This window comes from Mytilus galloprovincialis, chromosome 13 (genome assembly GCF_965363235.1).
Source record: "Mytilus galloprovincialis chromosome 13, xbMytGall1.hap1.1, whole genome shotgun sequence".
Lineage (NCBI taxonomy): Eukaryota > Metazoa > Mollusca > Bivalvia > Mytilida > Mytilidae > Mytilus > Mytilus galloprovincialis.
Genome location: NC_134850.1, coordinates 10489426 through 10561514, shown reverse-complemented (window position 1 = coordinate 10561514; position 72089 = coordinate 10489426). Strand labels below are relative to the sequence as shown.

General features: G+C 33.6%; 2 long non-coding RNA genes across 2 annotated transcripts; one reads left to right on the top strand and one right to left on the bottom strand.

Annotated features, from left to right (window-relative positions):
* Window positions 1-25509: 25509 nt before the first annotated feature.
* On the bottom strand, window positions 25510-47467 carry LOC143057047 (uncharacterized). Its single transcript, XR_012972614.1, has 3 exons — window positions 47397-47467; window positions 46721-46880; window positions 25510-26187 (listed from the first exon to the last, which is right to left on the bottom strand). It is a non-coding gene; the product is annotated as an uncharacterized LOC143057047 (long non-coding RNA).
* On the top strand, window positions 27538-57697 carry LOC143057048 (uncharacterized). The gene is made up of 4 exons (XR_012972615.1): window positions 27538-27611; window positions 51835-51868; window positions 56193-56238; window positions 57403-57697. It is a non-coding gene; the product is annotated as an uncharacterized LOC143057048 (long non-coding RNA).
* The last annotated feature ends 14392 nt before the right edge of the window (window positions 57698-72089 follow it).

Sequence of the window (72089 nt, the reverse complement as noted above, 5' to 3'; positions counted from 1 at the left end):
ATAAAATACCAACAATCAATTCTAATGTATAAAATTGTAAATGGGCTAGCACCTGATTACTTAGCAATACTAAATATTGATGATGTGCAACGCCACAACTTACGATCTGTCTCTAATAATGATCTTTTTGTTCCAAGACCAAATACAAATTTTTATAAAAAATCTTTTCATTATTCTGCAACCAAAGTATGGAATAATTTACCACTCGAAATAAAGAAATGTCCTAATGTGGAATTATTCAAGAAACATAGTTATAATCATTTTCTTGAAAATTATATGCAAGTCAACTAATTTGTTTTCCTCTAACAAAACTATATCAAATATTGTCATTTATTACCCTTTGTATATTTCAATGATTGAATTGTGTATATACTAGTAATATATATTGTAAATTAATGTATGAATGTATGAATGTTAACTGTATGCATGTATTTTGTTTGAGGGCCTCAATGAAAATTAGACTATTTCTAATTGAGTTACCCTCTTTAAATAAAGAATTTATTATTATTATTATTATTATTATTATTATTATTATCACTAAGACGCTTGATGAACGTTAATAGTGCAGGGATACAGGCGATCCCCTCTATCTGGTAAATGACGTCATAAAGGCGCGTATAATTGACGAGTTTTTTCCGGTGACGGATGAACTCGAAAGTGGTCTATTGAATTAAAATTTCCAAACTATATTATGTAGATTTCTCATATTTCTCGACTGTCTTCAATTATTACAAACAAAAAGAAAAATGTTTATTTAGCGGTTTTTTTCTAAAACAATATATCTTCATTGTTTTTTGATATTCCAAAAGACATCTTATTTTGTTTGTTTGCCAAGCTTACTTGTATGCGGTTAGTACCATCACTAATAACTCTTAACTATTAAAGACCAAATGAACTTATAAACAACAACAAATGGAAGTTTTTAACGACCTTGACTGGCTAGGCACAATAAACCTGATAATTGGTATTCAATATATATAATCCTAGGTCATGCCTGACATATTTCACAAAAACGGCCGATGAAAACTTCGATAACTCCTTAAATGTTAAAATGTTAAAATGATTTTATCAAAACAAAAATTATTAGATGAAGAGTTATATTATCTATCGAATGCATACCTTCACAACACACTAAAACATATATTTCATGTCCTGAGTGCACTCAGGACGTCCTGAGCGGTGTTTAGACGTACCGGTGTCGTTTGTTTAAGTGTTTCATTTTTTTACATTGTCATTTCGGTGCCTTTCTTAGCTGACTATGCGTTATGGGCTTTGCTAATTGTTGAAGGCCGTACGGTAACCTAAAGTTGTTAATTTCAGTGTCATTTTGGTTTCTTGTGGAGAGTTGTCTCATTGCATGGCAATCATACCACATTTTCTTTTTTATGTTTGTAAAAGTTAACGCACGACAAATGATGAGAATTATTCACCTAGCCCTGGTGTCAGGTGAGCTAAAACATTTGCATTCAAGTATGACTACATATTTTGGAATCAAAACAAGGACACTATTGACTATTGAGCGCGGTTTTTATATAATTATCATTAAAAGTGTTTTGTGTATGTTCAGTGGAAAATATTACAGAGTAATGAAATGGAGTTTTGAAAACGATCTGTAAAATGTCGAAACATATACAAGAAAAACATACAATCTTCACGCTATACAATAATTTCTACGGATTTGGCTTGTACAATTTCTTTCGACAGGCTTGTAAAATTCTTCTTTACCAGTCAACCGAATTATAAAATACAGTGTTAATTTCCATTGTTTAACGCAAGCGTACATTTTAGCTAAATAAATTAAATTGTAGTGACCTGGGGTCGTGTCATCGAAGGTGTCTTAGGACTAAGACATGTCCCAAGACCATCGTAGGAGAATTTTTTGCTCTTAGCCGTGTTATTGAAACGATCTTATTTTAAGAGATGTCCTAATGGTTGTCCCACCTTCAGAACTACTAATAAGGTCTTAAGGACATTTTCACTTTAATGATAACTTTATGATGTCTTAGCATATAAAATTAAAGAACCTTAGTGAGCACGCTCACATACCCCACGTCCCCACATTGTCACTGGAGAAATTGAATAAGTGTAAGAAAAAAAATTGTATAAAAAAAAATAATGAGTAACAATTTCCTGTCAATATGCACATCTACATAGTATGTCCTTATTATCTACAAAATTTCATGTAATACTGTTGTGTGGTTTCAGAGGAGTTGAGATGACAAACTGTTGCAGAAGTACATTGAAACAAATAAGTTCAAAGGGGCCTAACTCCTAGAAAAAAAATGAATCGTAATTTCCTGTCGATATGCACATCTACATAGTATGTACTTATTATCTAAAAAGGTTTCATGAAATTCTGTTGTGTAGTTTCAGAGGAATTGCGATGACAAACTGTTGCAGTAGTACATTTAAGTAAATAAGTTCAAAGGGGCGTAACTCCTAGAAAAAAAAATGAATCGTAATTTCCTGACGATATGCACATCTAATAGTATGTCCTTATTATCTAAAAAGGTTTCATGAAATTCTGTAGTGTAGTTTTAGAGGAGTTGCGATGACAAACTGTTGCAGTAGTACATTGAAGCAAATAAGTTCAAAGGGGCGTAACTCCTAGAAAAAAAATTGAATCGTGATTTCCTGACGATATGCACTACATAATATGTCCTTTTCATCTAAAAAGGTTTCATGAAATTTTGTTGTGTGGTTTGAGAGGAGTTGCGATGACAAGAAACAGGACTGACGGACGGACTGACGGACGATATGACGGACGGACGGACGGACGGGTCAAAAACATTATACCCTCCGCAACTTCGTTGCGTGGGGTATAAAAATGAATCCTGCAATTAGCCAACTATTGTACAAATAACAGGTACATACAAATAAATGTTTGCTTTTTTGTACTTGTCCTGTTACCCCAATTCCACGTTGAGCAAGCAGTTGTATGAACATTTCCAAACCAGTTCATTTTGGGGTCCTCTTCGCGGTCCGTGTTTCAACGATGTCGATTTTGTGAAATTAGAGACAATGATTTTGATTTTATAACTAAAGTTTCAAGTGTTGGGAGTAATTTCATGATAAAAACAATATATGTACATTGTCGGAAAATATATATAAAATTTATTTGACTCGCTACGAAACAGGAGAAAAGCTAGAGCCTCGCTTTTCGTCCTGTTTCTAAAGCTCATACAAGTAAATTCTATATTTTCCAACAACATAAAATTGAGAAAGGAAATCGGGAATGTGTCAAAGCGACAACAACCCGACCAGAGAGCAGACAACAGCCGATACAATACATATATTGTATAAATAGATTCTTTTGTATATTCTTGTTAAAATAAAATAAAAGTAAGAATAAAATAAAATAAATCATTAGGTAAAATTTGTACTTTTGTGTCTGTAAAATTCGGACGTCTCTTCTTCCACATTTTGTAGGGTTACGGTAGAGCAATACACACTATATAATTACATGTATGTCCTGAGTTTTTATACCAAAATAACACGAGATTTTCTTTTGATCTAAAACATCGAAACAGTTTGGCACTTTGAGTTCGTCTCATCTAATTATTTACAACTAAACATATATTTTTAACGTCCATGCATGTGTTTACAATTTATTGGTACCGTATTTGTTTAAAATGTAGGATTTAAGTTTAAGCATAATACGCGTGCAAATGGAGCATATAGAAATCCTACTTTTTGGTATATTCTTGTTAGATTAATTACATTATTATACGGCGAGATAATTTCACGTAGGACTACTATCACGTTGGGTATGGTTGTCCTGCGAGAGAACGTTCTGTGCTGGTGATTTGGTCCTGTCAGGTGCTGGTGGGTCCTGATTCTGTGCTGGTGGGTTTGTTTACATTGTATCAGAACGGCAATAAAACAACTGTTTTGTTGCTTAATTTTTCTCTGATGCGTCATAAGTACCATGCAAAGTATATTACAACAATATTATATTGCAAAAGTCGTGCAAGTTCGTTAAACGGAATTGTCCTGACGCAGTGCTGGTGATAAGAAAAACGGTCCTGGTTCTGTGCTCCTATGTCCTGGTTCTGTGCCTTTATATTTTAGTTAAATGTGGCATATATTCAAGATCATTGATGCTGACTGTTATTGGCTAATTAACTGTTGTCTGCTTTCTTGAAATTGACATTGTTGTGAATCTGTTTACTGTTATTATGAGAGAAAAAATACCCCTATATTTTTATTTTTTTTTAAATTAACTGTAATCTTATTTATTGGCCTGTTAATGGAACCCTTCTTGCACCCTTTTAAGATAAGAAAATATGTTTACGATTTTCGGGATTACGATCATTTTGCAAGCTCGCCAAAATACGTTGTAAATTATACAATACTTATATAAAGTAGATGATGTGGTATGTTTGTTGTCAATGGACAAATTTCCATAAGAAACCAACGGAAGTATGTGTTAACAACCATACGTCATCGTACGACCTTCAACAATAACCCATAAAATAAAAATGTAAAAGGTTTTGCATAAAAATGGAGAGCAAAAATATAGAACAAAGTACTTTCTGAACGTTTGAATCATATGTCTTTAGCAGCTTAAAACACATTTGTTTGTAAACAATTTAGTGCTGACTATAAGAATGACAATAGTATTGCGGGTTTGTTTGTTTGGTTTTTTTTTGTTGTTTTTTTTTTTTGGGGGGGGGGGGGGATAAGTTAGAGCGAGATTACAGTGAAAGTTTTAAGCTTGGCATAGTTTCTCGTAAGATTTAAAAGTTGTATTTTAAAAGAAAAATGTATCTTATAGCTATTAAGAATCCCTTGCTGTATCTGTAAGATTTTTTCAATATAATTTTTTTGTCTGAACGGTTATCAGGTATATTTTTTATCGAAAGTTCGATAGAACACTAAAAAAAATCACTATTTTATGAAAGGGCAGACTAGAATATGTCAGAGAATGAAGACGAGATAACCTTTGTACAGAGATTTTTGTTATGTTTAGCATTGGATCAACACAAGGGTAAATTATTCTTAAAGATCTATTTAAAAGTATTTGAAACTACCGTTTGCTTTGTTAATTGTGCCTTCAATTTCAAAAATTAAAATATCTCCTAGCTTCATACTACCAATTGAGTATAAAACAAGTATATAAGTTTAAAAAAGAAATTCTTAGATTAAACACCTACATTTAACTTTAAAAGGTCATAACAGTTTAAAACAATACAAATCTACACACACAAAAAACTGGCTTAATTTCAACTGGTTATCAACCCGAATCGCTATAAGATCATATATAAGCTCACCTGTGTCGAGGGGTCGTGTAAGGTTCATGTATTGTCTTGGCGTCCGCAATTACAAAAAGATCTTTTCTGAAATTACTTGACCAAATGTTACCAAATGATTTTTCAAGAGTGAATCTAGGAAAAACAATATTCATCAACAAACATGACCACTGTCTGTTTTAAAATGTATTCGAGTTTTTAGTTACAGCCGATTCCATTGAGTATGTAGGCAAAGGTAATATCTTTGGTTAGCTTGCTTGTTAGCTAAACCGTGAATTCATTGTTATGTTAGGTATACTACCCTCCTTTCGAAGTAGCCTGGTCCTACAGACAGAAAGATGTGTCATTTGTCGGACTAGTCAACTCTTAAAGTAGGGTAGTTTATATAACCTAACAATGACTTTTCTGTTCAGCAAGCAAGATAACCAAAGATAATCCCTTGGTCTACACACTCATTGAAATTGGCTTTAATATTGCAAAAGTTCAAGCAATTAGGGCAAAACTTACCGAGTAAAAAAACACAAAAGGCCAATGTCTATCTACCTTGCACATTTCAGAAAATTCAGATCAGATAACGAAACTGGGTCCAGCAACATTTATAAGCAATTTAAGATTTTGACCCTCAGTTTCCATTCACCACAAATATTCTCGTTACAACGAATCATTTTAAATACAAAAATACCAGTTGCAGCCTTTTGTTTATCTATTAATATATGTATACGGATAAAGTTATGAAAGGCAGCAGGGTCACCAGGGTGAGGAGTCCATGTCATCTGAAATAAATGCTAAGCATAGATCTAGAAAGCGACAGATAATCATGACATTAAAAAAACTCTCTTCTTTTCGACTTTTTTCGAACAAATTGACACATAAAATGAATTATATAGTATTGTGGAATTTTTAACTTGTGTTCAATTCATTGGTTACACCTTTTACTAGGATAACAATCCTTGGGAAAAATATTTCAGAAAAGAAGATGGAAATGTGAAATTTTCCGTGCGTCAGGTGCAACAGCATACGAAAAGCTAACATGCCTCGTCAGGGTGGAATCTAAAAAGTCCAAGAAAATTTGATTTAAAACCTTTATTCGTTCCAACAAAGTTATTGAGATTTTGTTGAGGATTTAACCATCTACGACAACATTCTTTTTTCAGAATTTACAGCTCTTCTATAAATATATGCAAAGCAAACCATTGATCAAATTGCTTGCTATGATTGTTTGGATGTTTGTAAACGACAGGTAAGTAGTCTGTTTACTATATACTAGAATTTGTTTGGACAATAAACATTAACTATAATTCCTGTCAGTTTGTATTTGTCCAATCAAATCCCAGTATGTATTGAAACTCCGCCTACCTCAAAACATCCAAGCAAACATAGCAAGCAAGTCAATCAAAGTTTTTTTTTGCATGCTTTTATAGAAGAGCTATAATGCAAAGAAGCGTTTAAGTCTTTCGCCAAAAAATACTATCAATTTCTTTTTGTCCTATGTAAACTTCGGTACCATTTCCTTCCATTCATGATCATTAAATTGAACTGTAAAATATTTCTTGGTACCTTCTTAATTCCTTTATAAGTCTTATGTATACATAATTATGACAATAACTGTTGTGAGCACAAGATTTACTGCACACTTTTAAAGGTCTGCTTCATCAAACATTAAAATGTGAACTTAAGTTTTGAGACTTTTTTAATCGACACGATTGGAATTTTTGTATATGAGAACATGGTTTATCTATTATTTGAAAATGCGGCTTTGAACTAGCTTTCAGTACCTGCGAGCATTCGTTGTTCAATAATGTGTGTCTTTGTGTTATTATTTTATGTGATAAATTGTTGTGTTGGTACACCACTGTAACAATGAAGGAGGGTTGGTTGGGTGGAAGTGGGGAGGGGTATGCAGAGCGCTAACAAACATGTCTATGCGGCATGGGCTTTGATCATTGTTGAAGCATCAATGTAAGGGGCATTTAATATCTTAATAAAACTATTCTTATTTTAGATACTATATATTGTTATCTGATATTGAACAAAAGATGTTGCCCTTTTATGTAATTATGTAATACAAGTTACGATCATTTGAAAACACATATTAAATAGCCAAATGGATGCACAAGAGCTAAAATAGGAGTCATTGATCCTATTGACAACAATTATCTGCCCAATTTTATTGATTTTGTAACATTTGTTACAAATATGACCAACTTCTTATCCAAAATCACCAGCACCGTATCAGGACCCACCAGCACAATGACAGGACCCACCAGCACAGTATCAGGACATGAATAAATTGAGAAAATGCTAAATTTTAATAAATTGCAATGTTTTTTCACAAAATAGTTTTGCCGTGTGGATTGCGGTATGGAAAGCGGACGCTATGAGCATTTTTGTTTTATTTTTTCAGTTCTAGATTTTCTGAAAATGAGCACTTTTGTGTTACGCTTACTGAAACAGTTTAGAGGGTCAACTTTTAAATGGTTTACATATGAACCCATAAGAAACAAAATTGAATAATCTCAACTGTTTTCTTCCATTTTTTATGAGTGAAAACGTCAAAAATCATCATTTTCGTCTTTGTTTACATTTTTTCATTGATCACCAGCACCCGTCAGGACCGAATCACCAGCACAGAACGTTCTCTCGCAGGACAACCATACCCACCGTGACTATAGGACCTCTTTGTTAAGATTATCTTAGGACACCTTCGATGTACAGTCTGAGATATATCATAAGACAGTCCTAAAAATGTCCTACAATTTGTCCTAAAATATAACTTAAGACAAATCTTAGGACTCTTTCGATGACACGGCCCCTGCAATACAAGAACCGTTCAATTGAGTTTGGTTATATGTCTTGTGTTTCTGTCTCTGACCTAGGTTTTCTGTATTTGGCAGGTGTAGTGCATCATGACATAAGACATTGTTACGTGTACTTTCGAGCAGGACTGCTGTTTGTATTTTTGACATGGAACTCTTGACCAGACTATGACTTTTTGACTCTCGACCTATGCACTGTGGGTGTGTCATCATGATATAGTGTGTTCCTTGGTATATTACCTTGACCTCAAAATATAATTTTCAATTGACCTTGCTTCTGAATATGTGGCATGTAGATGTATTGTCATAAGATGGTGAGTCTTATGGCACGAGGAACTTCATGTGAGCTTGCCCTCAATGTACAACTTGTATATTTTGCTTGAATTAAATGGAGAATTGTCTGATTGGCACTCATACCACATCTTCTTATATCTATATTAGATATATAAATATATTTGTTAGTTTTGTGTACCACGATGACCCTTTCCTCAAAATCTGATTTGTGTTTTTTTGACAAGGAACTCTTGACCAAACTATGACTTTTTGTGCTGCCAGATGTGATAGATATGGATAGTCTGTATTTACATCTTAAGAATTCACACAGAGGGTATTCGCATATCAATAAACTGAACTCAGTGCAAAGAACCTTAGAAGTACACTTAGACAGAGAGCTCAATCTAGTGAAACACACCTTAGAAGTACACTTAGACAGAGAGCTCAATCTAGTGGTCACATGTAACTTGAAATATCACTGTCTATTACCAAACTGCACCGAGATCCTGAAAAAATATGCAAGTTAATTCTAATAGAAATAGAATTCAATGGAAGTAAATAAGCTGTTACTAAAATAAATGTAGAATATGTCAATTTGCCACAGATGCTCCTGCTTCTGAAACCATGAGTAAACTTCAACATATAGATACAGGATTCACGTAATTTTTACCGTTTTGTGACCATAAGCATTGTGTATAAGTTTCGAAACATTTGGTTGAGGTTAACTAAAGTTAAAGAACGGACACAACAGATTTAGCATTTTCCTATCTTCAGGCTCCGTGTTTACATTTGTATCATTGGTACTCGTACCACACCTTCTTACATCTAATAACTCATAAACAGTGACGCCACCCAATATTGAAATTGATAGTTCTGTGTTATGGGGTAATAAGCATTGCGTATAAGGTTTATACAATTTGAATGAATCAAACTTATTTAAGAGAATGGAAACGAAAAATTCAGCATTTTCTATGCTTTTAAAGGGACATGATAACTCATGAATGGTAAAAGTGACGCTACCAAATTTGAGATTTGATTTTGTATTGTGTGGTAATCAGCATTGTCCCAGGTTAGAGGAATGGTGGGGATCCTACTTACATGTTTAACCCCGCCTTATTCGGTATGTATTTGACTGTCGCAGGTCAGGTGTTCTAAATACATATGTGACCTAAAGCTTTTGTTCATACACTTCATTTATTTTAATGAATAAATAGTCATATCTTATTGTTCATCTTCATTTTTGCAGACGCCTTGCTCATATAAAAGGCACTGAAATGACAATGTAAAACAATTCAAACGAGAAAAGAAATTGACATGCAGATTTATGTACCAAAAACACCCATCCCAGGATATAAGGGGGTGTTCCAACCATATGTCCCCTTTCAAATGCATTGATCGACCCAAAAAAGGGGTTCCAGCCCCGTAACCCCCTCTTGGATCCACCACTTATAAAACACCTTTCTCGCTGTACGATTCGTGTATATAAGTTGGACCCAAAATCCACGTAGTTCCAGCTCCGAACCGCATACTACTCCACACTAATTGATGGACTGGGTGATAGTTCCGGAACAGAAACAATCCTTGGCAGTTTCAGAAATAAGAACTAAATCATCAGCATATAACATAGTTTTATGGGACAATCTTTGTTGTAATAAGACCATTTGTAAAACAGAACCTCTCTGTTAATAGTATCAAATGTCTTCCTTAAATCTATGAACCAGGCTTATATATTTTTTAACGATTTAAATGCTTTATCAATTATTTGTTTGAAGAGTTAAAACATGATCACTTGTTCAGCTTTCCCTTCTGAATCCAATTTGGTCAAGAAAAATAGTTTGATTTTCTTCAAGAATAAGATTGAACAATTAACATACACATCAACATTTCATCTAAAATACGATTTGAACCATTTGATTTGTCATTCTTTAAAGATTTAGCTGCAATAACCACCTCCGCAGTTGTCATATAACTGTTTAAATTCGCAGTATTACAATCGTTAATTTAAGCAGTGTAAATTTTCTTATTGTTTAATATATTTTATCAAAATTAATATTCGTTAGTTTATTAAAGTATATCAAATAATCCTTTTAGGTTGTAAGACAGATAGTATAAATCAGAACAAGCGGCTACCCTATAGTTACTATATAGCTAGCTTCCCTTATATTGAAAAAATGGACCGAAATGAAACATTCTGAACGCAGTAAAACGAAACAATAAAAACTTGAAAAATAAGAAAGCGAAACAAATCTTCCATTTATACAAAATCGACAAAAACTACTAACTGATTAAATTAAATAACGAATGGGAATGGGGAATATGTCAAAAAAGACAACAAACCGACAAAAGAACAGAAAAAAAGTCGAAGACACCAAAGGCGCTTAAAGACAACGAGAAAATCCCGCACCCAGATATAGAAAAATAAAAAAAAAAACACGTCAGGAGGCTCCTGATTTGGTAAAGGCGAGGTTAAACATGTTTTGTCAGATCTAATAGATAAACAGATTGAATATAAAATACCTGAACGTATAAGATATTTCAATATTGATTTATAATAACATTAGATGTATGTTTCATTATAATACGTTATTCTGATTGGCTAACTAGCAATCTCGTGATATTCCTTAATCAATTGCATTACACAATGCAACTTTTCATTCATGATGACACGAGGTTCCACAATAAAGTGCACAGGTAAATGAAATAAAAACTTGATTAAAGTCGTGTTTTCATGATCCTATAGGTAAAAATGTAATTATAAGTATTGAATGCTTTTTTTTGTAACTTTATAGGGTTGTAAAAGCGTTGACCGTGCGCACATTTTTAGTATGAAGCGCTTCCGCGCTTCATACCAAATGTACATGTACTTCGGTCAACGCTTTTACACCCCAATAAATTTACAAAAAAAGAGCATTAAATTCTTAAATATTTACGAATGATGTCCATGTACCGATGATAAAATATTAACATTTTTACTTTGACTAGCTTGTGATATTGAAAACCCTATGTGCATAAAAAAAAAGAAAGATAAATCATGGATCTGTTATTTTGGTAATGCCATTTATTATTCATTATTCACTATGTATCATTTTTCGATGGGTCTTTGCTGATTTATGTCGTAAAGTGTAACTGATAATAATACATTGAAATGAAAAACTCCATTTCCGAGATATACATGTATCTATTCACTGTATCTATCGCACAAAAAATTTGGTTCTATTTTATTTCATTTGAGGGTTGTTCAAAAAGATAAACTGATCGCAGAACTGTCCAAATAAATATTAAATAAACATTTTATCTTATTATAAATAGTTAGATATCATGCGACATCGTGTTTAAAACAAAATATTCGTGAGATAAGTTTTACCCCGCCATATTATGTATGTATTTGCCTGGCCGCGCTGAAGTACGTCTATTATTCATAGTTCATTATTCATTATTCAATAATGAATAATGAAATAGTTCACTATTCACTATTCAATATTAAAAATGAATAATGAATAATGAAATAGTTTATATTCATTATTCAAATTGAAGCCGTGAATAGTGAAATAAATATAAAAAAAAATGACTGTGACACTATACCTATATCCTGATTCGCAATCATCAAAAGAGGGTTGACAGAGGATCTAAATGCCACAATATGCGTAAAAATGAGGAAATACATGCAGCTAATTTTGAATAATGAAATGGAAATTTTGAATAAAGGAATGGACTGACAGGACCCTTCAGCCCCTAATTACAAATATATCTTATACCTCGATCGAAAGCTTATTGATAGAGGAACTTTGAATAATGGAATGGACTGGCAGAACCCTTCATCACCTTATTATAGATATATATTATACCTCAATCGAAAGCTTATTAATAGAGGAACAAAATGTATCTAGTCAATATGTTCCGCAATGCATATTAGAGGATTAACGAAGGACTTAAATATCGAAATACGCGAGAACATTGGGAAATAGCCAATTTTGAATACTGAAATGGAAATTTTGAATAATGGAATGGACTGGCAGGACCCTTCAGCCCCTAATTACAGATATATATTATACCTTGATCGAAAGTTTATTAATAGAGGAACAAAATGTATCAAGTCAATATGTTCTGCAACGCATATTAGAGGAGTAACGAAGGACTTAAATATCGCAATACGCGTGCACATTAAGAAATAGCCAATTTTGAATAATGAAATGGAAATTTTGAATAATAGAATGGACTGACAGGACCCTTCAGTCCCTTATTATAGATATATATTATACCTCAATCGAAAGCTTATTAATAGAGGAACAAAATGTAACAAGTCAATATGTTCCGCAACACATATTAGAGGAGTAACGCAGGACTCAAATATCAAAATACGCGTCAACATTGAGAAACAACCAATTCTGAATAATGAAATGGAAATTTTGAATAATGGAATGGACTGGCAGGACCCTTCAAACCCTAATTACAGACATATATTATACTTTGATCGAAAGCTTATTAATAGAGGAACAAAATGGATACAGTCAATATGTTCTGCAACGCATATTAGAGGAGTAACGATTGACTTAAATATCGAAATACGCGTGAACATTTTAAATAATAGAATGGACTGGCAGATCCCTTCAGCCCCTAATAACAGATATATATATTATACCTTGATGGAAAGTTTATTATTAGAGGAACAAAATGTATCAAGTCAATATGTTCTGCAACGAATATTAGAGGAGTAACGAAGGACTTTAATATCGAAATACGCGTGAACGTTGAGAAATATCCAATTTTGAATAATGAAATGGACATTTTAAATAATGGAATGGACTGGCAGGACCTTCATCCCCTAATTACAGATATATAGTATACCTTTATCGAAAGTTTATCATTAGAGGAACAAAATGTATCAAGTCAATATGTTCTGCAACGCATATTAGAGGAGTAATGAAGGACTGAAATATCGAAATACGCGTCAACATTGAGAAACAACCAATTTTGAATAATGAAATGGAAATTTTCAATAATGGAATGGACTGGCAGGGCCCTTCAGCCCCTAATTACAGATATATATTATACCTTGATTGAAAGCTTATTAATAGAGGACCAAAATGTATCAAGTCAATATGTTCTGCAACGCATATTAGAGGAATAACGAAGGACTTTAATATCGAAATACGCGTGAACATTGAGAAATAGCCAATTTTGACTAATAAAATGGAAATTTTGAATAATGGAATGGACTGTCAGGACCCTTCAGCCCCTAATTAAAGATATATATTATTCCTCAATCGAAAGCTTATTAATAGAGGAACAAAATGTATATAATCAATATGTTCCGCAACGCATATTAAAGGAGAAACGAAGGACTTAAATATCGAAATACGCGTCAACATTGAGAAATAGCCAATTTTGAATAATGAAATGGAAATTTTGAATAATGGAATGGACTGGCATGACCCTTCAGCCCATAATAACAGATATATATTATACCTTGATGGAAAGCTTATTATTAGAGGAACAAAATGTATCAAGTCAATATGTTCTGCAACGCATATTAGAGGAGTAACGAAGGACTTAAATATCGAAATACGCGTGAACATTGAGAAATAGCCAATTTTGAATAATGAAATGGAAATTTTGAATAATGGAATGGACTGGCAGGATCCTTCAGCCCCTAATTAAAGATATATATTATTCTTAAATCGAAAGCTTATTAATAGAGAAACAAAATGTATATAGTCAATATGTTCCGCAACGCATATTAGAGGAGTAACGAAGGACTTAAATATCGAAATACGCGTCAACATTGAGAAACAACCGATTTTGAATAATGAAATGGACATTTTGAATAATGGAATGGACTGGCAGGACCATTAAACCCTTAATTATAAATATATATTATACCTCAATCGAAAGCTTATTGATAGAGGAACAAAATGTATATAGTCAATATGTTCCGCAACACATGTTAGAAGAGTAACGCAGGACTCAAATATCGAAATACGCGTCAACATTGAGAAACAACCAATTTTGAATAATGAAATTGAAATTTTGAATAATGGAATGGACTGGCAGGACCCTTCAAACCCTAATTATAGATATATATTATACTTTGATCGAAAGCTTATTAATAGAGGAACAAAATGTTTCAAGTCAATATGTTCTGCAACGCATATTAGAGGAGTAACGAAGGACTTTAATATCGAAATACGCGTGAACATTGAGGAATATCCAATTTTGAATAATGAAATGAACATTTTGAATAATGGAATGGACTGGCAGGACCCTTCAGTCCCTAATTACAGATATATATTATACTTTGATCGAACATTATTAATAGAGGAACAAAATGCATATAGTCAATATGTTCTGCAACGCATATTAGAGGAGTAATGAAGGACTGAAATATCGAAATACGCGTCAACATTGAGAAACAACCAATTTCGAATAATGAAATGGAAATTTTCAATAATGGAATGGACTGGCAGGGCCCTTCAGCCCCTAATTACAGATATTTATATACCTTGATTGAAAGCTTATTAATAGAGGACCAAAATGTATCAAGTCAATATGTTCTGCAACGCATATTAGAGGAATAACGAAGGACTTTAATATCGAAATACGCGTGAACATTGAGAAATAGCCAATTTTGACTAATAAAATGGAAATTTTGAATAATGGAATGGACTGTCAGGACCCTTCAGCCCCTAATTAAAGATATATATTATTCCTCAATCGAAAGCTTATTAATAGAGGAACAAAATGTATATAATCAATATGTTCCGCAACGCATATTAAAGGAGAAACGAAGGACTTAACATCACTATAAAGAAGGAGTATTTATTAGAGGAGTAACGAAGGACTTAAATATCGAAATACGCGTCAACATTGAGAAACAACCGATTTTGAATAATGAAATGAAAATTTTGAATAATGGAATGGACTGGCAGGACCATTAAACCCTTAATTATAAATATATATTATACCTCAATCGAAAGCTTATTAATAGAGGAACAAAATGTATATAGTCAATATGTTCCGCAACACATGTTAGAAGAGTAACGCAGGACTCAAATATCGAAATACGCGTCAACATTGAGAAACAACCAATTTTGAATAATGAAATGGAAATTTTGAATAATGGAATGGACTGGCAGGACCCTTCAAACCCTAATTATAGATATATATTATACTTTGATCGAAAGCTTATTAATAGAGGAACAAAATGTTTCAAGTCAATATGTTCTGCAACGTATATTAGAGGAGTAACGAAGGACTTTAATATCGAAATACGCGTGAACATTGAGGAATATCCAATTTTGAATAATGAAATGAACATTTTGAATAATGGAATGGACTGGCAGGACCCTTCAGTCCCTAATTACAGATATATATTATACTTTGATCGAAAGCTTATTAATAGAGGAACAAAATGCATATAGTCAATATGTTCTGCAACGCATATTAGAGGAGTAACGAAGGACTTAAATATCGAAGTACGCGTGAACATTTAGAAATAGCCAATTTTGAATAATGAAATGGAAATTTTGAATAATGGAATGGACTGGCAGGACCCTTCAGCCCCTAACTATAGATATATATTGTACCTCAATCGAAAGCTTATTAATAGAGGAACAAAATGTATATCATCAGATTTACACTTGAGACCAAAGTTTGGAAACTAAAATACGTATAGTTACCCTTGGAGATCATCAAACCAAAAAAGACTTATGTAATGGGTGGTTGGGATGAACCGCTGGAATAAGTCACTGTATCATGCTCCATGATATACGAAAAGGAAGAGATATTTATAAGTTAAAACGGATAAACGGGACTTTTATCAGCAAAACTTATTTCTGGCTACTATCTTATGATCATAAACAAGTTGCTGTCCATGTTTGATAGAAATACAGGATAGCTTAATAAAGTTATTTAAATTTTAAAAAATTTAACCACAGAGTGAATATTTGTGGACGCCTCCTATGCCAACGACGGAATGTAGGATCGCTATGTATCGCTTTTTCGATAAAAGTCCAAGACTTGACAAAAGTGAGATGATTTCCAGTTCAGGTTTTTTTTTTTCTACTTGATTTAATATTCACTTTTTTGAGAGTAAATAGTATATCTGAACAATGAACCGATCAACTGGTATACATTTGCATATCTTCTTTTTTTATAGTATGATCTGTGCATATCATTTGAAGCCTGAAGCCTACGTGAATTATAATAATCAGGAAGCACTTAAACACCTCATCTTATCGTGATGTATTTAAAATTTATAGTGATGAAATACCGATATGTTTGCAAAAGATTTTCATAGCATTTTTCCATTAGTAAACCTCTTGGAAGATTAATGGTTTTGAATCACCTATGAGGTCAATCCAAATTGAATGCACCGTGTACATTTCACAACTAACATTTCAAAATGTCAGCAAAAATGTTCAAGCTTCGATGAAATGAATCATTTCCCTTCAACTTCTCGGGGAAAACTTCCAGTTTACAGATAGACATCTTTTGCAGTTCACCTATACCCAAGAAGATGCTACTAACAGGGCACTTTGGTTCTGTGATTTTTTGACATTAAAATGAAAGATTTTGAACTATTAGTTCTATGCTACAACACACATGATTTGAAGTCACCTCGGATTTCCGAGGTACAACTAAAAGATATACATTTATGTAGACAATAATGTGTTCATAGCACACGGTTGTCACATCAGCACAATCCTTTTCTATGTTCAGTGAACCGTTAAAATGGGGTAAAATCTCTAATTTGACATAAAAGTTAAAAATATTTCAAGTTGATTGGACTTCAACTTCATCAAAAACTATCTCGACCAAAAACATTAACCCGAAACGAGACAGACGGACGAACGGACGGATGGGCGGATGGATGAACGAACGAACGAACGAACGAACAAACGAACGAACGAACAAACGAACGAACGAACGAACGGACGAACGAACGTCCATAAATGGGGCATAACAATTGAGAATCCAAACAAGGAAGTTGTCAAATAGACAACAACACGACCAAAGAGCAGAAAAACAGCCGAAGGTTACTAATGTTTCTTCAACACATCGAGAAAATCCCGCACCCAAAGATGGGCCTTAGCAAGCCCCTAATCAGTCAATTACGTGTATTGACGTCATACATTACCCGAAACATTTAAATAAAATCAAAATTAAAATAAAACAAATAAGAATAACATAGACCAGAGACTTGGGACAGGCGCAAAAGTACGGAGGTTTAAACAGGTTTTGTGAGGTCTCAACCCTAAAATCTAGCCAATGTAGAATAAACAAACACACAGCAATACACACAGTTCAATCAGTTTAGAAAATTCCAAGTCCGATGTTGATAGGTAAGAAAAGAAACCGACATAAATTTACAAAGCACTACTTGCCGTTACCAGTGCCTTGATTTTGCGTCAATCGTCATTTCATTTGCGCCAAAGAAATCTTTCATTTGATCAACAATTTGGAGCCGGACCAGTAAATTTTCAGTCCACTGGTCCGGCTGGCCAGTACACAAAAAGCTTAAATTCTACCCCTGTGACCACAAACCATATTTCATTTGCGCCAATATTGCAAGTAAAAACTGACCGCGCTGAAGTACGTCCATTATTCATTTTTCATTATTCAAATTTCAATAATGAATAATGAAATGGTTCACTATTCAATGCTAAGGAATGAATATTGAATGATGACATAGTTTATGTTTCATTATTTAAGTGATGAATAGCCTCGCTAAACACCTTTGAAATGAGCTAGGTCCAATTCGGAACTTTTCCGTAGGGATGTGACGAAGAGTACCGAATGTGTGGTAGGAATTGAAAACTACGCTAAGGGGCAACTTTGAACCTCTGTGATGGCCAGACGGGCCCAGATCCCAGAATTGTTTTAGGGGCGAATAGCCTCGGTAAACACCTTTGAAATAAGCTAGGTCCGGTTCGGAACTTTTCCGTAGGGATATGCCGAAGAGTATCGAATGTATGAACGTGTTGGATGAAGAATACGTAAATGGGCAACTCTGAACTTCCGTGGTGGCCAGACGGGCCCGGATCCCAGAAAAATATTTAAGTTGGAAATAGCCTGGGTCAATACTTTTGAAATGAGCTAGTTCCGGTTCGGAACTTTGCCGTAGGGATATGCGGAGCAGTACCGAATGTGAAGTAAATACGAAAAATTACGTTAAGGAGCATATTGGAACCTCTGTGGTGGCCAGACGGGCCTGACTGGATCCCAGGAAAATATTTAAGTGTAAATAGCCTGGGTTAATTTGATACCTTTAAAATGAACTAGGTCCGGTTTCGAAACTTTGACATTGGTATATGCCAAGGTATATCGAATGTGTGGTTGGAATGGAAAATACACATTGTCTTGATTAGGGGCTGACGGTAGCAGCAGTTCATTCCATTATTCAAAATAATGTAATTTCTAAATGTTCACGCGTATTTCGACATTTAAGTACGTCGGTACAGTACTCCTCTAATATGCGTTGCGGAACATATTGACTATATATATACCTTTTGTTCCTCTCTTAATAAGCTTTCAAATGAGGTATAAGGTATATCTGTAATTAGGGGCTGAAGGGTCACACCAGTCCATTCCATTATTCAAAATATCCATTTCATTTTTTCAAAATTGGCTGTTTCTTATATTTTCACGCGTATTTTGGCATTAAGGTCATTCGAAATCCTCCAATGGTCATTGCTGCACAATCAACTTGTTATATCTATAATCCGAGGGTGAAGAATAGCAAAGGTCCAGTGAAAATAAAAAAGACAACATAGAGTATTTTAATTTTTATATACATTATATGTTTTGGTATACATTTAAGCAAGGAATTTCTGTTAAAAATAGTTCGGAAAACCCACTAGTTTATCCTCCGAAACTCCGAAATAATTTAAATTAAAGATTTAAAGAGTGTTTTTATTTTTTGTTCTTATGATAATTTGAATATTCGTTAGATCCAAAAAGGGGGGGGGTCCGGGGGTTGGAACCCCCCTTTTTTTGGCCGATCAATGCATTTGAATGGGGACATATAGTTGGAACCCCCCCTTTTGTCCTGGGTTGGGACCCCCCCTTTTAAAATGTCTGGATCCTCCCCTGATAATGGACGTACTTCAGTTAAACATTGGGTTGCGTCCATTGTCGTAGCAGCTATACATATATATAGATTTTTAATTCCTGAATGTTTTAGTAGCACAGCTGCTATACTATTTTTTTAGCATCTAGGCTATCTGAAAGTTCAGTAATCAAACATCTATATATGTAGCCCTAATTACATTAGCTGCTATAATATTGAAAGCAACACAGATAAATGATATAAAAGATGGAATTTCAATAAAAGAAACTGTCCTAGGTTATGGGGAGGGTAGGAATCATGTTTAACCCTGCCACATTCTGTATGTGTGTGCCTATCCCAAGTAAGTAGCATGTAATTCAGTGGTTGCATGTCGTTTGTTGATGTGTCATATATTTGTTTTTCGTTAATTTTTGTACATAAAAAGGCCCATTAGTTTTCTCGTTTGAAATGTTTTACATTTGTCATTTCGGGGCCTTTTATAGCTGACCATATATATATATATATATATATATGCGGTATGGGCTTGACTCGTTGTTGAAAGGCCGTAAGAAATGGTGGGGGGGGGGGGGGGTCTAGGATGACCTATAGTTATTTATGTCTGTGTCATTTGGTCCCTTGTGGAGTGTTGTCTTTGAAATGAGCTAGTTCCAATTCGGAACTTTTCCGTAGGGATGTGACGAAGAGTTCCGAATGTGTGGTAGGAATTGAAAACTACGCTAAGGGGCAACTTTGAACCTCTGTGATGGCCAGACGGGCCCAGATCCCAGAATTGTTTTAGGGGCGAATAGCCTGGTAAACACCTTTGAAATAAGCTAGGTCCGGTTCGGAACTTTGCCGTAGGGATATGCCGAAGGGTATCGAATGTATGAACGTGGTTGGATGAAGAATACGTAAATGGGCAACTCTGAACTTCTGTGGTGGCCAGACGGGCCCGGATCCCAGAAAAATATTTAAGTTGGAAATAGCCTGGGTCAATACTTTTGAAATGAGCTAGTTCCGGTTCGGAACTTTGCCGTAGGGATATGCCGAGCAGTACCGAATGTGAAGTAAATACGGAAAATTACGTTAAGGAGCATATTGGAACCTCTGTGGTGGCCAGACGGGCCTGACTGGATCCCAGGAAAATATTTAAGTGTAAATAGCCTGGGTTAATTTGATACCTTTAAAATGAACTAGGTCCGGTTTCGAAACTTTGACATTGGTATATGCCAAGGTATATCGAATGTGTGGTTGGAATGGAAAATACACATTGTCTTGATTAGGGGCTGACGGTAGCAGCAGTTCATTCCATTATTCAAAATAAGCTATTTCTAAATGTTCACGCGTATTTCGACATTTAAGTTCGTCGGTACAGTACTCCTCTAATATGCGTTGCGGAACATATTGACTATATATATATACCTTTTGTTTCTCTCTTAATAAGCTTTCAAATGAGGTATAAGGTATATCTGTAATTAGGGGCTGAAGGGTCACACCAGTCCATTCCATTATTCAAAATATCCATTTCATTTTTCATAATTGGCTGTTTCTTATATTTTCACGCGTATTTTGGCATTAAGGTCATTCGAAATCCTCCAATGGTCATTGCTGCACAATCAACTTGTTATATCTATAATCCGAGGGTGAAGAATAGCAAAGGTCCAGTGAAAATAAAAAAGACAACGTAGAGTATTTTAATTTTTATATACATTATATGTTTTGGTATACATTTAAGCAAGGAATTTCTGTTAAAAATAGTTCGGAAAACCCACTAGTTTATCCTCCGAAACTCCGAAATAATTTAAATTAAAGATTTAAAGAGTGTTTTTATTTTTTGTTCTTATGATAATTTGAATATTCGTTAGATCCAAAAGGGGGGGGGGGGTTCCGGGGGTTGGAACCCCTCCCCTTTTTTTGGCCGATCAATGCATTTGAATGGGGACATATAGTTGGAAACCCCCCTTTTGTCCTGGGTTGGGACCCCCCCCCCCTTTTAAAATGTCTGGTTCGCCCCTGATAATGGACGTACTTCGTTAAACATTGGGTTGCGTCCATTGTCGTAGCAGCTATACATATATATAGATTTTTAATTCCTGAATGTGTTGGTAGCCCAGCTGCTATACTATCTATTTTTTTTAGCATCTAGGCTATCTGAAAGTTCAGTAATCAAACATCTATATATGTAGCCCTAATTGCATTAGCTGCTATACTATTGAAAGCAACACAGATAAATGATATAAAAGATGGAATTTCAAATGGGGAGGGTAGGAATCATGTTTAACCCTGCCACATTCTGTATGTGTGTGCCTATCCCAAGTAAGTAGCATGTAATTCAGTGGTTGCATGTCGTTTGTTGATGTGTCATATATTTGTTTTTCGTTAATTTTTGTACATAAAAAGGCCCATTAGTTTTCTCGTTTGAAATGTATTACATTTGTCATTTCGGGGCCTTTTATAGCTGACCATATATATATATATATAAATATGCGGTATGGGCTTGACTCGTTGTTGAAAGGCCGTAGGATATGGTGGGGGGGGGGGGGGTCTAGGATGACCTATAGTTATTTATGTCTGTGTCATTTGGTCCCTTGTGGAGTGTTGTCTTATTGGCAATCATACCCTATCTTCTTTTGTTTAATTTTAATAATAAAGTCAGTTTAAGTCAAAAATCAGTCATTCATCTATGTCTTAATTAGGACCTTATTTAGGGTGGTCTTATATAATAGAACTTTCGTTTACCTGACTTAGAAATAAGATGTGTCCTAAGACCATCCTAAGACATGTTCTATAGTTCTAGGATAGCTTCGTTGACACGGACCCAACAGATATATCATAAGATATGTCTTAGGACACTATTTAGGATGGTCTTAATGTGTATCTGAGACATCTCTAAACTGTCAAAACTATCTTAGGACAAACATATATACGATGGTGCTAGGACCGTCATAACACATTTATAAGATTCGTAAAATATGTAGAGAATGAAATTAAATGTGTTTAATGTAGTTTGATAAATACTTAAAGGGTGGATAAAATATACACAAATACTGACTGAAGGCCATATTTTTGTTGACTTAATTTCAAAAACCATAAATTACCCATCGAGATAGGGAGATGGACAAATATTCAGAGAGATAGACGAATTTGTAAATTATGTAACTCTAAAGATCTTGGAGATGAGTATCATTATATTATGATGTGCACAGAGATGTCAGAAAAAAGAAACGAATGTATTGATAAAAAATATGTAAATCGTCCAAATATAATTATGTTTAAGAAAATTATGAATTTAAATATAAAATCTAAATTGAGAAAGCTGTGTACTTTCATTAGATTTATAAATTCCCATGTGTGCCCTCCTGGCTAAATACTATCAGTATAATTGTAAATAGTGTACATATTTTGCTCTATGTATTCCTCAGATGTATTCATGTATTTATGTCTGTATTATTGATGTCATGTAGTGTCTGTATACCATTGTAATTGCAAAGGTTTGACAGAATAAAGATATATATAGGAATATCCTTAGACACAATTATATATCTTAACTTTAGGACATAATTGTAACTTATAAAACTTCCGTTAACTCAGCACTAAGACGGGGGGGGGGGGGGGGGGGGGGGGCTAAGACGTGTCATAAGACCATCCGAAGCCGGAGAGTGACTGAACTTAAATAATACGTTAAATTCATCAAACAAATTGTGACAAAACTTCATAAAGGGAACGACCATTTAATTTTCCTAATTAGATAACAAAAAATGTTTTGGGCAAGCTGGTTTTGAAGTTAAATGGTTGCTCGGAGTCCACGACTTTATACAACATGACTAACTAGAACAAAGTCGTTTTAATACTAAAATTAAATTAAAAAGGTATATCTTATTCTTCGTGCAAACACCGGAAGAATTCTTTTTTATATTGAATTAAAGGGCACATGAAGAGTAAATTTAAGTAATTATTCGTTGATTTTGATAATTGAAAAAAAGAAAAGCAATACATGAACCTAAGACCGCTGACTGCCGGGTCACCAAAAGATTGTTGCTGAATTTGTGTTTGCTTTTGAATTGAAATAATTGACTGTGAAAAGAAGAAGCCAGTTGAAAGTATATATTTACAGCTTCTATTTGAATAGCTATTTTAAAGCTCGACTATTATATATGCACATATTTTTTCTCTCGATTATAACCCTTTGGCAATCCTACTAACCAGATGACTTATGCAAATTGCACAAACCTATCGCAATATTTTATGCACTCAGTTTGCTTTATAATCTGGAATTCAGGATGCATTTATTTTATCTATCATATCCGACTCGTATTTGAGGCTGTCTTTATTCATGTTAGACGTTGTATTCGGTGAAACCTGTGGCATGCAATTGATTGGGACCTCTTATGAAGAGACTTATTTTGGTCTCATAAAACATCTCAAACTTTAAGGATTTCCTGATTTTACTTAAATCAATTCAAACATTCTACAGGGAAACTTAGTTTTGCCGAAGAATTTCTTAATTCAGAAGTTTATAAACCTGTGCAAAAGTATATAAAAAGGTATGTAGATATAAAAAGATACCAGAATTAAAATGATGTACGCCAGACACGAGTTAAGTCTACAAAAAAAGCATCAGTGACGCTCGAATGAAAAAAGTTAAAAGGCTAAATACATTACAAAGTTAAGGAATCTATTCCTTGGGTAGACCATCCTTAGCTTTTCGAAAAGGTCAAAGTTTATAATAGGACAGTGACTCAAAAAAGAAACAAAAGAGAAACAACTCGAGGTTAGAATACCGTTAGTAATGATCGTGCTTGAAAGTCATATGTAAAGCTCTTTCTGCCGTGTCCTGAATTTAGATAACAAAAACGAAAATAAGCTTTCACGAGTGAATTTAATAGTATTGCATGCAAGTAGTATTTTAGCGCACGAAATAGTAAATAGAAAGCTCAGGAAAAGAATACACATCAGGGGCGGATCCAGCCATTTAAAAAAAAAGGGGGGGGTTCCTAACCCAGGACAAAAGGGGGGGGGTTCCAATTACATGTCCCCATTCAAATGCATTGATCGTCCAAAAAAAGGGGGGTTCCAACCCCCGGAACCCCCCTCTGGATCCGCGCCTGCACATTTGCGTCATCACATATCTTAATCTAATAGTTGAATTCGAATGTCAAACGGCCTACACTAAATGTTTCGACTCAGGATTCATTGACATTTTATCCGGAATTTGTGAGAACGCAAACCGATAGTGTGCTTTTGAAATGTGATCTATAATGTGAATGAATCAAGACGTGTAGGATAGTTGGTCAACACAATGAATACAATTTTCAAAACCGTACCATAGTACAAATATGTAGATGCTATAAGGTTAAACTATTAAAACAAACAAACAAAAATTGAATTAAAATTTTATAATAAACTAACGTTCCGGTCAGTAATTTTTTTTTCAAATTCTTTTGAATATATATAATATCAATAAACACGAACGTCAAGTATTTACGGATGGACATTTTATTTATCGAATGAATCTACTTTTAAAATCTAACATTCCACTATGTGAATATATTACTATACAAAATATAAGCAAAGACTTCTAAATCCATACTAAAACAGTATAAAATAATCAACATTATGGTTGTAATTAAATTTTATTGTGATTATTGTAAATTATTTTTGCGGTTGTTGTGAGCTGCAAGGATTTAAAATCATGCTTTATGAATTGAAAACACACAAGTATTTTTGTTCACGACCGTTTAAAATTTAAATATTTAATAAATTTATTTTACTTTCCGTTTTATGGATATAAATATTATAATACAAAAAAATAAATAATAATTACTCATAAAACCCGGCTAAATACTAAAATGGTATGAAATAATTAACGTAGAAATATAATGATTATTGTTTATAAACATTTTTTGTAGGATGCAAGAATTTATTTGGATTTAATTTTTATGTTTCCTTTACTATAAGTTCAGGGACGGATCCAGCCATTTTAAAGGGGGGGGTCCTAACCCAGGGAAAGGGGGGGGAGGGGTTCCAGTCACATGTTCCCATTCAAATACATTGATCGTAAAAAAAAAAGGGGGGGTTCCAACCCCCGGAAGCCCCCCCCCCCCCCCCTCTGGATCCGCGCCTGAAGTTATATGGTTCGCTACTGACCCCATACGGATCCATAGAGGGTTAGTAAAATCCATAGGGGGTGAGGCCAGAGGCCGAGTCCCCTGCTATGAGGTCCCCTGTGAATTTTATTCACCCTCTATGGATCCGTAGGGGGTCAGTAGTTAACCGTATAACGAATTTATCGGACGCTGGACTTTTTTCTGCGGCGTTTTGTTGAAAAATAAACAATGAAACACAACAACATTAATAGATGACGTCGCCATTAACGCGTCATGAACCCCATATGAAACTTACTAACCCCATACTAGACTGGTTCGCCTGTTTAGATCAATGTGCATATTACATATTTCATATATTAAATTCTTTTGATAAGAATATTATCTTTCTGTTTTCCGATCTAAAATTAACATTTTAAACAGAATGTTCTATCCCAGGTTAAATAACAACATATCTGTACTTTATTTATAGGCATTAGCTTTCACAGTTTAAAACATTTATTAGTATAAATTGCAATAATTTTCAATATCTCTAGGTTTTCTTGAATAAAAAAAACCAATTAATTTTGGCACTTGCGCTGAACTTTTAGAACTCATATATAATATATGATATCATAGCTGACAGGTATCTGGTTTTCCCAGGGATTTTCACTTCTACGAACGCCATTGATATCATCGCTGCTACGTTTGGATAACTAAAAAAAACCAAACAAACATGCAAGGGTGAGTTAAATCTATTTTCAATCTTTACAGTTTAATTTACAGGTATTTCATTTATTATAATTTCATCTTCTTTTGAAACAGAAAACCAAACTGAATAAACAGTGTAACCAGTGATGAATGATCATTGTCAAAATTGAGTTCAGTATTTTCAGGGGTTTACGTTTTGCAGGACACAATGTATTTTATTTCTCCACTATAAACGATTTGTTTTCTTCTGGAGAATTCAAATCTATGTACCAGTAAACGTACCACGCGACGTCTACAAATAAGTCGCCTTAAAGGCTTTCAAAATGAGCTCTTAATTACTGATTCAAATATGTTTCAAGCATTCATTTATTCTAACAGTAAGCATGATTGGTATAACTTTTGTCAAACTGCCGTCTATATATAAATATTTAAAGACTTAGTTATCAATGTGGTATGAGTACCAATGAGACAACTCTCCATCCGAATTAACAATTTATAAAAGTAAACCATAATAGGTCAAAGGTACGGCCTTCAACACGGAGCCTTGGCTCACCGTGACCTAACAACAAGCTATAAATGGCCCCACAATTACTAGTGTGAAACCATTCAACCGGGAAAACCAACGGTCTAATTTAATTTGACTCAATATAAAAAAAAAAAAGCAATTCAGCGGTGATTTATTAGTTAGCCGACCGTGCGAGGGCTGTACAGCCAGTCAAGGTCGTTAAAAACTTCCATTTGTTGTGATTCATCATGGCAAGACATTAATTTTCACTGACAGCTATAGGAGGGGTCCAGCTCAAATCATGCTCAAGTGATTCCGGCCCTATATCATATTATATACCCCACCCCCACCCCATTTGATCCGTCCGTGCAATTGGGTACTCCTCATTAGAGATTCATGGATCGTTTGGTAGTCTTTGGTCAGGTGGTCGGTTCAAATCCATTTTTCTATGGTTCACCAAGGACTAAGAATTGAACAGGTGGAACAACAGTGTAAATACCGCTATAAGCAGTGGCAGATCCAGAACTTTTCCTAAAGGGGGGGGGGGGGGGCGCTGACTGACCTAAAAGTGGGGGGGGGGGCCGCACTCCAGTCATGCTTCAATGATTCCCTATATAATCAACCAAATTTTTCCCAGGAAAGGGGGGCCCGGCCCCCCCCCCCCCCCCCCCCCACTGGATCCGCCTATGATAAGGACGCATCTAAATTACAAATTAAATAGAAACATTGTTTTGGAAGCACCGAACCGTGGGTCAACCGTCTCAGGAACACAGGCCTGACTTCAGGAAAGATCGGAGATCCGTCAACCTTGCTTCGGAAGTTGGTCGTCTTATTAGTCGACAGGAGAGTTATTTCCCTTTTAAAGTATTTTCTGAAGTTCTGGTGGTGGATATATTCCCTGAATTACCATTTTTGCAGTTATCGGTAAAGTTTACTTTAATTTTTTAATGAAGCGTTCATAATAATTGTTAAATAAAACCCAAATGAATATTATAAGTCCAAATTAGTCTCCCGTCTGTTGCATTATATCTTATATCAGATCATGGCGGGACAATCCGGGACTTTCTCCCGGTCCTACTTAAAAGCGCCCGGAAGCGCCCGAGAGCGCCCGGGAATAGAAAAAGCGCCCGTGGAAAGGAAAAAGCGCCCTGGGAAGGAAAATTAGCGCCCGGGAGAATAAAATAATAATATTTTTCCTTAAAAAGAATAAATAATCATTGCTTGTTTTGTCCTTATAATATAAATGCATGTGGATATGATGCCTGAAGTCTATTTTTGCAACTGCATGCCATCGTCATGGTGAACACTTTTTTATGCAGATGCTGATATACATTTATTATATCTTTTTTATGAATCTAAAACTGTTTCCATGGCTATGCTTATCAGGGTTTTAATGCTTATTTTTAAATTTAAACCAAAACCCTGCCTTTTACCCCCTTGTTTTAACTAACTTTATTTGCTGATGTATTATGTGTAACTCTTTTAATTTTGATTAAATTAATTTTTGTCTGTGAAATTTAAGAGTTCCAAATGGTGAAGTTGAAATCATGCCTTCGTAAATTTTACTGACGGACGCCATCACGAGTTGGTTGACCGTTATGGAATAACCGTTTCACAAATGATATCGCATATGTTCCTTACGTCGTAACTACAATCCCCTTCCCTTTCATGAATATGACCTACTGAATTAGACTATTTACCGGATTTGTAATCACATAAGCAACACGACGGGTGCCACATGTGGAGCAGGATCTGCTTACCCTTTCGAAGCACCTGAGATCACCCCTAGTTTTTCGGTGGGGTTTGTGTTGTTTATTCTTTAGTTTTCTATGTTGTGTCGTGTGTACCATTGTTTTTCTGTTTGTCTTCTTCATTTTTAGCCATGGCGTTGTCAGTTTGTTTTAGATTTATGAGTTTGACTGTCCCTTTGGTATCTTTCGTCCCTCTTTTAAGTAGTTTTTTTTTACATTTTTCATTTTGATATCATTTTTGATACATGCCTTTGATGTCTTACATTTTATTAATCTTCTGCATAAACTGTGATCCATTATAATCAGTCTATTCATAAATTATATTATTGTTAAAATTGAAACATTCATAGATATAGGAAGATGTGGTGTGAGTGCCAATGAGACAACTCTCCATACAAATAACAATTTAAAAAGTAAACCATTATAGGTTAAAGTACGGCCTTCAACACGGAGACTTAGCTCACACCGAACAACAAGCTATAAAGGGCCCCAAAATTACTAGTGTAAAATCATTATTACAAATATCTATTATCTGAATTTGAAAATTACTTGTCTAAAATTTAAAAAAAATAATGTGCATAACTTATTTCATCAACACAAAGTTGTCTCAAGCCAATAAAATATATTTTCCCCCGGGCGCCTTTTCTTTTTTTCTGGGAGCATTTTATTAGGACCCCTTTCTCCAAGTCCAAGCACAGCCACTGGGCTGTCTTCTTTACGGGACCTGACGAGGTTTGACTGTCAATGGCTGTCACTAGTCTGATTCATTGCTCAAAAGGGACTCGTTAGTGAATGATTACTAGCAATAAGTAGTTTCAAGGTAGACATTGTGTCCAGCGGATATAGGTGTTTATCCAGTTCACTCCGTATCACTACAGTCTACAGGTTTGTTCGCGGAAACAGTGGGAACAAAATTAAAATGTTTATAGCAATATAACACTTAACAAACTTGATTACAAAATAATTCAAACCAAACAAAAAAGGGTGTAAACATTTAGGGTGCAAACAGACTTTGGGTGCCAGTGGCTGATCCAGAAATTTTCATAAGTGGGGGCCCACTGGCTGCCTAAGAGGGGGACGGTTGCTTCACGCTTCAGTGAATCCCTATATAAGCAACCAAATTATTTTCTCACAAATCCATCTCTGGGTGCAAATGTGTAGCCTGTAATATATATAGGGTTGGAAAGTGAAAGGGTGCTATAATTTACAAACATGAATAGTCTAACGAACATGTTTTTTGCAAACTGACCTGGATTCACTTTTTTTCGAGTGTAGACCAGGTATTTCAAGGGAACTGCTGTCTCCTTTGTGATTTTGGGGCCTTCTTATACGGCGACATGTATGGCCGATTAAAATTAATTGATAGATTTTCATCCCCGTCTGCCCCTCTGAAATCATCCCGCCCCAATTTTTAGCTCACCTGGCCTAAAGGGCCAAGTGAGCTTTTCCCATCACTTTGCGTCCGGCGTCCGGCGTCGTCCGTCGTCGTTAACTTTTACAAAAATCTCCTCTGAAACTGCTGGGCCAAATTAAACCAAACTTGGCCACAATCATCATTGGGGTATCTAGTTTAAAAAATGTGTGGCGTGACCCCGCCAACCAACCAAGATGGCCGCCATGGCTAAAAATAGAACATAGGGGTAAAATGCAGTTTTTGGCTTATAACTCAAAAACCAAAGCATTTAGAGCAAATCTGACAGGGGTAAAATTGTTTATCAGGTCAAGATCTATCTGCCCTGAAATTTTCAGATAAATCAGACAACCCGTTGTTGGGTTGCTGCCCCAAAATTGGTCATTTTAAGGAAATTTCACCGTTTTTGGTTATTATCTTGAATATAATTATAGATAGAGATAAACTGTAAATAGCAATAATGTTCAGCAAAGTAAGATCTACAAAAAAGTCAACATGACCAAAATGGTCAGTTGACCCCCTTAAGGAGTTATTGCCCTTTATAGTCATTTTTTTGTCAATTTTTCGTGAAGTTTTGTTATCTTGTACAAAAATCTTCTCCTCTGAAACTACTGAGACAAATTTAACCAAACTTGTCCACAATCATCGTTTAAAGAATGTGTGGCGTGACCCGGCCAACCAACCAAGATGGCCGCCACAGCTAAAAATAGAACATAGGGGTAAAATGCAGTTTTTGGCTTATGACTCAAAAACCAAAGCATTTAGAGCTAATCTGATTGGAATAAAATTAATTATCAGGTCAAGATCTATCTGCCCTGAAATTTTCAGATGAATCGGACAACCTTTTGTTGGGTTGCTGCCCCTGAATTGGTAACTTTAAGGAAATTTTGCTGTTTTTGGTTATTACATGTATCTTGAATATTATTATAGATAGAGATAAACTGTAAACAGCAATAATGTTGAGCAAAGTAAGATTTACAAATAAGTCAACATGATTGAAATGGTCAGTTAACCCCTTTAGGAGTTATTGCCCTTTATAGTCAATTTTTAACCATTTTTCGTAAATCTTAGTTATCTTTTACAAAAATCTTCTCCTCTGAAACAACTGGGCCAAGTTCATTATAAATAGAGATAATTGTAAGCAGTAAGAATGTTCAGCAAAAGTAAGATGTACAAACAAACACATCAACATCACAAAAACACAATTTTGTCATGAATCCATCTGCGTCCTTTGTTTAATATTCACATAGACCAAGGTGAGCGACACAGGCTCTTTAGAGCTTCTAGTTTTTATATTTGAAAATATATGATTTCCGGATTTTGTTCATTTCCATTACCAGTAACCATCAATAATTTCGTTTCATTCAAAACTTCCTGTTTCAACTAGATTATTGTATTTCTTCGAGTAATTTAAAATGATTCTACAGATCTATGATGACAACATCATCTACCGAAAATAGAGATTGATTACGGGAAGGGCATAACATATTCGGCTTACGATTAATATGCTGTTTCCAAGAATGCAAATTGCTGTATGACACAAATTTTTAGGATTAGAAAAACAGGGATTTTTTTATTGATACTGTACAATGTCAATGACTTAATTTGTGTCAGGAATTTTGGACTGAATTTCAGAATGATATCCAAAGCGCAAGAATCGTGGAACTCATTGGTACAAAAAGGACTGACTTAAAAAAATTGACTCAAGCACGAACTTATTAGATTTTTTTACTGTATATTGAGTTCAAAAAGTCGGCAAACAGACTCTGCGGTATGGGCTTTGCTCATTGTTGAAGGCTGTAAGGTGACCTATAGTTATTAATGTCTGTGTCATTTTGGTCTCTTGTGGACAGTTGTCTCATTGGCAATCAAACCACATCTTCTGTTTAACTTTTATATACACCTACATGTAGATTTTTTTACCCACAGCTATTGTTTTCTGTTGACAAACAGCAAACACCCTCTGTCCCAATACCTTCAATTAGGGTTATTAAACACTTCTTTTTGTTAAGTTCATGTTTTACATTGTTGCTAGCCTATGTTTGCATCATGCATAAGAATCTTTTTTAAAGCACAAACCCTTTTATTTTCAACACTTGTTTGTGGTTTCATTTTATTATGTACTCATAATTCTTGTGCTGCATACCAATGCATATTTGCTTCATACAAGAAAGCAAAATTAATTTGGTGTAGTGGTGCAGCTGAAGAGAGCATTTCTACACATTTTCACATGGTTTTGTCGTTTAATGAAAATAGGTTTCTAAAGCGACAATAACATCATGTAGAACAATGGTTGCCAATGAATAAGAGATATTAAGAATTATGTGTGAGGCAGTCCCCCCCCCCCCCCCACCCCATTTAAAAAAAAAATTTGGATGAAAATCTACTAATTAAATTAAGTTGGCCTATATACATGTAGCTAACTATATGCAGTATGGGCTTTGCTCAATGTTGAAGGTCGTATGGTGACTTATAGTTGTTAATTACTGTTTTTATTTGGTCTCTATTGGAGATTTGTATCATTGGCAATTATACCACATCTTCTTTATATTTGTGATTATAAAAGTCTTATTATCATGACTTCATCTTTTTATAGGCTTGTAAATTTTTTTACGGGAAGTATAATTTAGTATTCAAATGTCCATCATGCGTCTATGGATCTGTCTGTATGGCGTCCACATGTCACACCGTAACTTGAAAACCACATATCCAACTTTCATGAAACATATATCATGTATATACATAGTTGTTTCTTATGAAAGTCAAACGATCAGTATACTTTTTGGTGAAAATAAGATTTAAACTTTTTGAGTTACAGGACTTTATAACTAAAACAAGGGTGTGTTTTTTCACATGTCATGCCATATTTCAATAATTGATTATTACTTAAAACAACACACATTTCTTTGTTATATTTTGTTTATTCACATATATATATGTCGTGTACAAGTTGCAATTTTGTACAGGTTATAACACGTACAAAAATATTGTACATTTTATAATTTGTACAATGCCAAAATACAAGTTATAACATGTACAAAAGTACATCATACATGTTATAACATGTACAAAATATTGCTTAAATATGGTTTTAACCTGTACAAAATTTTAAATAATAATAAAACAGAATATACATTCACGATTGAAATTTATCAAATAATAAAGAACAGTAATCAAATGCAAAAGAAGGTGCATTATTTACAGCATGCATAAAATACCTCAATTTAATACATTTTAGAAACAAGGTTTTTTTATTACTTTTTGCTACAAGACAGAGACATGTGACACATTTGAGTTGCATAAAACTTATAAAACTTTCATTCTTCTACATTTACACCTACCAGACTTACAACTGCCTTTCTTACACTGACAATGCACAACACTTTGCCATCCACTTAATGATATCTTAGGCACCATCTCTCTCATACTCGTATCACTCGTTTGGACTTCAGACACATTAAAAGTTTCATTTGCAAGACATTGAACCTAGAATTTACTGAATTATCCCTTTATTTGTCCAACTACACAAACTGTTAGTCTTTAGTTCCAATTTCAAAGCCGCTATGTTCATTCACATTCATCACCACGCCTGTTATGTTTTTCTAATCGGCAGGGCCCATATCAATGTACGGAATAGGAATGATAAGGTTGTCACTTTGGGAGAGAGCAATTAATCTTGTTTTTGAATTTTTGTCAAAGGCCGGAAAGGGACCTCTTTCGTGCATGCTTAATGTCAATATTTGAAATTTCAAACAAACCCTCACTTGTATTAACAGCAGAAATATCACCACCAGAAAGAGCACTCTTACGAGGAAGTGAACCAGTAGATGTCCTGCTGATACTTCCTCACCAACCATGTTAGCATCACTTCATTCAATTACTATTGTTTCTGTTTCTGTTTCTAACCCAACTGTTTGTTCATTGTAATGTTGTTTGCTGAATCATGACCATTCAATTCACCATCATTTTAAGTTTGTGTGTCAGTAATAATATCTGTCTCTGAAATTGTTTTGTCAGTGTCGGTATTATGTTCTGTCTCTGTAAAAGGGTCTTCACTATCAGTATTGTTGGATACAGAACTTGCTTCAAATATTGCTTCTAAGTCTTCCTCTGTTTGAATACCAGGTAAGAATACTAAATAATGTTTATTGACTACATGTGTATTTTAAAAGTCTTTAAGATATTAAGTAATTATAAAAATATTTATCAGCCCATTAACTGTATCAAAAAGGTTGGACACTAACATTAATGGACAAAAAAAGATGATGAAAATATTATTGAGGTTAATGGCATGTGTTGTAATGATAAAACCATATTTTTTATTTTCAAATTTTGTACAAGTTAAAACCATTTTTAAGCAATATTTTGTACATGTTATAACATGTATGAGGTACTTTTGTACATGTTATAACTTGTATTTTTGCATTGTACAAATTATAACATGTACAAAATTTTTGTACCTGTTATAACCTGTACAAAATCGCAACTTGTACACGACATATATATATATGTGAATAAACGATTAAATTAGGTATAATGAAAATCTATTACAATAGATTACTTCTTGCATTTAAACAATTTGTTACGAAAGAGGAAGATAATTTTAGTGCCGTATAAGGTGTATTATTAAGTATAAGATTTATTTTATTTTTATCGCACAATGTGGATATACTTTTTCCTGTAATTTTGAACATTTTTGATACAAAAGTCTCTCAAATACTGGAGTAACCTCTGATGATATTGTATTATTATCGGATAGCAAAGAGGGTTTGCAAAATTGTCTCAATACATTATAACAAGTAATTATTGTTCTTCTTGGAAATTACAAGTCAATACAGAGAAATCAAAAGTAATGGTTTTTAATTCAAACGGAAAGTCTTTTCTAAACGAATTTTATTATAATGGCAAATCCTTAGAGACAGTTAGTACAAATGTAGTACTTATTGTTACAAAATGGGTATTAATATTAGATATAATGGCAGTTTTAATGTCGCCATCACTTCGCTTATGAAAAAAGCTAGGAAAGCATATTTTAAAATAAAGAAAACAATAGGATTAGATAACCCTTGTAAACTTCTGGAAAAACTTTTTGATTCCTTAGTAGCCCCTATTCTCCTTTATTGTAGCGAAATCTGGGGGATTATTTCGACATTTAAAGACAGTGATGCCTATGAAAAGTTGCATATAAAATTTATTTAAGAAATCTTGGGAGTACACTGTAAGGCCTGGAATGATGCATGTCGTTCCGAACTTGCAAGACTACCATTATTTAAAAATAAGATAATGTTATCTTGCATTAAATTCTGGGACCATTTAATCACTTCAGAAGGAAGTTTAGTTCACCAAATATATAATGCTACAAAAAAAAGCAACCCATGGGTTAAAAGGTTAAATATTTTTATTCAAAACTTAGGTTTATCTTATTTGTCAAATGATAACCTTACTATTAAACCCCTGTTTGGTTTTATAAAACAAAGACTAATTGACCAGGGTTTTCAGGAACAACATGCAAATATTTCAGCATCTCCAAAATTAACATTTTTCCAAAGTGTTTACAAAATGAGTGAACGGGCAGGTTATGTTGATGCTTTAAAAAAATAGATCAGATCGATCATCATTATGTAAATTAAGAGTTAGTGCTCATAACCTTGCCATTGAAAGAGGAAGATATTTAAAAGTACCAAGAGATCAAAGAATTTGTGAAATCTGTAAAAGTGGCGAAATTGAAAATGAACAGCACATGCTTGTTATGAGCATTACTATAATTAAATTTAGTATTTGAATATTTTGTAAGGTCCTCATGGCTGTCAAACAGTTATAATTACTAGATGTCAACCTCATCTCATGGAAGAGTGAATAATGTAAAGTTTTTCGAGATAAAAAAAAGTCAATATTGCAGATACTATAGGTAGCAGATCAACTAAATTTAGTGTATGGAAATAATGCAGGGTGTGCACATCCAACTGGCAGGAGTCGTCTAATCTTTACCTCATTTTCATACATTGTAGTTGTTCAGTGGGTAAATTAAAGTTTTGTAATTTGGTGTTTTTTTTGCATACCAAGGGCAAATACAAACTAGATGCTCTAAAGAGAAAAATTCATGGCAACAAATTATTGACCAATTTCTCAATCTGTACTTCCCGTTTTATCAAAACTTTTAGAAAAGCATGTTTCAAAACATTTGTATGACTACCTAAATTAAAAAGATTAGATCTTTTACACCCAGCACAGTCTGGGTTTCGACAAGAACACTCTTGCCAAACTGCCCTTGTCAATATCATAGATAAATGGATACAGGATATGAATGATGGTGATATCAACTTAGCAGTTCTATTGGATTTTAATTAAGAAAGCTTTTGATGTAGTAGATCATGATATTCTCTGTAAAAAACTTGAAATTTATGGATTTGATAATACTGCTGTTTCTTTTTTTAAATCATATTTGAATGAAAGATCTCAACAAGTACAAATTGGTAATGCTCATTCTGAAAAACTTTTTATCAAGTATGGTGTCCCCCAAGGCTCCATATTAGGCCCCCTTCTGTTTATATTGTACATAAACGATCTTCCTATTTATATGAAAAATTGTTGCACTGATTTATATACCGATGATTCAACTTTACATCTTTCTGGTAATTGTTATCAAACTCTACAGTCAAAGGTACAAGAAGATTTACATGGTGTAGAGGAATGGTGCAATGATAACAATATGTTCATCAATAAGAATAAAACAAAATATATGATTATTAGAACGAAACAAAGAGCAATGCCACATTACATGAGAGTTGTTTAACTATTAACAATCAAGTGATACAATCTTCCACATGCGAAAGTCTTTTAGGCATTAAAATTGACCCTTCCCTCACATGGAAAAACCAAATTGATGTGATCTGCTCAAAAATATCATCTAGACTATATCTACTATTAAAGATTAAAAAAATTCTAAATCTAGACTGCAGAAAATTATTCTATAATGGTTATATCTTGCCACTAATTGATTATTGTTGTATAGTGTGGAGTAGTTGTAGCAGTGAGGGTTTAAAAAGGATATTAAAATTACAAAAGAGGGCTGCTAGATTAATACTAGAAACAGACCCATTCGCTCCTTCTGCACCCTTATTCAAACACTTAAACTGGATGACAGTTTAACAGAGAATAAAATATCATAAGTTAGTGATGACATTTAAGTGCAGTAAATGTGATGCCCCATCATATCTTACTAACAAGTTTCATTATGTTTCAGACAGAAATCCATACCCCTTGAGAAATGCTGTTAAAAGAAACCTCATACTCCCTAAACCAAAAACAGAATTGTTCAAAAAATCTTTATGTATTCTGGACCATTCTTATGGAATAATTTACCAATACCGTTAACAAATATTACAAATGTTAATTCTTTCAAATACAAAATAACAGATTATTTATTGAAATCAACCTAGCTGTCTCAATAATATAAAAAACTGATCATGTCATCATGTTTATTTTTTTCATCACATTTATCAAGTTGTATTGAACATTATTATCATACTTGACTTTTTATACTAATGTATGCAATATATATGTTTGCATTTTGTTTGATTTCTCATGATGAGGGCCTCAGGGAAGATTAGTTATATAGCTAACTGTGTAACCCTCTTTAAATAAAGTATTGTTGTTGTTGTTGTTGTTGTTGTAGCTCACCTTGGTCTATGTGAATATTAAACAAAGGACACAGATTGATTCATGACAAAATTGTGTTTTGGTGATAGTGATGTGTTTGTAGATCTTACTTTACAAAAAATTCTTGCTGCTTACAATTATCTCTATTTATAATGAACTTGGCCCAGTAGTTTCAGTGGAAAATGTAGTGAAAATTTACAAATTTTATGAAAATTGTTTAAAATTTACTATAAAGGGCAATAACTCCTTAGGGGGTCAATTGACCATTTTGGTTGTGTTGACTTATTTTTAGGTCTTACTTTGCTGTACATTATTGCTGTTTACAGTATATCCTACTCTATCTATAATAATATTCAAGATAGTAAAAAAAAACAGTAAAATTTCTTAAAATTACCAATTCAGGGGCAGCAACCTAACAACTGGTTATCGGATTCATCTGAAAATTCCAGGCAGATAGATCTTGACCTGATAAACATCAATAGACCCTGACTGAGGGGGTGGTTTCATTTAATTAATACTTCTTGTCTATTTGCATAGTTAAGCAACCCAAATTTGTATGTGACACCACCAAAATTCAAAGTTGGTCTGTGTTTTGAGGTATTGAGCATTGTGTACAAGTTTCATAACATTTGGTCAGGCAATCTAATATTAGAGGAACCAATCTATAAGGATAAACAAAGGTACAGACACACTGACAATAGTACTTAATGCCCCCTCTACTTGGTGGGGAAAGAAAAGTCTGTATATCTGCCATTAATTTCTGCAAAAATTAGGAGAGCAGAACAAAGCTTAAACATAATTTGTAACTCATCATGGTTAACTCACTTATATTACCAAAAATCAGCTGGGGGACAAGGGTAAAACTGTATGGCCCAACAACTTTGTTGCAGGCCATATGTTTTGCCACTTGTCAGATTTGCTCTTAATGCTTTAGTTTCAGACATATAAGCCAAAAGCTGCATTCTACCCCTTTGTTCTATTTTGAGCTATGTCAGCCATGTTGGTTGGCAAACAGGGTCATCAGACACATTTTTTTAACTAGATACCTATTGTAGGGTTAACGTTGTAATGGGGGTACCTTCATGACAAATAATGGTAAAAATTCTTGCCAAACGATGAAAACGGTAATTTTTTTGGAATATGATGATAAAATGTACATTTTCTTTTAGAAGAAAGAACTGATTTAGGCGAAGCACGTTATTTTTTTTCCAAAAATGACAATAACGATAATCATTTGAGACTTATGACGAATCATGATAAGTATATTTTGACAAATCATGTTAAATTTTTAACAAATTTAACGCTAACGGTTGCTGAAATGACTGTTTGATGCCTGATCCTCCTATTGATGATTGTGACCAAGTATCGTTCAGTAGTTTCAGAGAAGATTTTTGTAAAAGTTAACAAACAAACTTAAAATATTAGGTAGGTAAGGAAATTAGAACACACATATTTTTTGCTCACCTGGCCCAAAGTGAGCTTTTCTCATCACTTGGCGTCCGTCATCGTTAACTTTTACAAAAATCTTCTCCTCTAAAACTACTGGGCCAATTTTAACCAAACTTGGCCACAATCATCATTGGGGTATCTTGTTTAAAAAATGTGTCCGGTGACCCGGCGAACCAACCAAGATGGCTGCCATGGCTAAAAATAGAACATAGGGGTAAAATGCAGTTTTTGGCTAATAACTCAAAAACCAAAGCATTTAGAGCAAATCTGACATGGGGTAAAATTGTTTATCAGGTCAACATCTATCTGTCAAGAAATTTTCAGATGAATTGGACAACCCATTGTTAGGTTGCTGCCTCTGCATTGGTAATTTTAAGGAAAATTTGCTGTTTTGGGTTATTATCTTGAATATTATTATAGATAGAGATAAACTGTAAACAGCAATAATGTTCAGCAAAGTAAGATTTACAAATAAGTCAACATGACCAAAATGGTCAGTTGACCCCTTTAGGAGTAATTGCACTTTATAATCAATTTTTAACCATTTTTCGTAAATCTTAGTAATCTTTTAGAAAAATCTTCTCTGAAACTACTGTGCCAATTAAAGCAAACTTGGCCACAATCAACTACCTCTTACCTTTTTTATTTGGAAAATATGCCATTTTGTCAAATTGGGAAGTTTATAATAACCATGAATTCGACTGGGACTTCAATTTGCAGACCCCCTTTCAAGAGAAAAACCCTCATTTGAAATAAGACCCCTTTTTATTAGCTCACCTGGCCCGAAGGGCAAAGTGAGCTTTTCTCATCACTTGGCGTCCGTCATCCGTCGTCCGTCGTCATCGTCGTTAACATTTTACATTTTGAACTTCTTCTAGAGAACCACTGAATGGAATGAAACCAAACATGGCATGAATGTTCTTTATGAGGCGCTGACCAAGTGTTGTTACTTTGTAGCCGATCCATCATCCAAGATGGCCGCCAGCAGGGGACTTAGTTTAACATAGGACCCTATGAGATATGCATACAAATGACTTCTTTTAGAGAACTGTTGAATGAAATGAAACCAATCATGGCATGAATGTTCCTTATGAGGTGCTGACCAAGTATTGTTACTTTGTAGCCAATCCATCATTCAAGATGGCCGCCAGTGGGGGACTTAGTTTAACATCCAATTGTAGGACCCTGTGGGAAATGTATACAAATGACTTCTATTTTAGAACCAATGAATGGAATGAAACTAAACATGGGATGAATATTCCTTATGAGGTGCTGACCAAGTCTTGTTACTTTGTAGCTGATCCATTATCCAAGATGGCTGCAGTGGGGGACTTAGTTTAACATAGGACCCTAATGGGAAATGCATACAAATGACTTCTATAAGAAAACCAATGAATGGAATGAAACCAAACATGGCATGAATATTCCTTATGAGGTGCTGACCAAGTGTTGTTACTTTGTAGCCAATCCATCATTCAAGATGGCCGCCAGTGGGGGACTTAGTTTAACATCCATTTGTAGGACCCTGTGGGAAATGGGCCATTCCAGTTAATTTCTGACAGGTGGGGATGGATGAGGAGATTTTTTTCATACCTATCAGAAAAAAACATCATGAAAAACTACCTATCAGATCTATAAATTAAGACCTATCAGATGTAGAGTTTCTGTTCATATTGGGTGGATGGGCTTTCATGGGAAAAATTGACCTATCAGAATTTTTTACTGCAAGGATTGTACCCATCAGAATTTTAAATACAATACCAGATAATGCATGATACGAAACTGTCTACATTCCAAAAGCACCCCTAAGATCTGATATATGTATTTTTGTAACCCCTAAGATATAATTATTTTTAATTATTTACTACTGCAAGACCCTCAGAAATTTTTGCGTATAAGTGTACCTGTCAGATGAAAAAACCCAAAATTTCACCCCTAAGATGTATAAATTTTACACCCATCAGAAAGGACCATCCATCCCCCTTTATCAGATATTAACTGGAATGGCCCAATGTATACAAATGACTTCTATTTTAGAACCAATGAATGGAATGAAACTAAACATGGGATGAATATTCCTTATGAGGTGCTGAGCAAGTCTTGTTACTTTGTAGCTGATCCATTATCCAAGATGGCTGCAGTTAACATAGGACCCTATGAGAAATGCATACAAATGACTTCTTTTAGAGAACTGTTGAATGAAATGAAACCAAGCATGGCATGAATGTTCCTTATGAGGTGCTGACCAAGCTTAAGTGTTGTTACTTTGTAGCTGATCCATCATTCAAGATGGCCGCCAGAGGTGGACTTAGTTTAACATAGGACCCTATGGGAAATGCATACAAATGACTTCTTTTAGAGAACCACTAAATGGAATGAAACCAAACATGGCATGAATGTTCCTTATGAAGTGCTGACCAAGTATTGTTACTTTGTAGCCAATCCATCATTCAAGATGGCCGCCAGTGGGGGACTTGGTTTAACATAGGACCCTGTGGGAAATGCATACAAATGACTTCTATTTTAGAACCAATGAATGGAATGAAACTAAACATGGGATGAATATTCCTTATGAGGTGCTGACCAAGTCTTGTTACTTTGTAGCTGATCCATTATCCAAGATGGCTGCAGTGGGGGACTTAGTTTAACATAGGACCCTAACAGGAAATGCATACAAATGACTTCTATAAGAGAACCAATGAATGGAATGAAACCAAACATGGCATGAATATTCCTTATGAGGCGCTGACCAAGTGTTGTTACTTTGTAGCTGATCCATCATCCAAGATTGCCGTTAGCGGGGGACTTAGTTTAACATAGGACCCTTTGGGAAATGCATACAAATGACTTCTTTTAGAGAACCACTGAATCGAATGAAACCAAACATGGCATGAATATTCCTTATGAGTTGCTGACCAAGTGTTGTTACTTTGTAGCCGATCTATCATCCAAGATGGCTGCCAGCAGGGGACTTAGTTTAACAAAGGACCCTATGGGAAGTACATACAAATGACTTCTTTTAGTGAACCATTGAATGGAATGAAACAAAACATAGCATGAATGTTCCCAATGCGTTGCTGACCAAGTGTTGTTACTTTGTCATCCATCAAACATCCAAGATGGCCACAAGTGGGGGGACTTAGTTTAACATAGGACCCTATGGGAAATACATTTAAATTTCTTTTAGAGAACCACTGAATGGAATGAAATCAAACATAGCAATAATGTTTCTTATGAGATGATGACCAAGTGTTGTTACTTTGTAGCCAATCAATCATCCAAGATGGCCGCCAGCAGGGGTTTAGTTTAACATAGAACCACTGAATGGAAAGAAATCAAACATAGCAATAATGTTTCTTATGAGATGCTGACCAAGTTTTGTAACTTTGTAGCCAAATTTTATCTTTTTTTTATATGATTTCAAAAACCCAAGTAGAGTCAGGTGAGCGATACGGGCTCTTGAGAGCCTCTAGTTAATAGTGATCATGGTGATAATACATAAATAGACCCTCAAATCTGCATACAAGTCATTTTAGGCATGAAAAATTTTTAAATGAGTTTTTCAGTTTGTATTCATGCACAATTACTACTGAGACTGCACTGTTTGAGAAAAAAGTTGTCTTTTTGGGAATAATTTTAAGCCATTTTTTTAAAAATTGGGATTCTACTCCAGGGGAAAAAGCCTTTATTCTCCTGTAATTTGAGCCAATAACATCACTGGTCACTGTCTATGGACTTTGAAACTTTTGCTAAGTATTTATCTTAGTTTATAGTTTTGATTAGGTTGGTTTATGGATAAGCATTGGCATATCTCATAACCATGACGACTATTTGACCACGCCCCCTCAGATTTGGTCATTTGACTTTGAAATTTTGCTTAGTTTACATGTATTAGTTTGTTTAGGACGTCTGTTTAAAGGGAACTATAATTATGATAAGTCAATTGTATTTGGTATACATTTGTATTAGCATAAGCACATATTATTACGATGGAGATTGTTTAGCCATGTACTTTCAGTCATGTTTCATTGACTTTGAATATTTTCAAAACTTACAAGTGTTTATATTTTAATTTCAACATTTGCATTACCCTAATTACAAAAAAGTGAGGCATATTTCCGTGATAACAGTTTATTATATACTTTATATCATCGGTCAGGCAAACTAATACGAGAAACGCCAATCAATTTATTTTATTCAGCATTGCACAAAGTAAAAAAAGATAAAGGTACAGGGGTGGATCCAGCCATTTAAAAAAGGGGGGGGGGGGTTCCAACTACATGTCCCTGTTATTCATATTTTACACATAAATGGACTAAATTTTTCTGCCACTTATAATGCATTGATCACTCTGGTTAGAATTTTTCAAATTTTAATAACTTTCTTAAACTTATTTGTAAAAAAATATTTCCTATTTTGATCTGAGCGTCACTGATGAGTCTTATGTAGACGAAACGCGCGTCTGGCGTATAAAATTATAATCCTGGTACTTTTGATAACTATAAACATACATGTATATATTACTTATAAATGGACTCTGATATTTTTTCTTCCAGTTAACATTACATACAGTCTGCAGTTAAAGTTTTTAAAGCATTTATTAGATTCATAAACCTTTCTCATTCCTTGATTTTGACCAAACTTGGATAAAAGCTTCTTACAATCAAAAGAAAGTATCTGAAGGAAAATTTTTAAATAATTTTTTCCTCATTTTTGTTGAGCCACTTTTGATTGCATCAATATGGATGCATGCATGCATATATATGTATTTCCTTCATTGATTGAAATTTTATGAAAGGTTAAATATACATCAAGTACCTAAATGAAAAAACAAGATTTTTAACTTCCTATGTCAATTAAGATAAAAACTGGTATGTTTAAATGTAAATTCTGGATGCTATTTAGGTCAGAAAATTTGAAAGATTAACTGATTCACATATTTGTGGTTTAAATGAATGATGCTGAATCAGCAAATGTTATCATTTTGATATTAGGCACATATCCGATTTTAGGGAGATGAATTAAATATGTCATGTTTGTTTTTTTTTTTAATAAAATATGGTTTAAAAACCTATAGTCTACTAAAAAAGAACATTTATTTTTAAGTAATTTGACAGATCATTTTGAATTTATTTTATTTTCAGTCTACAAGCAGTCATTAATTGATTGAAGATTGAAGGTGGTGGGGGGAAAGGGGAGAGGGGGTTGTACCCCTAAATTATTTTGGTAGGGTTGAGCTTGAGCATGCAACTGAGACATCAAGTACCCCACCCTTTTCATATATTTTGTTTATCAATTAGATATTTAGATATTTTGTGGAAGAGTGAATTTTCTGCCTTCCATTTACACTGGATGCATTGATTGTATTATACAGTATGTACTAATTCTAAATATCTCTTGCAGATAATTTATTGACGTAGGTGATTCTTTGTAATCTACTTGTGATTAGGTCTTATTTTATTGGTCATTGGTCAGTCAGGGGTACTACTTGTAGAAGTTATTTTTAATTACTTGAAAAAGTAATATTATTTACTTATATAAGTAAATTTGTAGGATATACTTATACAAGTGAATTTTATTTACTTGTATTATGTAAAACAAATATTGGCTGAGTTATGTCCCTTAGACAATCAGATTTTTTTTACTTGTAGAAGTAACAAAGTCATCCGATCTTCTTTTATTGAATTTATGATTATTGCTCTAATAGAATTTTAAATTATCTGCCCTTTGTAGATGTCTTTATAATTACTAATCATTTAAGTGTAATTCCATGGACAACGAAAATCCCAGTTGTCTGTTGTCTTCAGAACACTGCTCATTTACAAGCCCCCAAGGAGCAATTTTTGAAGGCCTCTTGCACAAATACTTAAGATCTTTGCACAATCAATTTCTTTGTTGAATTAATGAGACTCTAATAAAAAAGTTGAGCAAACCTGGGAAAAATCATTATAGGCATGAATTTACATCTCAAAACTTGATGACTTTTGTGGGCTTGTAAGAAAAATTTACTGTAAACATGATAAATACAAGTAAATTTTTGAGAAAATAAAGGGGAGATTATTCAAACATTATTTATTTACTTATATATATGCATATTTTTTTACATCTTCAAGTAAATAAAATAACTTGTACAAGTTGTACCCCTGACTGTTGGTGGTCTTGTGATAATTATACAGGGAATTTAATTGCTGGTCAATTTTGGTCTTTGTTCACAAAAGTTTAAATAGTTTAATTTTTAGCATCTTCTGGTACATTAGTATAAAAAGTTGCAACTTCCTGTTAAAGAATTAAGCTGACAAGGCCAAGAGAATTTCTTTTAATAATTGCTATCATGTTTCATGTGTACAAACCTTTGAATGTTAACTAGGTGCATATGTCAAAATGATTGGATTTATTGCATCTACAACTAACATCAGTGGGAATACATTAGAATATGATAAATATAGAGTTCAATTGGTTTGACAAATAGCTGAAGATGCATTCACAACTGTTACGTTTAACCACATATAAAATACTGACATCTGATTAGTTTCAGATACTTATGATATAATCAAGCAAGTGATTATATATATATGTCAACCTTATTATGTATTAAATCATCTTTTAGTATATATATTTCATATACATGTAGAACTTATATATTTTCCCAAAAAAATATTGCAACATGACAAAATATATTTAACTACATGTAATGAACCCAATGAGCAGCAGAATTGACATAGCTTTTATTTGTTTATTTGGTTAAACATTTATTTTGTTGAGAGCCATTTTGAGGGAATATCTTATTTCACAGTGAAAACGTGTTTTTTTTGTCTTAAAATTTGCTAAACAATATAACACCGAATTAATTTGTAAAAAAATATTACATATAAATATACATGTATACAATGTATATGTTCACATCTCAATGAAAAAAATCAACACAATTATTTGTACACTTTAATTTAAACTGTAATTGTACTGCTCCTCGGGGCGTCTTGATTGACAAATAAAAATTGTTGTTGTTGTTGTTGTTCATCAGGAGAAAAAAAAAAAACTGGAGACAAAATAATGAACTAATTAAACAAACTTTAGCACAGGATTTGTTAAAATCAAACCATACAAATTTAAGGGCATGAACATGTACTAGAACATTGAGTGAAGGAGTGGATTCATGCTGAGGATGCATTGAGTGAAATCCTAACCTACATGTAATTCATTTCTTTTTCAAATGTAACATTTTATACAGATTTCAAGTGTTATTTTTATTGCAAAAGACTGTTCTGTTTAATAATGCCGTGGATTTTGTTACATATACTTGTAATTTATAACAAAGTATTTTTTGCAAGTACCATCATTCTCTCCCTAAATAATTCAGAATTTGTTGAATAGGTTGAACCCATCTATCCTATCACACTAGAGATAGAGGATAATAGTACTATAATGCAACAGGCACACTCAAGTAGACTGCCTCTTATCTAATGACTTACATCTGCTGAAAGTTGGTCTAAAACAAAACTACAAATATGAAAACAGAAATGATTTCAGTTTTCCAATTGAGAAAATAATAGGCCATTTCTGTTACATAATTGTATGTGTCTGTCCCAGTCAGGAGCCTGTAATTCAGTTATTGTTTGTTAATGTGTTACATATTTGTTTTTTGTTCATTTTTATCAGAAAAGATGAGATGAGGCTTATGTAATAACCAAAATCATTATTTGACTCTATTAAGGGCTGATTAATTACATTACGTAAGTATATATACTTTGATTTGTTCTACATACCTGTACATTGTACAGCTGAATATTTGTGTAATGAATCAAATTCAGGAAATTTGTGTCTCCTCTTGCAGAGTGCAGGACATATGCCGAAGTGAGTGCAGTTGGCAACATTATGAGCTTTTTGCATAAAGTTTTGTTTTTCTGGACAACCTGGATACTTCAGCTAGTATAAAATAATTGAAAACAATACTTTAATAATTCTATGCGTTTAAAGCGCGCTTGTCTGGATTTAGTTTAATCATCAGGAACACTCAAAGCCAAATTGAAAATCTGAAGATGTATAAGTACCGAAACTAATGAAACTGTATGTTGCATACAGATTTATTTGGTCTGTATTTGTTAAGTCTATATATATAAACCCTTATAAACAGACTTGACCAGAATCCTGCATCATTGGTGTTTCTAGTTGAAATTGTACATGTGTTCATAATAAATGTGACATCCGACCTAGCCTTCCTACTAAAATGGCCAGCAACATGGCTAAAATAGAACACAAGCCTAGGGTCAAAATACATTTTTTTTTAACCCAAGTCAAGTGAGCTTTTTTCATCACATGCAGACCCTTGTCTGTTGTCCATTAACTTTATATATTATGAACTTCTTCTAGAGAGCCACTAAATGGAGCGAAATAAAACATTGCATGAATATTCTTCATGCAGTGTTGTAAAAGTTTTGTTACTTTGTAGCTGATTCATTATGATCCCAGACGGCTGCCAAGGAGGGTGAAAAAAGGGGGTGTTGCTAAACGGCGGAAACGGAAAACGAAACGGAAACGGAAAACGGAAACAGAAAGAATTAACATCTTTTATTTAGGGTTATTTTATCTACATATACGTGAATAGGCATGTTTTATGTAGTATAACACATGTTTACAAGAAAGAAAAAAAGAGGAATAAATTGAAAATAAAAGATTTAAAAGCATAACATATTGAAATAATTAGCAGGAGATGATGAGACTATGTTTTTGTTTTTAAATATTAGATAAGGTCATGTGAACGTCGTTCATGCTATTCATTATAGTCTGTTAGACTTTTCTTATTTTAAACACATGTTGGATAAATGTCAATAAGATAGTAACCCAGCAACACAAAACCAAATCTACATACGGCCTAAAAAGATGGTCCTTCAACTCGATCCTAAGATAGGTTGGGGAAATGCTTTTCATTGTTTTTTCTGCGATTCTTCTTCAATTGCTTTGCATTATGATTGGTGTGTATTTGTAACTTTCGTTGTATTTTTAACCAGATTTTTGTGACAAAAATTTCGGTTATTGATTTGGGGATGTACGGCTGGCAGTCAGCAGTAGGGCGGTCGGGCTGGCGGCAAACAAATGTTGTCTGTGCATTTACTCATGAACCATTCATCAAAAGCTTTTAAAATTTTAACATGTTGTTACTGACAACAAAATGAAGGTCAAGTTCAAGAATGATTTTGACTTTTACCGTTCAGGAGTTATGGTTCTTGAAAGATTGAAAAATGGCGTGTCCAGTCGTGTCTGTGCATTTATGCATGAACTGTCCAACCAAAGCTTCCCAAATTTTCCTATGTTGTTACTGATGAAAAAATGGAGGTCAAGTTCAAGAATGACGATTTTGACTTTTACCGGGCATTCAGTAGTTATGGTTCTTGAAAGATTGAAAAATGAGGTTTCCAGTCTTGTCCGTGCAGTTTTGCATGAACTGTTCAATCCAAGCTTCCCAAATTTTAATATGTTATTACTGATGACAAAATGGAGGTCAAGTTCAAGAATGACGATTTTGACTTTTACTGTTCAGGAGTTATGGTTCTTGAAAGATTGAAAAATGTCGTTTCCAGTCATGTCAGTGCTTAAATTACTCATGAACTGTTCAACCAAAGCTTTTCAAATTTTCATATGTTGTTACTGATGACAAAATGGAGGTCAAGTTAAATAATGTTGATTTTGACTTTTACCGTTCAGGAGTTATGGTTCTTGAAAGATAAAAAAAATGGCGTTTCCATTCATGTTGTTGCATTTACTCATGAACCATTCAACCTAAGCTCTTTCAAATTTTAATATGTTGATACTGATGACAAAATGCAGGTCAAATTTGATATTGACGATTTTCACTTTCACCGTTCATCAGTTATGGTTCTTGTGATATTGCCAGGACACAAATAAATGTGACAGCCTCTTGTTTCTTGTAAAATGAAAAGAAAACGAAAAAGAAACCTAATGGGACAAAGAAATATGGACAACCGATAAGGAAACCCGGGAACTGGACATATAAATTTGTATACCCTTTATTTTAATGTAAACATTGATGAAATCACTCACTATACTGAGCCTTTTTTCACTGATTACAATACTGATGTACGATGTTAAATATTAAGGTATTGTAGCGTTACATCTCCTAGATTTAATATCAATAATACGAATTGATGTGAAACAAGTGGCGGAAAATTAGTAGCCTACATGGTTAACGTTGTCTTGTATTAGTATTTTTAAAATCAAATGTACACACTGCTTTAAATATCAAGCCGCTTAATTCTTCTCTGAAAATTTAATCCCTAGTAGCCATACATTTTATTTTATAATATTACAATTGAAAACAGTCTCAGTATGCTGTTTTTCTATAGTTGAAAACATTAAAACATAGGCGAAATTAAGATTCCAAAGGGACATTCATACTCACAGACTCCATAGGCGGATTTAGGGGGGGGGGGCCCAGGGGGCCCGGGCCCCCCCTTTTTGGGAAAAAATTTGGTTGCTTATATAGGGAATCACTGAAGCGTGACTGGAGCGGGCCCCCTCTTAGGTCAGTCAGTGGGCCCCCACTTATGAAAATTTCTGGATCCGCCACTGAAGTCTATAATTAACTGACAACGCCATCACCAAAAAAAGAAGAAAAAAAGACAATCAGACATTAACAATAGTTTACAAAACACAACATGTAAAACTGAAGTCTGAGCAACACACACCTCACCATTAACACTGGGGTTGATCTCAGTTGCTCCGGAAGGGTAAGCAGATATAGCTCCACATGTGACTCCCGTTAACATAGACATGAATTTATATCATTCTACTAAGGAATGTTGAAATTTGGAAGTTAATCTTATTTATATTGGTAATTTTTAAAGATTTTGGTCCTATGCCAAGACAACTGAAAATTCATTCTCTGTTGGTTTTTCTATGACGAAAAGGATACTATATTTTACATAACTTATCTGATCGCCAAACACCAGATTATAAACAATTGATGTCATTTACTAAATAACACCTTACCCTGAACAGTTCCTTGCCATACCACAGCATTAACGACCTGGTTGACCTGTTTGATGTTGTCTAATTTACCATGACTCTTTGGTTGCAAAAGCATAGGAATGAGTAAATCCAATATTGTGTTTTACCTGGTTTCCTGTAACTGTTTAAATTCGATTAAAATAGTTTATATGAGGCTTTTTCAAAATGTGACATAAACAGTGGCAGATACAGGGGCGAGTTCCGGAGGTTGAAACCCTTTTTTTCTGACGACCAATGCATTTGAATGGGGACATAAAGTTGGACCCCCATCCACCCTTTTCTCCTTGGTTGGGACCTCCCCTCTACTTTTTTGAAAATGGCTGGATATATCTGTAACTTGTCCTTATCGATGTTTTGGGCGCAACCATTAAGGATAGTACATATAGTTGCAACTGTGTTATTTACCAATAGTTATGTAACCAACATCTTCTTTCTTTATAAGAACCTTTGAATTCATTGAAACCAAATATTGTATTTATGTTCTTGATGAGGTGCTTACCAGGTTACCTACCAAGTTTTGTAACCTTGTCACTGATTTGTCATCCCAGAAAGCTACCATCAGGGTACCTAGTTTTAGGAATTACATAAAAAATTCTTACATGAATCACTCATAGTGATAGGAATAATATATGACATGAATGTTTCTTATGAGATGTAAACTTGAATTAGCATTCTTACTTTTTTATCCTAGAAAGTTGCCTATAGTGGCCCTTAGTGTAACATAGTAACCTATTGGAAAAACATACTATTATAAAATTGTCTTCCAGAGAAAAGCTTCAAATGGATCCAAAGGAAGCCAAGGCTTGATGTAGAAATAAGGCTATTATTTGACCTAAATTGGTGACTTCATATACAATGCCACTCGGATGGAAGGTTGGCTAATTGGCACTCATACCATGGCCACATCTTCTTATTTTATATGATTAATTGTTTCTTAAGAGCTGTGTTGTTGCTTTGTTGCCTATCTCAGTATCTGTTATCTAAGTAGGCTTCAGTAAGGGGGCTTTATAGTTAAGCATATGCTGGGAAATACTTACAAATTTAAGTCTTCCATTTAGATCCAATAAAAGAATTGAATCCAGTAATGATTTGTATGTTCCGTATGAGGTGCTAACAAAAGTAAAAAAAAATGTACTTTGTTGCTAATCTGTCCTCTAAGATTTTTTAATATGTAACCTTATAGAAAATACATATTTTTCAAAATTAGATATAAAGTTCAATGTATTATTTTCATAGTTTTTTTTATGGCCCAGAACAAAGTTGTCAGGGCAATATAGTTTTACCCTTGTCTCAGTCATTCTGTCATTCGCTCATTCCACAACAAACCATTACACAGTCTTTTTTTCTAAACACTTTTAGATATTTGGCTGATTTTTGGTATGTGAGTTAACCATGATGAGTTACAGATCAAGTTTGAGTTTAATTTTTTGCAGAAATTTCTGACTTTGGACCCTGATAAATTGTTGAAAATCACAGTTAAGATTTTGAGCTAATTTTTGATATTTTAAAAAAAATACAATCCCAATTCAACATCCCAAAATTTTGAAAAACGAATTCCTGGATCCTTAAAGGGTCAATCTCGAAATCTTAAGCTTAAAAACACATGATCCCTGAGACCCAACAAAGGTCCTATCCCACCTCATAGAAAGTAGGGGTAAATGCAAGGTTTGTCTATTATTCTATTATTATGAAATTTGCTATGAAAAGACTTTGAATATTTGCATACTTTAAATGTTAAGGTATTGCTATTTTAATTGCAACATATGAATTATTGAATAACAAATAAACATGATCTACAAATACATGTAGACCAGACATATCTCTGTGTTAATGTTTCTTTTTTTTTTCTTTTCAGAAATCAAGTTGACCAAGCATATAATATCAAACAGGTAGGAAACTTACATAAATAATAAGTTATCAGTTTTCATAGGAGCTCAGCGGAAAATATATATTTGGGTGTTATCTAAAATTCATTGCATGCTTGATTAATTCACAAATCTTTTTGAGGTGGGTTTAAACATATTTTATTGTTTCAAATGACAAATGGATCAGACACAATTGAATTTTGCATCTTATTTACTGACTTCTCTCTGTGAAGTTTAACTCTAAAGTTGATCATTGGACTCTAAAAGTTGAGTTATATTTCAATCATCTTGTCCTTTCTGATTCCTTCATTGTTTCTTATCGCCCCACTGTTGTATGTTGATTCATCCTTCTGTTGTCAACACTATCAATAACTCAAAAAAGCTTTCAGCTGAATTTTCATGAAACTTTGGTGAATTGTTGATATATAGAGAATAATACATGGCAAAATCCGTATCATATGTCGTATCATCCCGTGACATCAATATCAGCCCAAGGGCCTTTAGGCCCGAGGGATGATATTGGTCGAGGGTGATACGGCATGTGATACGGATTTTGCTATGTATTATACGCTTTATCATATATTTCAACAGAAGAGTACTATATTATATGAACTGTTTTCTGATCTCGATAGATTAGCACTGGGTTACCTTCAGTTCTGCTTTTGTCTTGGTTCAAAGCCTTAAAATAACTGCTTATACAAAGCACCTGGGTTACCTTACCATTTGCCTGCTGCTGTTTTAAAAATATTTTGTTTATTATTGTATTTATTTGAGTGTTTTGTATTTTTTATAGTTGCATTTAGTGTGCCAAAAAATATGCAAACTTGATGTTCGTGACGTCACATACAATATGAAAACTTGACGTTCGTGACGTTACATACCAAACAATGACGTCATTAAAAAAAAATGACCTATATTTATGGTCATGACAATATGCGTAAATGTAACAGCCACTATGTTCCGCCAGTTACTTTGTTCCGGCGGAACTTTCTAACTAGTTATTTCGTTCCGTTGGAACTTTTCAACTAGTTGTTTTGTTCCGAGTGCAGTTGAAAAGTTCCAGAAAAAAGTAGCTAGTTGAAAATTCCCGGAACAATGTAGCTAGTTGAAAAATTCTGGCCGGAACAAAACAACTAGTTATATCGTTCCAGATCAAATCAGATAGTCAATTTATTCCAGCATATCATAATAACTGTTCATTACACTCAGTATAAAACCCCCTGATCGCCCAGCTGGCAACAATTAATATTTTTCATCCAATGTCTATCCTTTTAATAACCAAAACCCAGTAGGACAACTACATTTTTGATGGGAAGTCATGATTGACACATGTATTACCCATTCTCTAAACATATTTTCTTATAGATCTCTTTTTAAAGCTTCTACGATAAATTCATTGTTTTTACGCTTTTGAATCTGAATTGCTTCAAAGATACATCCCAGAAGAGAGTTATTACAAGTCTGATTTTGACAAATACATGTCAACACAATGTGTTCTTTTATGAAAAAACGAAACTCAAAATCTCATAAATAAATAGCATTAATATCTAGTATAATAACCAATCTGTGATGTAATTAGATGACACAGTATTGTGCAATAGCAAGAAATTTTCAATTGCACAGTGACAATATTGTGCAATAGCAAGAAATCTTCAATTGCAAAGTATTGTGCAATAGCAAATATTTTCAATTGCACAGTATTGCGCAATGGCAAGAAATATCTAATTGCACAATATTGTGCAATAGCAAGAAATTTTCAATTGATTGGAGTTATCTTTCTTTGTCCAGAATAGTAGTTGAATCAACTTAAATCATTGTTTTATACAATATACAATGTATATTTACTTTTACTACCAACTGATAAATTAAAACCATTCAGTGATAACAAGCACCTTTTGGTACATTTTAATATTTTATGATGTATTTAAATGAGTAGTTATTGTTGCAAACTCCATTAGAAATTTGAATTGAGATCAGTTTTGGATAAAGGGAAAGGGGGATGTGAAAAAAAAATGGGGGGGGGGGGTTAAATTTTTTTCATTTTAGATTTCATAAATAAAAAGAAAATTTCTTCAAACATTTTTTTGAGAGGATTAATATTCAACAGCATAGTGAATTGCTCAAAGAAAAAAAAAGTATTTTAAGTTCATTAGACCACAATCATTCTGTGTCAGAAACCTATGCTGTGTCAACTATTTAATCACAATCCAAATTTAGAGCTGAATCCAGCTTGAATGTTGTGTCCATACTTGCCCCAACGGTTCAGGGTTCAACCTCTGCGGTCATATAAAGCTGGGCCTTGTGGAGCATCTGGTTGGCTCATATCTGAAACCAAAGCATTAAGAGCAAATTTGTCAGAAAAAAAAATGTTTTTAGGTCATTATATATTTGGTCTGAAATTTTCAGACCATTCAGGCAAACAATTGTTGGGTTGCTGCCCCTTAATTCCAAATTTTATGAAAATTTTGCATGTTATTATCTTGAATATTTTTATAGATAAAGATACAGTGTAAACAGCAATAATGTTTTTGCAAAGTAAGACCTTAAAATAAGTCAGCATGACTTAAATGGTCAATTGACCCCTTAAGGAGTTATTGCCCTTTATAGTCTATTTTTAACAATTTTCATAAATTCTGTAAATTTTTCAAAATATTTTCCACTAAAACTACTAGGCCAAGTTGATTAATGATAGAGATAATTGTAAGCAGGAAGAAAGTTCAGTCAAAAAAGATCTACAAACACATCACCATTACCAAAACAAAATTTTGTCATGAATCCATCTATGTCCTTTGTTTGATATGCACATAGACCAAATTGAGCAACACCCACATTTATTTTGTGACAAAAATCTATATTATGTCAAAAATTTTATCACAATCCAAATTCAGACAGTATCAAGCTATGTTCAGGGGTTGACCACTGTGGTCTTAAAAAACTCTGCCCTGCGGAGAACCTGGATAAAACTAAAAACCCTTGTTATATGATGTTGTTGTTGTTGTTGTTGTTGTAGTGACCAAGTGACATTTTCAGAAGAATCAGAAAAGCAGTTGTTGGTTTGCTGCCCTGTATTAGTAATTTTAAGGAAATTTTGCTTTTTTTTTCCAGCCTAGCTCGACTCAGGGGTTGTGATCCGGTGGCTACGACGGCTGTGGCATTAGCTTACTTCTTAAAAGCTTTATATTTTAGAAGGTGGAAGACCTGGATGCTTCATACTTTGAATATACATATGCCTCATTTTTCGAAGTTTCTGTCAGTCGCATGTCCAATGTCCTTGACTTTATTTCATGGTTCAGTGACTACTTGAATAAAAAGTTAAAAAAAATTTTAATGTTAAATTCTCTATTATTATAAGTTATAGGCTAACTATATTTGGTATGTGCATACCTTGCTAGGTTCTCGTGCCCGTCAGACAGTTTTCACTTGACCTCACCCTCTTTTCACGGATCAGTGAACAAGGTAAAGTTTTGGTGGTCAAGTCCATATCTCAGATACTATAAGCAATAGGTCTACTATATTTGGCGTATAGAATGATTGTAAGGTGAACATGTCTTGCTGGCAGGTGTCATCTGACCTTGACCTCATTTTCATGGTTCAGTGGTCAAAGTTAAGTTTTTGAGTTATGGTCTTTTTTTTCTAATACTCTATGCAATAGGTCAACTATCTTTGGTGTATGGAAATATGTTATGATCTATATGTCTGTCGCGCAGGTTAATTTTGACCTTGACCTCATTTTAACAGTTCATTTCTCAGTGTTTAGTTTTTCTGTTTTGGTCTGTTTCTCTTTAACTATAAGCATAAGGTCAACTTTTTATTTGTTGTATGGAAGTATTGTTAGCTGTACATGTCTGCCTGGCATGGATCATCTGACCTTGACCTCATTTTCATGGTTTATTGGTCAATGTTTATTTTTGTTGGTTAATTTTATAGTTTATGTGACAGTTGTGGTAAAGCTTTATACTTAGGACTATCAACATAATATCAATGATAAGTAAAGAAAGAGGGACATTTCAGCGTGTGCACTCTGGTGGTTACTATCTTGAATATAAATATAGATTGAGATGAACTGTAAACTGCAATAATGTTCATCAAATAAATCATAAATCAACATTGAAAGCCAAAAGTATAATGGTTGCAGTATTTCATGCATCAATTAAAAAAAATTATCTTAACACAGACTCCTCAGAGCCTCTATAGTTATTTAAAATGCTGCTTATCTATGTTGGGGCCTCAGGTAAGATAAGTTATGTAGCTTTTAGTGTACAACCCTCTTAAATGAGGTATTATTGTTTTTGTTTGCTAAGAAATGAATATAAATTTTAACAAAAAACACAATTGATTTTTTTTGTAGGAAAATTTTCCACCTGGTGACAGATTTCTTAAATCTAAATGTGCAGGTTAGTTTTTGAGTGAAGATCATCAATGCTGGAAATATTAAGTCATACAAATGCATGAAATTTTTCTCCTATTACTTCAACAGAAAAAAGGTACTTTTACAAAAATGTAGGCTTCTTTCAAAGGCAGATTTTGAGCATAATTGAAAGGTATAAGATAAAGTTCATTTATAGGAAAATACAATGTATAGTGAAATCCTATATTAAGAAAAACAATTGACTTGGACCTGTGAACCCCCTTAATTCATATTATATATGAAAAGTAAATGTTTATCATTGTTTTTACTATAAGAATGATTTTTGTGGATCAAATCTGTCAATAAAATGGTTTGCCTTTGTTTCACTTTCAATGTGAGCTTTTCTCATCACTTGGCATCTGCCATTGTCCCTCCTCATAGTCCATTGTCATATACTTATAATAAAACTTTTATAGAAATCTTTTCCTCTAAAACTACTGAGACAAAATTAAGCTGACATGGTTACAATCATCATTAAGGTATCTTGGTAAAAAAATTTGTTAGATGATCCTGCCTGCCAATCAAGATGACAGACATGGCTAAAAAAAGGACATAGGAGTAAAATGCAGCTTTTTGTAAATAATTCTGAAACTAAAGCACTAAGTTTTTAATGTAAATTTTTAACGATTTTTTTCGTAAACTTTTCTTTAAAAAAATTATTTTCCAGCAGTTAATTAATCTACGGGCCAATTAGAATTAAACTAAGCCACAATGCCATCCAACTAACATGGCAATCATGTCTGAATATAGTACATAGGGATTAACTATTGAAGTGTAAGGGAAAATTGTTAAAAAAACCCAACAATTTCAAATGGTCTTAACTTGAAAACTAATTTAAATAATGATAAGGGGTCTTCAGTAAGTATTGTCTAAGTCAAGATACTAGTGGGATAACCTTTTTTATTTTAATTATTAGGGTATCTTATACTATTTATTATGATTCATAACTCATTTTACATGATTTACAAAACCACAGAAGATTCATGTAAGCGACAAGAGCTAGCCTCTAATTTTAAACAAAAATTGCTATTGTTGAAGATGCAGGTGAGCAAGCCCACCTTGTTAGAGACACTAGTTCCCCTGCTTCATACTTATGTGTTTGAATTTAAGATAAGAAATCAACTAAATATTTAATCTCCATGTACAACAGAGGTACCACAAGCACCTGAAAATTTGAAGGTGAAGACGAGGACCAATGACAAGTTGACTTTGGAATGGACAAGGCCAAAGGCAATTGGCGATTCAAAGGTTACTGGGTACAATATTTCCCTGAAAATGGTTGATTCTGATGACTGGAAAAAGATTGGACGAGGCAGATCATTTGTCACCTCCTATACCATTAAGAATCTGAAGCTGGACAAACATTATGTATGTAGTGTCAGTGCTGAAAACAAAGTTGGTAAAGGACCAGCAGCCGAGGTAGAGTCTCCTGTTGTTCAACATCAAAAGCCAGGTGAATTGAAGTTCTGTCTGAGTTCATTCAAAATTAAAGGCTGAATTGGATTTTTTAGTTCCTGAGTGATTAAGTTAATTTTATTTTATATATGGTTGAAAACATTTTTGGATTGATTTTGGAAGTTATGGTCCAAACTCATGTCCACGTCGTTGTGAGCATTTGTGTCAGATTATTATTTAGTTATAAGACCATTGGTTTCTTGATAATAACTTAAGGATGTACTTAGGTGAGGTTTTGGAATTTGTGTCAAATGTTCGGACTCCTTGGTGTTTTTCCATATAATACAATGTAAAATATTTTGCCCCATAACACCCATTTATTTTTTCATGTAAGACTTAATAGCTCATGAAAGTTCATTTACCAAAATTTTAGAAGATTCTTAATTTTCTTTCTTTTGTTTTGAGACCTAATAATACCAATGCAAATATAAGGTAAAAGTCTGAGTCAGCCTTTTCCCGCCATTTTTTAAATCTCAAATATCTCGAAAAAGAGGTCCATGACCTATCAATATTTTTAGCTTATTTTTATCCTTAATTGATGCTCTATCAACTTATAGTATCAATTTTAACTTCTTAATTTATTAATTTTCACCTAACCTCACCTAAGTACATCCTTAAGTATTTATAAGAAAATAGAAATATATGAAATTTTAAAACTAGGTTTGAAATCATAAAAGGAAGGCTGGGATTTATTTAGGGGGTTTTGGTTCGAACAGTTTATGTATAAAGGGCCAAAAAAGGGCTAAAATAAGCATTTTTATAGTTTCCAGAAAATAAACCGTATGTAAGTATAAATACAATCTTACTGAAACTGCTAATTTAAATTTTTCAGCTATTTTTTGTGTGAGTTTCTACTACTGTCCGACTATAACATAGCTCTTTTCTGTGTACTTTTTGTGTTGAAAACTTTGATGCCCCACCTACGTTCGTCTCTGTCCCGCTTCAGGTTAAAGTTTTTGGTCAAGGTATTTTTTTATGAAGCTGAAGTCCAATCAACTTGAAACTTAGTACACTTGTTGCTTATGATATTATGTTTCTAATTTTTAAGCCAAATTAGACTTTTGACTCCAATTTCAGGGTCCACTGAACATATAAAATGAAAGTGCCAGTTTCAGGTTAAAGTTTTTGGTCAAGGTAGTTTTTGATGATTCAATCAACCTCAAAACTTGGTACACATGTTACCTTTATATGGTATGATCTTTCTAATTTTAATGCCAAATTAAACTTTTTACCCAATTTCCCGGTCCATTAAATATGGAAAATAATGTGTGAGTGGGGCATCTGTGTACTTTGGACACATTCTTGTTTTCAGGCAGTTTTGCAGTGCCAAACTATATGTATCAACTGGTTGTTTTACAGTGAAAGTACCTATGTGTAGTTACAAGTTGGTCTAATTTGCTGATAACAAAATCAATACTTATACCAAACATAACAATGTTTAAAGATTTAATTACAGTGTTAAATAGGTAACCTTGAAAATATGAGCATAAGTTTATAAGTATAACAACCTGATAATGAACATAAGTATAACAAACATGAACAATTCCACATTGTCATAAGTATAACAAATATGAACAATTCAACATATGTCATAAGTATAACAAACATGAACAATTCCACATGTGTCATAAGTATAACAAACATCAGGTTGTTTATTTTAAGGGTGTTTATCATTATACTATAGTTAATCTATCATATTATCATGATTATTGTTCAAGATTTAGGCCATACTGGTAATTTAGACCTTTTGTTTTACAGTGAAAGCTATTGAGAAAGCCAGAACAAGCAAACAATCTATCAAAGATAAGAAAGAAAATGAAGCGCTATATAGTGATGTAGTCAAAAAGAATTTAACTAGCAGACCAACAACAGGTAAAAAATGATTGAGAAAATTTAAATAAATGGGCTTAAATAAGTTATATTTGAATATGCCTAGTCATATTCACTCTGCTAGTTCAAGATAAAGGACCAGTAATGACCCATCAAATTGTGCAATCAAAAAGACATCAAAATTTTCATAGGGAAGAGTGAAAAAAGGACATATGTTACATGATATAGATATGTTTGAAATATATAAAGTTATGTGAAATATATAGAAAAAGACTTGATTAACTCATATATTTTAAAGATTGGACTTTTAACCAAAGCCAAAAATTTGAAAAAAAAGGTATTTCATTTCTGACTGTCTTAGGAATCCAGTGAAGTAAAACAATGTTAGGCTTATCTGAAAAAGCATCAAAATTTGCCACAAATTTATATTTCCTTTACATAACTGTTGTAGCAATATATTTACAGTTAATGAAGTTTTCCAATGTTCGATCTTGTTTTAATTTTGCAGTTTAATTAGGGAAGATTTCAAAATCTTGATCAATGCAAGTATGTCACTAAAAATGGTGGGTTGATAGAAATAAAACTATTGTTTGTGCTGCAGGAGCTTAGAAAGTTTGAAATAGGATCTTTATCAATTAAGAGATAAAAAGTTGCCATTCAATGTTTTGGTCAGAAATTTCCATGTTTTCTATAGGGACTAGCCTCGCTTTAATGTACAACATTGAACCCTTACAAAACATTAAAAAATAAAAGCTGTTAGACTTTAGAGAAATCTTAGACCAATGCACTGGTGCAGTGAATGTAAACATGGTATCAGTATATAGCTGGGCTGTTAATAAAATTGAGAAAGGTAATGGGGAATGTGTCAAAGCGACAACAACCCGACCATAGATTAGACAACAGTCGAAGGCCACCAAAGGGTCTTCAATGTAGCGAGAATCTCCTGCAACCGTAGGTGTCCTTCAGCTGGCCCCTTAAATAATATGTATACTAGTACAGTTATAATGGACATCATACTAAACTTTGAATTATTCACAAGAAACTAAAATTGAAAATCATACAAGACTTACAAAGGACAGAGGCTCCTGACTTGGGACTGGCGCTAAATTGCGGCCGGGTTAAACATGTTTATGAGATCTAAACCCTCCCCTATACCACTAGCTAATGTAGAAAAGTAAACACATAACAATACGCAGGGGTGTGGAAATATTTGTTGTGAGCACTTGTCCCTGGGCAAGTAAAACAAAAATTTTACTTGTCCAGAATTTTTTTTACTTGCCCTGATGATTTCAATAAATATTGAAGTATTTCTTGTTAGCTAATATATGATTCTTACTTAGCACTGTTGTTCATTATAAACACATGAAATTCATTTGTTAATATGTGTAAAAAATTAGGAAATTGATAAACATCAATGGGACAAAACCTAACAGCAAACCAACCAATGAAATGACATGTAAAGAACAATTTTGCAGCAGTTTTTTTAATAAAAATTGTAGCCAGTAGCTACAGATACTAAATTTGAGGACAGTGATTGAAGAAATGTAAACTGAATAATAGATTAACTATTTCTTGATTAATATTTAATTATTATTGTATTGATGGGCAATTAAAACGTCCCTTCTATTTACCACTTGACAACAAATAATGTTGACCTTACATCTATAAATAAGACAAAACTTAATTTATTTTCCGAATTTCCATAGATAGCCAGGGTCAATCTGATATCCACGATGTCTGAAATTCTCGCTTCTGGTTTTTTTTTTAAATACTCTGTGTCCTCCATTTGCATTTAAGGTTTTCTACTCGACTCATGACTCTTTTTGTCTTGCTTGCCCAGCTTTTTATTAAGTACAGTGAAACCTGTCCAAACCGAACACCCACGAGACTTTGCGTTTTGTTCGGTTTTCACAGGTGTTCGGATTATAGAGATAAACGGAAGTTGACACCAAAATAATTTTGGCACTTACTGACACGGGATTATAGGTGACACAATAGACGACAAATTATTTTTGTGTTGATTTAAATGTAAATGTAAAAAATATAAGTAGAGATGATCAACGTTTTGCTTCATTTTTGTTAATAAATCAAACACAACTCCGTCAATCACGCTCGTCGTTGTGAGATGTCCGACAAAGAGAAATTTTGCTTTTGATAATTATTTTCTCATCTATAATTCACTGACTAATTCAGGTTCGCAGACGCTTTCAAATGACGATTCCGTAGTTGAATCTGGAATGTCATTGTACACACGAGTTCTCCACTTAACCTGGTCACCTGCTGATTGATACTTCGACACACGATAAGAGTGAAACAAAAGCAGGGGTCCAGTTTATTCTCGGACTTTATCGTTGCTGAATAGCTAACGGAAGTCTTTGGGAGCATGTGTATCAAATATATAGGGCCTCTAACGAGAATCCGACAATCGAAAGCCATATACCTTGTTGTGTTGCATGACTTCTTAATCCAGTGAAAAGCTTTAAAACTATTATTTAATTAAACAGTTTAGCTACAAAATGGCAGTTGCGAGTTTGTGGTCGTAATTATTTGAGTAACGTGCATTTAACTGATCTGAAAGTTCCTTCCTTGTCATTATCGGCCATGGGGGTAGCTGACCAGTTTAACATTTCTTTACAAAAAATTACTTTAGACATGGACACAAACATGCTAATTAATTTGTAATAACAACTCACCAGTTAATTAACCTCAAATACCCTCTGGGATACTCTGTCTTCCTGTGTTTGTTTAATTAAATCATGCAAATAATTAAAAATGCTTTTTTGTTTTGATTGCTATTGATCGATTTTGACAGGTAATTTTTAAAGACAAATTTACTAACTAGCCTTCAAAAAGCGTTCGGAATTCGGTGTTGACAGGGTTCGGTTTTGTCAGGTTAGATTAACGTTAATTGATAGGGAAATTTTTCGGGACTTTGAAAATTGTTCGGTTTAAACTGAAATTCGTTTTTATCAGGGTTCGGTTTACCCAGGTTTCACTGTATTTATCAATCTGAATCTCGATACAAAATTTAAAGAAATGACACTTCCGGTAAATGATGGATAAAACCTAATCGACAATCCCGGGTCAATGGACAAAGCCAATGCAATGTTACGCGACTCTGGTTCGCATACTTATTTTTATTTATTTTGGTTATTGATCTATTTCAGGTATCATGTAATATTTATCGTCATGAACATTGATGTTTTTACTTGCTGAACATTGGTTTCTTTTACATAAATTAAACATCTTTATACGTTTTGAAATTAATTTTATGTTTTTGTTGGACTTTGTCTTGTAAATTTTTTTACTTGTCCACCGGCAACCAAGACAAAAATAATTACTTCTCCGGTTGTTCAAATGGCGAGTCAGGCATAGCATTTCCACACCCCTAATACGCACATTAAAATTCAGTTCAGGAGAAGTCTGAGTCCGATGTCAGAAGATGAAACAAAATAAGATAAATAAAATGACAATAATACATAAATAACAACAGACTACTAGCAGTTAACTGACATGCCAGCTCCAGACCTCAATTAAACTGATTGAAAGATTATGTCTTCATCATATGAATATCAGGCACAATCCCTCCCCTTAGGGGTTCAGTATCATACTATCTAACTGTGCACCACTTATTGCGGAACCTGTTTTTGTATTGTTATGAGTTACAATTTATGACAAAAATAAGCAAAGACCCATCGAAACAACATCTGATAAACAAATTTAATAATACTTTTAGATATTTGGATGATATTTTGGCTCTCAATAATGACGACTTCAGTATGTATATTAATGAAATTTATCCTGTTGAACTTACTTTAAATAAAGCTAATACTAACAATGACCACTGCCCTTTTCTCGATCTTGATATCTATATCATTAATGGAAAGCTGAATACTAAAATTTATGATAAAAGGGATGATTTTTCATTTCCTATCGTTAATTATTCGTTTTTAGATGGTGACGTTCCCTTGTCACCATCTTACGGTGTTTATATATCTCAACTTGTACGATTCGCTCGTGTGTGTAACAATGTTTTAGATTTTAACGAGAGAAATTTATGTATTACTGAAAAATTATTACACCAGAGTTTTCGATATCACAAACTAGTCAAAACATTTACTAAATTTTATCATCGGTATAAAGACATCATTCGTAAATATAGCTCAACATGCAGACTTCTAATACGTTCAGGTATTTCACATTCAATTTTTTATGGAAATATTCTTTATAAAGCACAAAGGTGTCAGTATTCACCTCAGAAACTTACAAAACCTTTGAATAGACTTATTAAGAAGGGATATAATTACGATACTGTTGTCAAGTCATTAAAGATTGCATATTTTGGCGTTAATATTGAGTCACTGATAAGGTCTTTGCATCGGAACTAAACACATTTATTCTAAAAACAGTTGTTGGCATGACACGGGTTATGTTCTTCTCATATATGTTATGATGGTATGATACTAAACCCCTAACGGGAAGGATTGTGCCTGATGTTCATATGATGAAATCATAATCTTTCAGTCAGTTTAATTGAAGTCTGGAGCTGGCATGTCAGTTAACTGCTAGTAGTCTGTTGTTATTTTTGTATTATTGTCATTTTGTTTATTTTTTTTTGTTACATCTTCTGACATCAGACTCGGACTTCTCTTGAACTGAATTTTAATGTGCGTATTGTTATGCGTTTACTTTTCTACATTGGTTAGAGGTATAGGGGGAGGGTTGAGATCTCACAAACATGTTTAACCCCGCCACATTTTTGTGCCTGTCCCCAGTCAGGAGCCTCTGGCCTTTGTTAGTCTTGTATTATTTTAATTTTAGTTTCTTGTGTACAATTTGGAAATTAGTATGGCGTTCATTATCACTGGACTAGTATATATTTGTTTAGGGGCCAGCTGAAGGACGCCTCCGGGTGCGGGAATTTCTCGCTACATTGAAGACCTGTTGGTGACCCTCTGCTGTTGTTTTTTATTTGGTCGGGTTGTTGTCTCTTTGACACATTCCCCATTTCCATACTAACAATGACCACTGCCCTTTTCTCGATCTTGATATCTATATCATTAATGGAAAGCTGAATACTAAAATTTATGATAAAAGGGATGATTTTTCATTTCCTATCGTTAATTATTCGTTTTTAGATGGTGACGTTCCCTTGTCACCATCTTACGGTGTTTATATATCTCAACTTGTACGATTCGCTCGTGTGTGTAACAATGTTTTAGATTTTAACGAGAGAAATTTATGTATTACTGAAAAATTATTACACCAGAGTTTTCGATATCACAAACTAGTCAAAACATTTACTAAATTTTATCATCGGTATAAAGACATCATTCGTAAATATAGCTCAACATGCAGACTTCTAATACGTTCAGGTATTTCACATTCAATTTTTTATGGAAATATTCTTTATAAAGCACAAAGGTGTCAGTATTCACCTCAGAAACTTACAAAACCTTTGAATAGACTTATTAAGAAGGGATATAATTACGATACTGTTGTCAAGTCATTAAAGATTGCATATTTTGGCGTTAATATTGAGTCACTGATAAGGTCTTTGCATCGGAACTAAACACATTTATTCTAAAAACAGTTGTTGGCATGACACGGGTTATGTTCTTCTCATATATGTTATGATGGTATGATACTAAACCCCTAACGGGAAGGATTGTGCCTGATGTTCATATGATGAAATCATAATCTTTCAGTCAGTTTAATTGAAGTCTGGAGCTGGCATGTCAGTTAACTGCTAGTAGTCTGTTGTTATTTTTGTATTATTGTCATTTTGTTTATTTTTTTTTGTTACATCTTCTGACATCAGACTCGGACTTCTCTTGAACTGAATTTTAATGTGCGTATTGTTATGCGTTTACTTTTCTACATTGGTTAGAGGTATAGGGGGAGGGTTGAGATCTCACAAACATGTTTAACCCCGCCACATTTTTGTGCCTGTCCCCAGTCAGGAGCCTCTGGCCTTTGTTAGTCTTGTATTATTTTAATTTTAGTTTCTTGTGTACAATTTGGAAATTAGTATGGCGTTCATTATCACTGGACTAGTATATATTTGTTTAGGGGCCAGCTGAAGGACGCCTCCGGGTGCGGGAATTTCTCGCTACATTGAAGACCTGTTGGTGACCCTCTGCTGTTGTTTTTTATTTGGTCGGGTTGTTGTCTCTTTGACACATTCCCCATTTCCATTCTCAATTTTATCATAAAATATATGAGAAAAACATAACCTGTGTCATCAGCCAACAACTGTTTTATTCCTTTTTGTCTTATATTTTTGTTTTAAGAATCATAGAAATATATACATGTAGAAAGCAAATGTTAATAGGCAAAATGATCAAAAAGTCAAGATCTAAAACAAATAAGTGAACATTCCCAAAATTGTCAGTTGACCCTTTATTGAAGTTATTGTCCTAAATGACTTTTTTATTATCAGCTTTTTGCATTTTTGCCTAATATTTTGAAAATAGTTGTATCAGTGAAGACATTTGTGTGTCAACAAACTCTTGTTTTACAGTGAAATCTATTGGGAAAGCCAGCCCTAGCCAACCATCATTCAAGAATAAGAAAGGAGGAAATAAAGTATTATATTGTGATAAATTTAAAAGGAATTTAACAAGTCCACCAATAGCAGGTAACAACTATTTGAGTAAAATGTGTTTTTAAAGGATTAGAAAATTCTGCTTGGGATGAATGTAGCTATACAGTCAAACCTGCACTACTGGTCACCTTGTTTCAACAGTCAAATGCAACCAATGGTGGCTTTCAAATCTTTCTTTTTTTTTACTCTATATTATTTTAAGTATTATAAGAAAGATAGAAAGCAAATTTAAATAGACAAAAGATCGAAGAGTCAAGATCTAAAGCAAATGAGTCTTATGGCAAAAATCGTCAGTTGACCCCTTATTGAATTGATTGCCCTTAAATGACTATTTTATTTTCAGCTGTTTACATATTTCCTATTTTATTTTGAAAACATTATATTTATGATCAGCATCTGCAAAATAAGATCTACAAATGGACCATCATGGATGAAATATTTAGTCTACTGATATTGGAGCTTTTTCCCTTTAAAGATTTAGCTCATGACATCTTCCCTTTAAAAGTGCACCAGTGTCCGTCAAATATCTAAATAGGCTGTAATCAAGCTTTTCTCATCACTTTGCATCTGTCATATACTTATAAATAAACTTTTATCAAAATCTTTTCCTCTAAAACTTCTGAGACAAAATTAAGCTGACGTGGTTACAATCATCATTAAGGTATCTTGGAAAAAAATGTGTTAGATGATCCCGCCTGCCAATCAAGATGACAGACATGGCTAAAAAAAAGGACATAGGAGTAAAATGCAACTTTTTGTAAACAGTTCTGAAACTAAAGCACTTAGAGCAAATCTGACATGGGATAGAAATGGTCATCAGATTAAGATCAATTAGTCCTGAAAACTTAAGACTAATCAGACAACTGGTTGTTGGATAACTGTCCCTGAATTTGTAATTTTAAGGAAATTGAGCAGTTTTTTGGTTATTATCTAATGTATTATTATAGACAAAGATAATGTATATAAGATCTAAAAAGAAGTTGATATGACAAAAATATTCAATTGACCCCTTAAATTGATATTGCCTTTTAAAGTGAATTTTTAACAATTTTTTCGTAAATTTCTCCAGTTAATCTACGGGGCCAATTAGAATAAAACTAAGCCACAATGCTTATACTATTTATTATGATTTAAACCTTATTTTAAATGATTTTCAAAACCACAGAAGATTCATTTAAGCGACACAGGCTCATGAGAGCTAGCCTCTAGTTTTAAACAAAAATTGCTATTGTTGAAGATGCAGGTGAGCAAGCCCAGCTTGCTAGAGACTCTAGTTTCCCTGCTTCATACTTATGTGTTTGAATTTAAGATAAGAAATCAACTAAATATTTAATCTCCATGTACAACAGAGGTACCACAAGCACCTGAAAATTTGAAGGTGAAGACGAGGACCAATGACAAGTTGACTTTGGAATGGACAAGGCCAAAGGCAATTGGCGATTCAAAGGTTACTGGGTACAATATTTCCCTGAAAATGGTTGATTCTGATGACTGGAAAAAGATTGGACGAGGCAGATCATTTGTCACCTCCTATACCATTAAGAATCTGAAGCTGGACAAACATTATGTATGTAGTGTCAGTGCTGAAAACAAAGTTGGTAAAGGACCAGCAGCCGAGGTAGAGTCTCCTGTTGTTCAACATCAAAAGCCAGGTAAATTGAAGTTCTGTCTGAGTTCATTCAAAATTAAAGGCTGGATTAGATTTTTTTAGTTCCTGAGTGGTTAAGTTAAATTTGAATTATCTGTAACTTTTAAAAGACATGATCAGAAAAGTGCAATTAATGTAAACACCAAATTAATCCAGTGTTCTTATCATTTTCTTACACTATGTTGATACCAGCTGTTATTACTCACATGACTTGATAAAAAAAAAATCTCCATTGAAAATATGGGAAAAAAATATTATATTATGTTCTAACTTTCTCATTCAAAGTTTAGGAATTTTGTTTTCAGCTCACCTGGCTCAAAGGGCCAAGTGAGCTTTTCTCACTATTTGGCGTTCGTCATTGTCGGCGTAACTTTTCACATTTTGAACATCTTCTAGAGAACCACTGAATGAAATGGAACCAAACATAGCATGAATGATCCTTATGAGGTGTTGACCAAGTGTTGTTAGTTTGTAGCTGATCCATTATCCAAGATGGCTGCCAGCAGAGGACTTAGTTAAACTTAGTACCCTATGGGAAATACTTACAAATGTCTTCTTTTAGAGAACCACTAAATGGAATGAAACCAAACATAGCATGAATGTTCCTTATGAGGTGTTGACCAAGTGTTAACACTCAGGCCTCTACAATAACTTTTTTTTCAACTTGTCCTGTAGGACAAGCACATACCAAAATTTACTTGTCCGAATGAAATTGTTACTTGTCCAAAAATTTATTAAAAATAACCTTTTTTACATTTTTAGTTGATTAAAGGAACAAAACGAATTTAAACAATATAACAGAATTTGATGTATTTTTTTAAAAATACTTTTCAAAAATATGAGTGAAGTACAACTGCGAAACTAGTCATTTCACAGGAATTAGGTTCTAGCTTCCATCAATGCTAGTCTCATCAGATTCTTAATCATGAGGCACCATCTGATAGGCCTGTACACTCATTGGATTTGTATTCTGTTTATTTTTTTTTGAGTTAAAAAAAAAGTTTATTCAAATGCAATCAATAAAAAGAAGATAAGCCATCATAAGGTCTGATTGCCAATGAGACAACTCTCTGCAAAAGACCAAATGACACAGAAATTAACAACTATAGGTCACCATATTGCAAGTAATGTTTTTTTCTACTTATGATCAAATATGATTTTGTGAATTTTATGGTAAATAAAAAAAAAATATTTTTGTGAAAAAATTACCGGTATGGTATTTATTATAAGGAACAGAATAAGGTAGCAAATGAGGTTCAAATGAGGTACAGATTTGTCTTGGTCCCAAAATGTCTCCTGCCTTGTCAAACTGTCTATCAATCATGTCTACTAAATATGTCTTCTACGGTGCCAAACTGTCTCTTAAACAATTGGAGCTGAATCTTTCGAGGTGACGAACTGTCCTGTAAAGTTACCTTTTCTACAAAGCGCATCATTGATTCCGATCAGTAAGACTGTTTTCTGAGAATAGTATTCCTTTTACCTGTTAAAAAGTACCTGACAAAGAACCAGTTAAAAATTATCGATTGCAAGTAAACATGTTGAAGAAAAAGGTTTTGCATTTGAATAAACAGAATACAGAAACATGTCAAATTAATATTTGTTTTTTCTTGTTTTTGTTGATAATAAAATACTTTGTTTATCAAAGTTGGAATAAATTTATTTTCTGCAGAATAATTGTACTCGTCCCGAGGGACAAGCTTGATCCAGCTTTTACTTGTTCGACCTTTTTTCCCTCTGGTACCGGACAATCGGACAAGCGTTATTGTCGAGGCCTGGTTCTTACTTTGAAACCGATCCATTATATAAGATGGCCACAAGCAGGGACTTGGTTTAACATAGGACCCTATGTATGGCGCGGAATCAGGGTCAAAAATACTTATTTACGTATAAACATAATTATTTCTGTATATACGGAATTTGATTTATGTATATACGTAAATCGAATTCCGTATATACGTTAATCGAATTCTGTACATACAGAAATAATTACGTATATACGTAAATCGAATTCCGTATATACGTTAATCGATGGTTTAACATAGGACCCTATGGGACATACGTACAAATGTACTGAATAGAATGAAATCAAACATGGCATGAATGTTCCTTATGAGGTGCTGACCAAGTGTTGTTATTTTGTAGCTTTTCCATTATCCAAGATGGCCACCAGGGGGGACCTAGTTTAATATAGGACCCTATGGGAAATACATACAAATGTTTTATTTTAAAGAACCACTGAATAGAATGAAACAAAATTTATCATGAATGTTCCTTATGAGGTACTAAACAATGTGTTGTTATTTTGTAGCCGTTCCATTATTTAAGATTGCCGCCATTGGGGGACTTATTTTAACATGGGATCCTATGGGAATTACATACAAATATCTTCTTTAAGAGAACTACTGATCAAACATAACAATATTAAATCAAATTTGGCCTAAAACATCATTATAAGTATCTGTTACAATTTTTTATTTACATTTTTAATATTATTTCAAAATTCCAAGTATAGAATCAGGTGAGCCACACAGGATCTTGAGATTCTCTAGTTTATATATGGTTCAAAACATTTTTGGATTGATTTTGGAAGTTATGGTCCAAACTCTTCTCCACGTTGTTGTTAGCATCGGTGTAAGTATAAATATAATCTTTCTGAAACTGCTTATTTAAATTTTTCAGCTATTTTTTTTATGTGAGTTCCTACTACTGTCCCACTATAACATAGTCTTTTAAGTGTACTTTTTGTGTTGAATACTTTTATTCCCAACCTACGTTCGTCCCTGTCCTGCTTCAGGTTAAAGTTTTTTGTCAAGGTAGTTTTTGATGAAGCTGAAATCCAATCAACGTAAAACTTAGTACACTTGTTGCTTATGATATGATCTTTCTAATGTTAAAGCCAAATTAGACTTTTGACCCCAATTTCAAGGTCCACTGAACATATAAAATGAAAGTGCCAGTTTCAGGTTAAAGTTTTTGGTCAAGGTAGTTTTTGATGAAGCTAAGGTCCAATCAACTTGAAACTTAGTACACCTGTACCTATATATGGTATGATCTTTCTAATTTTAATGCCAAATTAGATTTTTACCCAAATTCATGGTCCATGGAATATGGAAAATAATGTGCGAGTGGGGCATCTATGTACTTTGGACACATTCTTGTTTTCAGGCAGTTGTGCAGTGCAAAAGTATATGTATCAACTGGTTGTTTTAAGTGAATGTACCTATGTGTAGTTACAAGTTGGGCTAATTTGCTGATAACAGAATCAATATTTATACCAAATAAAACAATATTTAAAGATTTAATTACAGTGTTAAATAGGTAACCTTAAAAATATGAACATAAGTTATAAGTATAACAACCTGATAATGAACATAAGTATAACAAACATGAACAATTCAACAAATGTCATAAGTATAACAAACATGAACAATTCAAAATATGTCACAAGTGTAACAAACATGAACAATTCAACATATGTCATAACTAGAACAAACTTGAACAATTCAACATATGTCATAAGTATAACAAACATGAACAATTCAACATATGTCACAAGTATAACAAACATGAACAATTCAACATATGTCATAAGTATAACAAACATGAACAATTCAACATATGTCATAAGTATAACAAACATGAACAATTCAACATATGTCATAAGTATAACAAACATGAACAATTCAACATATGTCATAAGTAAAACAAACATGAACAATTCAACATATGTCATAAGTATAACAAACATCAGGTTGTTGATTTTAAGGGTGTTTATCATATACTATAGTTAATCTATCATATTATCATGATTATTGTTCAAAATTCAGGCCATACTGGTAATTTAGAACTTTTTTTTTACAGTGAAAGCTATTGAGAAAGCCAAAACAAGCAAACAATCTATCAAAGATAAGAAAGAAAATGAAGCGCTATATAGTGATGTAGTCAAAAAGAATTTAACTAGCAGACCAATAACAGGTAAAAAATGATTGAGAAAATTTAAATAAATGGGCTTAAATAGGTTATATTTGAATATGCCTAGTCATATTCACTCTGCTAGTTCAAGATAAAGGACCAGTAATGACCCATCAAATTGTGCAATCAAAAAGGCATCAAAATTTTCATAGGGAAGAGTGAAAAAAGGACATATATTACATGATATAGATATGTTTGAAAATTACAAAGTTATGTAAAATATATAGAAAAAAGACTTGATTAACTCACATTACTTTTGGACAATTTTCTCATTTTTTATAAGCCTTAGAAAACCATTCTCAGTCATATTGGTACTGTTTAG